The sequence below is a fragment of the Salminus brasiliensis genome, chromosome 14 (assembly GCF_030463535.1).
Source record: "Salminus brasiliensis chromosome 14, fSalBra1.hap2, whole genome shotgun sequence".
NCBI classification, from domain to species: Eukaryota; Metazoa; Chordata; class Actinopteri; order Characiformes; family Bryconidae; genus Salminus; species Salminus brasiliensis.
The window spans coordinates 4,223,809-4,293,808 of record NC_132891.1 but is presented as its reverse complement, the minus strand read 5'-3'; the positions used below and the strand labels follow the sequence as shown (position 1 = coordinate 4,293,808).

Below are 70,000 nucleotides of genomic sequence, written 5' to 3'. Positions count from 1 at the left end.
ATGAGTCTTTCTGAAGAGTTATCCACTTCAAAAGCATAACTCCATGCCAGCTTTCCACTTTGGTTGGTCTTGTGTGGTTGGACCAGATGAAGGAGAGCCCGAGGGAGGGTAATCCCCGTGTGATAATTGAGAATGCTGAGGATCAGATTTGTGTATTTGTAGTTTGTGTTCATATGAAACAATATCAGCAGGATTCGTCTGATGTTCTTCTGTTATGAACTTTGAAGTGTTGGAGCCTGTTGTGCAGCGTCAGAAACCACATTTGAGATTAGTCTTGACAACTTTACCCAGTTTGCACTTTGTCAAGTGTGTGATGGGTTAGACATGCAGTTAGCACAGGGCTAATTGGTGGGGTATAGGTTTCCAGTACTTGTTGGCTAATTTAGCCTTGATGCACCAGTGCAGATCTAAAGACGCCAACTTCTGACATCATATATGTCTTGAGTGATTGGGGGAATGTGTAAACAAAGAACCCATAGAACCCATAGAACCACATATATGCATATATGTGCACTACATATGTATAATATATGGATCATACATGTAATATTATAATTAGTGCATAAATACACACACATATATGGACACTATAAGTACCTGCTCTATCATCCTTTCCTCCGAAAATATTATTATTAGAGTATTATTAGTATCTACTGTCCAGGGAAGAAGGCTTTCTACTAGATTATGGATGAACATTGCTGTGAGGGTTTGATTGCATAAGGTAACAACAGAATCAGTGAAGTCAGGATCATCATCCCCAACACCCCAACTCATCCCAAAAGTATTGAATTGAGCTCCACCATCCATCATTGCAGTGAACACAGTTCTTCCACTGCTCCACAGCTCCTCAATGCTGGGGGGCTTTATACCCCTCTACTAGCCCTCGCCTGGCATTAGGCAGCATGGTGCCAATAGGTTCATGATGTTGATCTGCTCCAGAGAGTCCTATTCTATTGGCAGTATATCTGTGCCAGCAATGGGTGCACCTAAAAGTAGCCGAATGCATTCATTAGAAGGGGTGTCCACAAATATTTGGACATAAAGTGAATGTGCATATATGTAATAGGTAAATATTAGTTATAGAGCAAATATGCCGGAGTTTGTTTTTTTGACATATTGTGAATCTGGCAGTTGTTCTTTACATTGTTTTAGAGTTTCCTGATGAATGGACCAATAGAAATGCTCCGAAGTGAATTGGAATCAAATCTTTTTACATTGACTTCCATTGAAAGTTATGGAGGTTTTTTCCTTCTCCGGTAAAGTTGCTGTTTTGGAGATTTGGAGGTTTGTGTTTGTGCAAAATTCTGATGAGCTTTCACTCTTATTCACAGCTTTGATGGCAACCTACCTGCATCAAGCTTTCATCTGTTGTGAGCCTGCAGATCAACTCCATATTTTTTACTTAGAAGTTAATGCGGAGTGTCATCCAGGCTTTTTTTTTACCCTGTCATCACAATTATTCCAACGTATAAGTTCTAATCAAGCAGATTATTCCTGGCTGAAGCGAAAGCATAGTCAAAGCCTTCAATGGAGTCATTCACAACAACCGTATAACCATTAAAGACTGCATGATTATCCTAACTGGAGAGTAATTACAATGTGTATTTATTTGCTGAGAGGAAGTCAAATACACTCCACCACTTTACCACGAAAATATATTGCCGTCTTTTTTAACAACTCTGTGATAAAGGCCAAGACAGAAGCAGAGAGCCGCCGAGGCCTGTTCCAACCTGCTTATTCCACTCAAATCATCTCAGAGTCAACAAAAAAACATCGGGCAGCAATTAATCAAAGCTGTGATTTCAAGTTAGCTCCGTCTGGCAGTGTGTGCCGTGTTCATGTTTTTCTACCTGTGGAAAGAAGAACACTTCAAAAGTACAGTTCTGGAAATGCCCCATATCAAGATATTGCTTCAGAACGTCTTCAGATGAGCTTTAAACTTAAAAACAACACATTTAGAAAAACAGCAGGGCCCGGTTTTCTCAGCGCGGTTAACTAACCATACTCAGAACCGCTCAGTGGGAGAGCTAAATGACGTAAGGCTCCAAATGTGCGTCATCCTTGTGCCACACGGTCCGGGGTCTTTATATTTTATGTACAGAAAATCGCAGGGCGTTAGCACAGCCTGGCTACCGGGGTCATCCAATATCGCTACATGGCCATTAGCATGGCCCAGCCCGGCTCGGCTACCGGCCTCCTCCAATATCGCTACAGTGGCACTAGCACGGCCCGGCTACCAGGCTTATCTAACAACCAATAATGCTACAGCGGTGCTACCGGGTTCGACCAATAACGCTACATCGGTGCTAACATGGCCCGGCTACCTGGCTTGTCCAATATTGCAACAGTGGCATTAAGCATGGTCCAGCTACTGGGCTCGACCAATATCACTACAGCGACTTTAGCACAGCCTGGCTACCAGTCTCATCCAATATCACTACAGCGCCATTAGCATGGCGCCGGCTCGGCTACAGGCCTCCTCCAAAATCACTACAGCGGCTTTAGCACAGCCTGGCTACCGGGGTCATCCAATATCACTACAGTGGCTTTAGCACAGCCTGGCTACCGGGGTCATCCAATATCACTACAGCGGCTTTAGCACAGCCTGGCTACCGGGGTCATCCAATATCACTACAGCGGCATTAGCACAGCCTGGCTACCAGGGTCATCCAATATCACTACAGCGGCTTTAGCACAGCCTGGCTACCGGGGTCATCCAATATCACTACAGCGGCTTTAGCACAGCCTGGCTACCGGGGTCATCCAATATCACTACAGCGGCTTTAGCACAGCCTGGCTACCGGGGTCATCCAATATCACTACAGCGGCTTTAGCACAGCCTGGCTACTGGGTTTAACCAATAATGCTACAGCGGTGCTACCGGGTTCGACCAATAGCGCTACATCGGTGCTAACATGGCCCGGCTACCTGGCTTGTCCAATATTGCAACAGTGGCATTAAGGATGGTCCAGCTACTGGGCTCGACCAATATCACTACAGTGGCGTTAGCACGGCCTGCCTTAGCTACAGGCCTCCTCCAATATATGAACACATCCATACAGTGTCTGGCGTTCACAGGGAAGATCAGCACCCAGACCTGTATTTTTATATATTGATTATGAATATTATAAAATGTTTTACAGATAAAAGCACACTGGTATGTATACTGTAAAGTCAGTCAGCTGGAAGTAGTTAATGTACATATGAATAGATCTAAAAAAACTCACTGCTTGAAGGTTTAGCAGACCCTTCCTATCTGAGAAAGCATCTAACAAAGCTTTAAAGGCCGTAAATACCTCTTTCAGTCACACCTTAGAGTTTTCTCAATTGAGCCAATAAAGTATTGTCCCGCATCTAATGGATTTACAGCATTTAAAAAGGGGCGGCCTCCTAGTTCAGCCCTAAGTGAGTAGTTGTCCTGAAAAGACAATGCTAATGTCCGCTAATGTCCTTTGTATGTGAAGCAGCGGTGGGCCACTAGGCTAATGTCTTTACAGCCTAGTCTAATGTCCTCCTAGCATTAGCTATTCAAAGACTGCTGCTCTTCCTCCCACACTGGTCTTGCTGGTGCTGGTTTCCCCATGGTTTCCCACTGCTGTAATGAGAGATGGTGGCTTTTGAGACGTCGTCATCGCTAAGGGGAGGCTAGCATAGCGCCGGTTTCAACAGAGAATGCCACTGTGCTACATTCTACTCCCGAGACACCATTAACAATAGAGGACAGAGGCAGCGGTAGCAGCAGCAGCGGTGTAGTCTTTCTCCTCCGGGATGTGGTTTGAAAGCAATCCCTCAACACCTTCTCACAGTTAGCAACTAGCGAACAACCTCAGCCAGACAACCAAATGGGTGAGATCGCCTGTGAAACCTGGGAAGCTCCTCAAATGGGACAATGCTCCCCACAAATTGAATTTGTCTCTGTCTAACCCTGCCCTTAGAGCCTATTGTATGGCCTAATATAACAGTGTAAAAAGGTTTCAGTAGATGGTTAGCGAGGTTGATAGCACCTATCCGTGGCTACCGGTTGATATACATCAGTTAAAGAGTCAAAAGGGAAAGGACTTTGCTTCGGCCTTTTGTGTTGGACAGATAACAGAGATTCATCCTCCTTTATTCCTCCACCTTTTGTCCCATAAGTCACCCCATTAACATCACTGTGTCTGTCCTTATAGCACTGCGTCCAGCTGGGCTGCTCTAACATCCAGTGTGACATTTGACCTTGCTCTGAACTGCTACCGATGGGGGTAATGCACCGTCGTTAAAGGCGGGGGTGGGTGGTGTCTGACCTTTTTTGTCACAAGTCCTAATGGTGACAAACAAGTGTCCTAATTACTGTTTGAATTTGAAAGCCCATACAACAGTAGGTGCTCCAAATGCTTTGAGTTCACGCCATTTTAAAGGAGAAGTTGGGTAAAAAAATCTGACCTTTATGCAGCGGCATGCCCTCTTACCCCAAATGTAGATCATGAGACTTCGAACTTTGCTTAAGGAGTTTTGAGCTGCAAGGCTCATGGTGCATGGTGGCAGTGGCTGCTCAGTGTTTGCAGCTATTCCTAAGGTTATGGGTTCAATACCCGGGTCACTGTTGGGCTCTAGAGCAAATTGGCTCCAGAAACACTGTTGCCTGAGATAAATACATTTAGTTAGCTTTAGTAGAGCTCAGTAACACTGAGATAAATAACTGATCAGCACAGCGATCGGTCTACTCAGGTGGAAGGCTGGAAGGCTGATTGTCATAGAGTTACTGAGCTCTACTAAAGCCTGAGTAGACTGATAAATCGCTGAGCTGATCAGTTATTAATCTCAGCATTAATTAGCTCTACTAAAGCCTGAGTAGACTGATAAATCGCTGAGCTGATCAGTTATTAATCTCAGCATTAATTAGCTCTACTAAAGCCTGAGTAGACTGATAAATCGCTGAGCTGATCAGTTATTAATCTCAGCATTAATTAGCTCTACTAAAGCCTGAGTAGACTGATAAATCACTGAGCTGATCAGTTCGGCAAGCTGCCACTGCTGGACCTTTCAGAAAGGCCCTTCACCATCTCTGCTCCCCGGGTGCCGGAGTTGGCTGCCTACCACTCTGGATGTGTGTGCTCTCACTGCTCCTAGTTCACTAGTGTGTGTGTGTTCACTACCACAGATGGGTTAAATACATGCACCTTTACCTTTTTGCATCACAGTGTGAGCTGCTATGTCAGAGAATGGTGTGTTTTCCTACTGTATACATTTGATTCCAGTGCAATTTCTTGCCGTCAGTCTCCCACATACAGTCATGTGTAACTTTGTGGTCTGTGTGAGGTAGTATTGTGTGTGTAACACATACCGATCAATTGATACGCCACAGAATGTGCATCAGCTCAGTTCACAAATACATTTCTTATACTGTAGATGATTGATATGAATATAATGTAAAGAAATGTCACCCTGAGGTCAGACTGAGGAACTGTGTGCATTGGCTAGAAACAACAAAGGCTAGATGTATCCTGTGTGATTGATCAATTATTGTAAAAATGAACTTTTTAAAGAAAGTACAATAACAGAATAGGTTATTTCATATCTTTAAAATTAGAAAATGTTTAAAATGAGCATATTTAATAAATCAGTTTCAGCCAAACAATAGGAATAAAAAAAAAACATTAAACACTCCTGATTTACAAACTCGCGGTTAGTTCAGAAAGCTTTAGTACAGTGTTGTGTTTTGATATTTCAGTTCAGTAATCTGAATTCAAATGTGGCCAAAAACACACCCAGGCTTTGTTCTGGATCACACTCATGACTTCTATATCGAGGTCATTATGAAAGCTAACATTGTGCTGTCTACAATGCACTGCTTCACAGATCCGATGGTGTCACGTCTTCCAGGTACTTTTTCCACCAGAAGCTCTGTAATGTAAGAGCCCCCCCCCCCTCCTCCCCTCCTCCTTTCGCATCTTCTCACTTGCCTAGACCTGTTGTTAAATGTATCATTGCAGAAAGCCATGAAACAATTTAAGCTGATACTCCCAGTTTAAATTACTAAACCATGCGGTCACAGTCATTATGCTATCAATCTTCCATCTCCCTCACATGGAGTGTGTTCGTGCTCACCTTCTTTCAAACACTGCAAAGGTGAGGGGGTTATTTTTAAAAGGCTATGCTAGGCTTATAGGCTTTATTTACACGGAGGAACACCCATTTACTCTTCGCAAACGGTTTCTTCCTCTGTGCTGTGAAAAAAAAAAGAATAAGAGGATGGTGATATTTCCAGAAGGGCGAACACACTGGTGTGGTCTTGCAGTGGAGCTGAAGAACCATACGTCCATAATGATGAGATTACAGGTACAAATTCTTTCAGAGAACAGCAGAAAGTGCTGACAGCTACAGCTTTTAATTATTATGATTAGTTCTGGGACTGCACATACAGTTCCTTTCAAAAGTGTAAGAACACCCTTCATTTATTTCATTTACCATCAAAACCATCATTAGGTCGATTAACACAAGTTATTTTTAGTGTCGGGAGGAAACAGCTGAAAAATAGAGGAGCCTCAACACCTAAGTGTAATTTTAGATTGAGTTCCTTGACCTCTATTACAGCTTCCAGACATTTCAAGAGACTCACTTTTCCTGAGCCAAAGCACCCCACCCCCATCTGTTAAACATGGTGGTGGGCGTCTTCTGAAATCTGCACAAAGTTCAGTCAAAGAAGTCGAAGCGCATTCAATGATGTTGAGGTCTGGGCTGGAATTGGCTGGTCCGTCCACCTTAGGCCTACTTGAACCAACTGCCCCCCAGCCATGACATCCTAATTATAGTAGATTCCTGTGTGTCCCCAGTGCCCTCTTATTTGTTGGGTACAAACATATGGTCACCCTAGATGATGATGATCAGCACACATTCAGTCAGGTGTGTCCAAACGTTGGACTGGTGGTGGACGTCTTCTGAAATCTGCACAAAGTTCAGTCGAAGAAGTCGAAGTTTTTTTTCTGGACCTCACCGTTCAAATCATCCGAAGCACATTCAATGATGTTGAGGTCTGGACTGGGGTGGTCAGTCCATTGTTTTAAGAGCAGCAGTTTCAGTAGTTTGACTGGTCTGTCAGCTGTTCTCAGCAAGAGCTTCTCCATCAGCTCTGCGTCCTCTCAGACCTGCAGCATGGACTCGTCATGGAGCACTGTAGATGCAGTGTATCTAATATTTGGTTAAATATTTAAAAAAATGTTTCTGGCAGAATTTGGGTTGGATATTTGACCACACTTCTTGGAAGAATTGGTAGAGTTCAACTATAGTTGGCCCAAACTTGACCTCGAAGGTCGAGATCAGGACTTCTGAGGTTTTCTTCTTTAGCATTCTATCCTCTTTGTACACCACCATGCTTAACGATTGGTGACGTGTTTTATGGGGTTGAATGCCTCACCTTTACTCTTCCAAACATACCTCTGGTAATACCTTGCCAAACAGGTCCATCTTTTTCCCATCTGACCACACCACCTTCCTCCAGAAGGCTTTGGCTTCAAAATGTATTCAATTCGGAAGGTTTCGATTTCGGAGAAGAGCTTCTTTTTTGGAAACCAGCCGCTCAGGACATGACTATGTAGATCTTTCTTGGCTGTAGACAGTGACACTGGTGTTCTAGCAGCCTTCAGTTCATGGCTGGCCTGTTCCGTGGTGGTTTGAGGGTTGTTCCCTGCCATCCAACCCACCCCCCCCCCCCCCCCAAATCCCTCTCAGCTGACGATAAAAGTTTAGGTCTTCTTCTAGTCCTTCCTCTTCCAGCCCATACTACTTGTCCTTACATTGTTTGAAGTGATGATCTTTGCAATTGTTAAGAAAGGAAACTTCAAGAGACATTCCTGCCTTTTCTGATCTGCACTGAAACGTTTCTTGGACTTTCCCATTGTATTGTGTGTTGGTAAATCCAAAGATTGCTCTCAAACAGACCCTTTTGATGTGGCCCAGAGAAGCTGCTAGCTGTAGTCAATCATGATCACTAGCAGGAAGTTAGGAGGTCTTGGCCTTGGTGAGTTAAAAGACATTTTAGAACTTTTAGCACCACATGTATGTGTATTTGTGACCCTGTATGGATAATTGGGACCCTGTGTTTATTTTTGGATGCCCCCCCAAAAAATGAAACCTTGAACCTTGAATAAAATTTGCTGCACAAGGTTCAAGGTTCAAAGCTTCAACCTTGTGCACCAAATTATTTTTTTCTATTATCTTAAAACATTTTATCCAAATGCTAGGGTGACCAGAGGACAATGGGGACACACAGGTGTCCACTGTAGTTAGGATGTCATGGCCGGGGGGTTAGTAGGCCTAAGTTGTATGTTAAAAGAAGCTGAATTAGTCATATAGGCTAGTAAGGGTATTTATTGGTCTTGTTAAATGGGCCACGGCCCTACCTTAGGCCTACTTGACTACCTTTAGGTACAAAAATATGGTCACCCTAGCATATTCAAAACCTGCAAACACTCGCATCAGATTCAAACCCCTGACTCTGGCCTACAAAGCCAAGACTGGACCAGCCAGCCCCTCCGTACTTGATGGCGATGGTCAAAAGCCGATCTGCACCGAGAGCCCTTCCAGCTTCAAGTACGGCTCGGCTCGACCCGCCATCCTTTAAGATCCACGGAAGACGAGCGTCCAGACTTTTTACTGTCCTGCACCGAAGTGGTGGAACGAGCTTCCCCTGGGTGTCTGAACAGCAGAGTCCAACGCTCGCTGTCCTCAAACCCAGACTGAAGACCCTCCTCTTCTGAGAGAACTTGGGCGAATAGTAGAGTATTATGGTCTCCATATTGACTTGTGTTCAGTAGAGTCTAAGATTAAAGGATCTTTGAATTTTTTATTTTTAAACTAGCTGAGGTTTGTCTTGGGTAAATAGTGAAGCACTTTTGTAAGTCGCTCTGGAGAAGAGCGTCTGCTAAATGCCTTACGTTGGACTGTATAAGTATATGGTACATTTAATGCAGCACTTACATTTATCTGGCTAGGAATACCAGCTCGAGACGTTGTTCAGATGTTCAGAGTCTCTGAGATTGGGTTGAAAACCTGCCCAGAAAGCTCTGGCCTGCAACCTTTTGCGGTTAAGTAGCTATTTACAGTACAGTCATCATGGAAAAAGGCTTTATCTCTGTGGTTCACAAAGACACAGTGTGATGATTTAATCCGTACCTTGCCCTTCTTGTTTCATTCAATCAGAGATGTTAACTTAGACAACCCGTCAGGCTGACCATTCAGAGTTCAAGCTCAGTTTTATTCATTCACCTGAGCATCTCACTGTCCGTGATGTGTCCAGCTATCCGTTTAAACAATGCTATGCTCTTATCGTCATGCTCATATGCTCTCTTATGCTCATAGCTTTATCTATAAAGTCGGAAAATTACTTTCTCAGTGTTCAGAGAGTAAAAAGGTGGTGGTTTTGTGGATGATTCAGAGATGAAGGAGCTCTTGGCTGTTCCTGCTGAGGACATCATGTCTTGTGTAATGGGATTTTCATGGCAAGTACAAACGCATACATCCCAGTAAATCACTGTTTAAGGGCTGAATGTGTGAGCGATGCAAAGCCCAAACATCACTGAAAAAATATCCCAGTTACAGTTTTGGTTTTGGTTGGCTAGATCCCTCTCAAACTACAGTAGCAGTAAGACTTCCATATGTAAACATGACTATGTGATATACGCCCATCAAGCCGCTATCACTGCTGTGCTGAGAATAGCCCGGAAATCACCCCAGAATTAAATAAAATTTGGTCCACAACGACTCCTGTGTTGTTTTACATGAGACGGTCCACCTATATGGTAGACTTACACCAATCAGCCATAACATTAACGCCTCTGAAGGTGTCCTATGGTATCTGGCACCAAGACTTTAGCAGCAGATCCTGTAAGTCCCAGCATGTCATGTAAGTTGTGATGTAAGGCCTCCATGGATCACATCAATGAGCCTTAGGTGCCCATAACCCGGTCACTGGTTCACTGGTTCACTGGTTGTCCTTCCTTGTAGCACTTTTGGTAGTTACTGACCACTGAACACCCCACAAGACCAGCCTTCTGTACTGGAGATGCTCTGACCCCATCAACAAGCCATTATAATTGCAATGACCATTGCCAAAGAAGCTCAGATTCTTATGCTTGCCCATTTTTCCAGCTTTCAACCTAATTTTTTGTCACTGTAGATGAAGATAATCATGTAATAAATAATACATGTTTTTCATTTCACCTGTAAGTGGTACTAATGTTATGACTGATCTGTGTGTAAGGAAAGTGTACAACGAACGTGGCCAGGGACTGGAAGTAGGCATTTTTAGTGGGGTGGATAGTGGCGAAGGTATTTTGTGAGTTCATAACACTGGTATGAAAGTGAAATCATGAGATCACATCAGCCTGCAGGGCCTGTTGCTGCAGAGCAACTATCAATTATTAACGAGACTGCTTTGTCACCGTTATTACTGGATCACGTAACTTATCTGCTCTGAATTAGATGTAAAACCAGGCACCGAGTCCCTACTATTGGTCTGGTTTGGATCTCTCTAAGCTCTGTGCAGCTGGCAGGCTCCTCATGAGTTGCTACAAGAGAGCGTGTCGTCTAATTTCGAACGTAGTCATCCACGGCAAGACCTCAGGGCTGTTGTCACAACATGGCTGATCTGCACACGTGGTGATTAAGTTAGATGACATCAAAGGCACGCAGGAGCTTCAAAGGTAAATATCCTCTCGTACCCAGCCCGGGAAACACACCATTATGATGTCAGTCCTAATGCTAGGGAACATTTCATCAAGGTTATCTGTCTCATTTACAACCTTCAGCAGAACTCGAGCTGCGAGTGCAGCTCTCCGTGAATCTAAGGTGTTTGTGAGAGATAAATACTATCCAGGAAACATAGAAGCATCCGAGCAGAGGCCCAATTATTCATCCCCTTAGAAAAACAAGCTGATCTGAGGTGATTCCTGGAAGTGGAACCATTAGGAACTGGAACATGCCCAATGAGGAGCAGTCTGATACTTTTGGGATGAGTTGGGAGGTTGGGGATGGAGATAGGATTGTGATCATCCAACATCCTGACATCACTACCGCTCCTGCTGCTGAATGCAATCAACTTCTCACAGCAATGCTCCTCCAAAATCCAGTAGAAAGTCTTCTTCCATGGACAGTAGAGACAGTTACTCCAACAAAAGCAAGATCAACTCTTTTTAATACCCTTGATTTCAGAAGAAATAATGACTAAGCAGGTGTCCCAATACTTTTGTCCATATTGTAAATGAGCATATTATATAAGAATATAAAAATATATATATAAGAATCTAAGAATATTTAGGCCAGGACTTTGATTAGGCCATTCCAAAAGTTGACATTTATCACTGTTTAACCATTGCAAAGTAGACTTGCTTGTGTGCTTTGGATCATTGTCTTGTTGCATGACCCAACTGTGCTTCAGCTTCAGCTCATGGACAGAAGATCCGATGTTCTCTTAAAGAAAAGTATCTAGGTGTTTCTTGGTGAACTTTCCTATTTTTAGTTAGCAATGGTTTCCGCTGTGCTGTTCTGTGTGTGCGCTGAAGCTAAAGCACAGGGTCATGCAACAAGACAATGATCCAAAGCACACAAGCATATGAACATATGCTATTCTGAGTATTGAATGTCTTTTTGGTGCTGGTCAATTACCCCAGTGTACCCAGTCTCATAATTAGAGCTCCTACTAGCTATAGAACACTAAGATGATCACACCTGTTGGGACTTTTGTTATGAAGTGGCATTCCCACGTATTGGAAATTAGGACTAGTTAAGTGACCCGTCCCTCACTAATTTGAAATCAAAGAGTTATTGGTGATTTAGTCTGTAAATGCTTTATCATTCATTCGCTAACCCATAAACACGCTCCCCGAGCACTGTGGTGGCTGCCCTCCACTCCGGGTGTGTGTTCTCACCCCCAATTCTCTAGAGTATGTGTGTGTGTGTGTGTGTGTGTGTGTGTGTTCACTGCCATGGATGGGTTAAACCAGAAGACTGAACTCTGTGTGCTTTCCTTTCCTTGAAATGCCCACCCTCAGGAGCCATGAGCTGATGGTCCAGCACTGAGCGTTTCACATGTAGAGAGCTCAGATGTATGAAGATTAGGCCTCACTCAGTGAAGAGTGCATGTGGGACCACTATACCCCACACCAAACCAGGACGAAAGCATGCAAAAGTATCATATGGGGTTCAGAGATCCTTAAGAATACCACAACACATGCCAGAATTCATGCAAGGCCTTCAAAGGAACTGTTTAGCGGCGCTCACTCAGAAAGCCGGCTCCCCGTGTCTCAAATGCACGCTTGCGAAACACATACTTAAAGGGATTTTTTCCCTTTTTTATGCAAACACTATCAGTATTAAGAGCTTGTCTCCGTGCTACACCCTCACAAGCCTAATCTCAGCGTCTAGTAATGCTCCCTATGGGCTTTGTGGAGCTCATTTTGGAATGTTTACAAGCAGCAGAAGCTTGTTAGGAAAAAGGTTGGCTTATAGAGCAATGGCCTACCTGAAGTAGTGTTTTCTATACATGGTGGTAGATCTGGCCACGTGAAGAAAGGACTGACACTATTGATTACATTAGTAATCAGGTAATCTACTGTACTCAATTATTTGACAATTTATCAAGCAAAGTCAAGGCCACACAATGAAAACGGACCAATGGACAAAGTAGCCTTCATTACATCTGTTGTAGATGATTGTCCTGAAAGGGGAGGAACCAGGAAAGAACCTTTCTGATGAAGTATCTTGAAGGTGGGAGGAGCTTAAGTTGGGAGTGGGGGGGTGCAGACAGCCAACATAGGCCAACATAGCTAACAATGTATTTCTGAGCTTCTACATCAAGTGGATGTGTTTAGGGTATGGGGGGAATCCCAATGGTTGTATGATGTAAGTGTTTTGTGCATGCTGGGTAATGTAGTGAGAGAATAGATGGATTAAAGGATTCAAAATCATGACCTTTGATCAACTGATGATTCTGAGGGGTCTAGGAGTCTCCCCCAAGAACGCTTATTGGTGTAGGGTATGGGAGTGCTTGCCTGGCTGGGGAACTGCCATTTGGCCATTTGCCATTGCCATTGGGATAGTGGTGTTGTTATCCACCACACAAACCACTAACCAGTGAAACCTGAACGGTATACATTGATATAGGACAAAAGTATTGGGACACCTGTTTATTCATTGTTTCTTCTGAAATCAAGGGTATTTAAAATGAGTGTATCCTGCTTCTGTTGGAGAAACTGTCTTTCTACTAGATTTTGGAGGAGCATTGTGTGGGCTGTGAGGATTTGATTGCATTCAGTGACATGAGCTAGTTAGTGAGAGTTAGTGAGGTCATGATATTGGATGATCACCACCCCTCACTACGCCTCATATCCTAGAAGTATTGGATGGAGCACCAACCATCCATCACTCCAAAGAACACCGTTCTTCCACTGCTCCACAGCTCAATGCTGGAGGGCTTTATACCCCTCTAGCCCAAACAATAGGAATGGACCAATGGACAAAGTAACCATCACTACTTTGTAAACATGCCGTCTTATATCATACTGAATAGATCAGAGTTCTATAGAGCGAGATTGTCCAGGTGGGTGAGGAACTAGGAGAGACCCTTTATAATGAATGATTTATGAAGGTGGGAGGAGTATAACCAGTGCAAATCCCCAGCCATGCCGATTTGCCATCAGCAGCCAGATTCTGATAGAGCACAATTGGCCGATGTAACTGTACAAAGCATGCTGGGTATTGTAATGTGTCTATACGGCAGAGGAACACGATGTATTAGCCATAAGTATATGCTGATTTGGCAGGAGACTAAAGAGGGGAGAGAACTCTGAGGGTAAGGAGGCTTCTGCTTGTGGTAGGAAGCCAGTCACCCCTCTCTAGTAAGTGGAGCCAGGATTAATAGATGGCAGTGTGACGGGGTGGTGGTAGGTTACGAAGACTTTGTTAAAGGCATGTAAACAAGCTGGACATGGGGTTTATAGGATGTTAGATTGCGGGGAGGGGCCAAATGTTTGCTATTTCCTATCATCACATGCTCAAGCATTCAACAAAATAAAAAAAGTGTCCATATGAGTGGGTTATAAGGACGTCACGGAAGTTAAATATGTTTAATATTAGAGATGAAAACATTGTAAATGTTTTAGTAGACCAAAAACTTAGTCTTACAACTCAGAAAGTTGATGGAAACCTAGCTACAGTAAATGATCTCACTCAACCATGACCCCCAGAGCCCCCCGTAAGCACACTGTGCGTTTGAAGGCCTGAAAGCCTTGCCTCGCACTCTGCAATTTGCTGCACACATCTCAGGTGCTCGTGCATGTCTCAACCAGACGAAAAAAACAAAAGTATGACTGACGGAATTATGTGGCGGGTGATTTATGGACGGGCAGAGGGTGGAAAAAACACATTTGCCTCCGCGCTCTCCACTTCAACGTCCAATTACTGTGTTTATTTGTTGTCTTTTGACTGCCGCAGCTTAGCTGTGGTGATTCGTCTTTTGATGAGCAACCAGAACTGTCTTTCGTCCCGGCCTAATCATGGACGCTTTTTCGCCACCATTGATTACGGCATTAATGTAATATCTGTTTTAAGATCTTTGTATGGGGAAGAAAAAAAAAATACCATATCTCATAGAATCTCATACAATATATTCATAGGAACCGTCTGGAAAGCAACGCCTCAAGCAGGAATGTGCGATGCCGACTCCAATTTTTCAAAAGCTCCAAAAGATACATATCAACGAGGCCATTTCCATAGCAAGTGGCAAAAAAAATGAAGCTCTGGCAGCGATCCAAAGCTGAAAAGCTGCTGCAAACGGACTCAGCGGCCACAAATCTGGCGCTGCGGCGGAGTTGGAGGCGACTCAGGTGCCCGTCTGGGCGCTTGTGAACGCCAGGCAGGAGTCTAAGCAAAAAGGGCTCCACTTCAGATCGACCTACACATCAAACATTGTCTATATTGGCAGCGATACGTCTCTGTTTACACAGAAACACTGCTAAGAATATAATTGGTATCTGCTTGATCTCTTTACTACACAAAAGATCTCGAGCACATGCTCGTCAAACACAGAAACCAAAACAGTAGCTTTCCAGATGACAAGGTTGAGGAAGGCTTTGTTGTTGTAACGATACATGTTCATCCCCTTTCAACACTGTCAAAGGAGGTTTTCTTCAGAAAGCAACATCTAAAGGCCTGCTGATGGTTACCCTTCGCATCGAGTGGCACCAAGTCCCCGAAATGCGAGCCGAGGTCTTGAGGGGTCTAGGAGTCTCCCCCAAGAACGCTTATTGGTGTAGGGTATGGGAGTGCTTGCCTGGCTGGGGAACTGCCATTTGGCTATTTGCCATTGCCATTGGGATAGTGGTGTTGTTATCCACCACACAAACCACTAACCAGTGATATACATTGCCATAGTGACACACCATATGGACAAAAGTATTGGGACACCTGTTTATACATTGTTTCTTCTGAAATCAAGGGCATTAAAATGAGTGTATCCTGCTTTTGTTGGAGAAACTGTCTTTCTACTACATTTTGGAGGAGCACTGTGTGGGCTCAAGTGGCATCCAGTCCCCGAAACGCAAGCCGAGGTCTTGAGGGGTCTAGGAGTCTCCCCCCAAGAACGCTTATTGGTCTAGGGTGGAGTGCGTGCCTGGCTGGGGAACTGCCATTTGGCTATTTGCCATTGGGATAGTGGTGTTGTTATCCACTAGACAAACCACTAACCAGTGAAACCTGAACGGTATACATTGCCATAGTGACACATGTATGGACAAAAGTATTGGGACACCTGTTTATTCATTGTTTCCTCTGAAATCAAGGGTATTAAAATGAGTGTTTCCTGCTTCTGTTGGAGAAACTGTCTTTCTACTACATTTTGGAGGAGCACTGTGTAAGCTCGAGTGGCATCCAGTAACCCGAAATACGAGCCGAGGTGTTGAGGAATTACTGGTTTTTCAGTAGAAATTGGGAGCGTTTAATCATTAACTCCATTCCTGCCGTGAAATTCCCCAATGCTTAGAATAACTACCAGATGACCTCAATGGGCCTGCAGCTGATGACTCATCTCGAAGCCTCTGAGATGCAAAATAGTGAGGGTTTGCTCACAATCCCTCAGAATCCGAGATGAATGTGGTGAATGTCTTAAAGGCTTTAAAGTGTCTGGTTTAACTTTAACCAGTGTTCTGACCCAGCCGGCCGTTCTCAGGGTGAAGCAGCTCTTCACTAGATCTTCTGGAAAGCCAGTGATGCTTCACGCACTGAGCTTTCCTTCATCTTTAAAAGGAGAGGGTTCTTCGAGACTCTGACAGTAGAGACAATAACTCCTTTTATTTGATTAAGCAGGTGAATAAGCAGGTGTCCCAACACTTTTGTCAATTTTGTGTGTATATATATCGCAATATTTGTCAATGTTATATGGCATTGCTCCATCATATAGAAGAACCATTTGACCTAATAAAATCTGGCCACGTGAAGTAAGGATTGATACTATTGATTACATTAGTAATTAGGTCATCTACTTAATAATTTGACAACTTATTAAGCAAGTCAAGGCCAGATAATAAAAAAGGACCAATGGACAAAGTAGCCTTCATTACATCTGTTGTAGACAGGCCAACTTTTGCTATTTAACCTTTATTAGGTCAAATGGTTCTTCTATATGATGGAGGAATGCCGTGGAAGATCGACTTTTGATTCCCTAAACAAATATTGCGATATATGTATATATATATATATATATATATATATATATATATATATATATATATAAACACCCAGAGCGGTGGGCGGTGGGCAGCACTGGGTATGTGGCCCTTGAGCAAGGCCTTTCACCCTCTGCAGCCAACTGGGAGCAGAGGGTGAAGGGCCTTGCTCAAGGGCCCAACAGTGGCAGCTCGCAGAGCCCGGGTATCGAACCCACAACCCTGTCACCAATAGCGCCGAGGCTCTAACTGCTGACCCACCACTGTCCTGTTTTTATCCACAATGGGATCTGGAGAATCCCCCCCCCATTTTTAGAACCCCGTTCCACCAGATATCCATAACCTCTAACACTGCTTTGATGTTATTCTTTTATGTACAGTGACCTTACTTAAAAGAGTCCTGAAAGGTGCCTATAAAAAATATTATTATTATTATTATTATTATTACTATAAGAACTCATTTGGGTTCCAACAAGAGGTTCCTCTAAGGCACTGCTGAATACTGCTTCCTCAGTACTATACAGAACCCTTTTTACTCAGTGGGTGTGTTTGAGTGCGTCCTTATTTGGATTTGTGGAGCATGAAGATCAGAGCATTCAATCTGCAATCAACCCTCTGAGCAGTTAGCGGTTTTTGCTAGCGGATGAACTCGGGTTGGATGTCTTCTCTTGGAGACCAGCTTACATTTTGTGGCTCTCTTAAGGAGTTGTTGTAGCAACAGGCAGTTTGGGGTTGAAAGAAGTGGACAGTTGGCGCCATTAATCACCCGACAGGCCTCGTCCCTCCCACAAGGACAAGATGTCGCCATGTGACTCTCTGAACTACGCTCTGCTGACCTAGCAATGCTGCCCAATCAGGACGTTAGCGGCTTTGTCGGAGGTTAGTTCTCATGTTTTAGCAACCGTGCAAGACGTGGTAGACCTCCCAAACTCCACAAACAGAGCTTTTATCTTTGAGAAAGTGCAAAACGTTTCATTCTCGCTTCAGTTCTGAGAACATCCACAGGTGTTTATGTCCATCCTTCCACTGTGAGAAGACCAGAACAATGTACAGGCCACCCCAGAGTCCAGACCTCAACATCATTGAATGTGTTGAGGTGTCTTGGATGGTGAGAGACAGAAAATGCTCAATTTTCTACAACTGAACTTTTGAGGTGTGGAAAATCTGCAGTTTTCAGAATCCCACCACCACCATGTTTAACAGATGAGGGGGTATGCTGGGAAGGAGTCTCCTGAGAAGAATGGAAGCTGAATTGAAGGTAAAAGTGGAGCTCTTAACACTCAAACATCTGATTTAGATTAGATTTAGTTCAGTACTTAATGTGAAATAAGTGGGTTCTGGGGCTTTTCTCTGATGCTGAAAAATGGAGACGCTGTGCGTCTGATGTAATTTTATATAGATCCTCCTCACCTTCTTAAAAGTGCCTCATGAAATGGACATGGCTATGAGTGGGTCCAGGAATCAGCATTGTAAATGGTCTTCCATTTTGGTTTAGCAGTTTCACAAACCAGCTAAGAATCAAAAATTACCATCTAATCCCACCTAGGCTGTGACCGAAAACCCAGCCTGTGACCGAAAACCCAGCCTGTGACCGAAAACCCAGGCTGAGACTGAAAACCCAGGCTGAGACTGAAAACCCAGGCCGTGACTGAAAACCCAGGCTGAGACTGAAAACCCAGGCTGTGACTGAAAACCCAGGCTGAGACTGAAAACCCAGGCAGTGACCAAAAACCCAGGCTGTAACTAAAAACCCAGGCTGTGACTAAAAACCCAGGCTGAGACTGAAAACCCAGGCAGAGACTGAAAACCCAGGCTGTGACTGAAAACCCAGGCAGAGACTGAAAACCCAGGCCGTGACTGAAAACCCAGGCAGAGACTGAAAACCCAGGCTGTGACTAAAAACCCAGGCTGAGACTGAAAACCCAGGCTGTGACTAAAAACCCAGGCTGAGACTGAAAACCCAGGCTGAGACTGAAAACCCAGGCTGTAACTAAAAACCCAGGCTGTGACTAAAAACCCAGGCTGAGACTGAAAACCCAGGCTGTGACTGAAAACCCAGGCTGAGACTGAAAACCCAGGCTGAGACTGAAAACCCAGGCAGAGACTGAAAACCCAGGCTGTGACTGAAAACCCAGGCAGAGACTGAAAACCCAGGCAGAGACTGAAAACCCAGGCCGTGACTGAAAACCCAGGCCGTGACTGAAAACCCAGGCAGAGACTGAAAACCCAGGCTGAGACTGAAAACCCAGGCTGAGACTGAAAACCCAGGCTGTAACTAAAAACCCAGGCTGTAACTAAAAACCCAGGCTGAGACTGAAAACCCAGGCAGAGACTGAAAACCCAGGCTGTGACTGAAAACCCAGGCAGAGACTGAAAACCCAGGCAGAGACTGAAAACCCAGGCTGTGACTGAAAACCCAGGCAGAGACTGAAAACCCAGGCAGAGACTGAAAACCCAGGCTGTGACTGAAAACCCAGGCTGTGACTGAAAAGCCATGCTGCGTCCGGCTACACATCGTGTCTGGCTACACATCGCTGTCTATGGACTATTGTTTCTTTGGTAATGTGGATGAATCGCTGCCTTTAACCTGAGCAGATAGTCGCTGGTTTCAGTCCCAGTTTGGTCCTTCTCCCTAATCAACGCTGCAACCATAATGCTGAATGTTTTTCCACTCAGTCCGACTAAAGGGGGCGTGTCCAGCGGGAACGTGGCTTCAGTGCATATTCCCTATAGCTTTTAGATGTATAAGTGCATGCAAACGCTGTATCAAACAGACGTGATCATTACATTTAAGAACTGTTGACAGGACACAGTAAATCAGCGGAATGCATATGCTTGATTTTAATGACACTACCATCTTCAGGTATAACCATGTAAATGTCGCCCATAATTCCATAAGTGTTGCATAACCAGGTTTAGAGGTGATGCAAAATTGAGGAGAAGAAAAAAAAACATATAAATAAAACATTCATATAAAAATACTCTTTCACAAAATATATTCTCTTACCAATTATTTTCAGTGTAAATTCCATTTGTCTGGGAATTGCACGATTCCAGGTCAAATTAAGCTTGATATCAGTAGTTTTCTTTTTTTTTCTCCACTATCCCACCATATGTGAATCTCCAGACTAGCAGCAAATAAAAGGGAAATTGCTCACGGAAAGCATGCCATTAGTAAAACTAGCACATTCTTACAAATACAGGCGCTACAAAGGGTCTAGGTTAATCGATGCCATAGAAAAAACACTTGTGGTGTCATAAAGAACCATTTTTGGTTCTATTATAGGTTTCAAGAAGGTTCTCGAGCAGCTAAAAGGTTCCTCACACTCATATCTCTCTTAAAAATGGTTAATGCGCCCATGGAGCTGGTACGACTTGGGCTGGAGTTCTGGGGGGGGTAGGTGAGATGAGTAAGGGGAAGATGGAAGGTGGTAGGTGAGAGTGAAGGGTATAAGGGCTGTGGAGAAGGAGTTGGGGCGTGGTCCATCTCCCAAAATTAATTTCCGTCATAATTCCACTTATGAACCCAAAAATGGTTCTGCTATGGCACTGCTTAGAAGAACCCTTTCTAGCACTTCTATTTTTAAGAGTGTAGACATGCAATGCTACAACAGGCCACCACTGCAGGATCCACTGCCTCTCAGTAAGCATTGTCAGGTTCCAGTGTGAATCTACTCTCAACATTTGAAGACATGCAAGACTCCACGACCAACCTCCTACCAACTATTTCGTACAGTAGGTCACCGTGGCATGACAGATGACAGTAGCTTGCTTAATAAATAAATAAAACGTTTAAGTTCTTTGAATGAATTGTCGGCGTCCCCGTCAAGGGAGGCTTATCGCGTAATGTCCCACATGTCAAGGTGCACACACCTATCATTATCAGTCTAACATCGATCAAGGGTGGAGAAAAGTCTAGTGCTTAGACACATTTCAGACAGCTCCAGACTCGCCCGAGCTGCGCCGACGCCGCGGGCCTAATAAGGTCAGCAGAGCCTGATGAAGACAGAGTGCTGATGAATCCAGGCTGGATTGGGCATTAGTAGGAATGGACACCATCGTGTCTGGCATGTTCAGAGCCACCGTCATTGTTTTTGTGGTGTTGTTTTTTTACATTACAGGGTCATTTTGAAGTCCTGGACTGGAGCTTGGCTAACCGACAGAATATACACAGTAGGGTCCAGCAGCTCCAGGTCCATGGTTGTATTGTCCATCGCTACTGTCATTGTAAAGACTGCTACATGCTTTCCGACTTGTGAAGTCCAGCAAGGCTATGGTGACCATTATTATTTGCAATTATATCCAGGTTTCTCCAAGAAGAACGTCCAGCTTTCTCAATCCAGAATATCCAATATTTCCAAGTCGTGTTAAATTCTGCTACATGCCTTCCTATGTGTAAAACACTGACCTCACTGAGTCCAGCAGGGCCACCATTAGTGTTTTGTCCAATTTAACAGTATGCTTAAAGTCTGCTAGATGCTTTTTCTAATGTAAAACATTGACCTTACTGAGTCCAGAAAGGCCAGAAAGGCCACTTTTACGTTTTGTCCCATTCTACAGTCTGTTTAGAGTCCACTAGATGCTTGTCTTAGTGTAAAGGATTGACCTCATTGAGTCCAGCAGGTCCAGAAACACCACTATCACTGTTGGCTTCCATTTCTATAGCCATTTGAACATCTGCTAGACACTTTTCCAGTGTAAAACACCACATTTCTAAGGACTACAGAACATTTCAAGTCCACTAGAGGTTTTACTTGGTGTAAAGCATTGGCCTCATTGAGTCCAGCAGGTCAAGAAAGTCTCCTTTTGCTGTTTGTGTCCTTTCTATAGCCATTTAAACATCTGCTAGACACTTTCCCAGTGTAAAGCACCACAATTCTAAGGTCCAGCAAGTGCAATGCGTCCAATTATCACTGCATTTTTAATATTTAGTAGTCAACTGTAAAGTCTGCTGGACATTTGTCCATTGTAAAACACTGTATCGATGCCGGGGACCTCATGAGACCAGAACGCCCTGGTAGGATGGACAGAATGGACCACGGTCAGTGTTGTTGTTGGTCACTTTTTTTGATTGCAAGTCATTTTAATGTCTACTGGATGCTTTCACCAATGGAAAGCACTGTAACAAGACCAGGGCTACTGTCGTTGTCTCTTCCTTGTCCTGCTGCTGGCCATTTATTCCAGTGTAGGGTCTAATACGGTCAGCAGAGTCCGTTCAGTTCAGCAATGGAAGACTTTTTGTCCCATTTTATAGTCATTTTCAAGTCTGCGGGACACTGTCTCCAGTGTACAGCACTGACGCTCATGGTTACATCCCTTAAGGAGGCATTGTGCAAAGAAGACAACAGCAATTACATCTCAAGTCAGGTCCTGGAACGCCGCAGGCAGCACAAAACATGCTGACAGCTTACTGTGCACTCACTGAACCACCACGCAGGGTGGGCGACCCGAGCAAACCCTCATTTACACGTATACACCTCTGTCCGCTCAGTGCAGGTGTTGCACTTGACGTAGCAGCACCAGAGGAACTTGCAGTTGCACTGCCACACTCGTGAGTACTGGTGCGTGTTGTATCCTCGGCCACAGCACATCAGGTCGCAGCCTCCTGCGTGGTGGGTCAGCGTCTTGTTGCAGACACGACCATGGGTGCCCACACTGCCCGTTATGGGGTCCGGCTCGCAGTAGCTGGGCGACTTCTCTATGTAGACCAGGTCCGTGTCCATGGGCTTGCGGTAGGAGAAGGGTTTTTTGATCTTGAGGAAGGTGGGCCGCTTGTTGCGGCTGGCTTTCACCGGCTCCACATGGACTGCTTGCGAGTACTTCTCTTTTAGGAGATAGCCCAGCTCGCGGAACTTGGGCAGCGTCGTCCAGCAGGTTTTGGTGGTGCACGAGCCGGACACGCCGTGGCACTTGCACTCCAGGCGCATGTTCCGCTCCAGGACCTGGACAGAGGGAGAGATTGTTTACAGTTCAGACTTCTTCGGTTTTAAAGTGGAGCTACAGGGCTAATCTACACTGTACTGACAAAAGTATTGGGACACCTGCTCATTCAAACATGTGTTTCTTCTGAAATCGAGGGTATTCAAACATTCAACAGTTGATCCTACTTTTGTTGAAGGTTTTCTACTAGATTTTGGAGGAGCATAGTTGTGAGGATTTAATTGCATTCTGCGTCAGTGAGGTCAGGATGTTGGATGATCGCCACCCCATCTCATCCCCGACTCTCAAACTCCCAAAAATATTAGATGGAGCACCATAGTCAGAACTGTTCTGGCAGCATAAGCGGGACCTGATACTTTCTGATACTTGATCTGATACTAGGATCGGATATCAGTCCCGATACTAACAAAAATGAGCTGGATCGGGTATCGGACAATTAGGCAGATCTATGGGACCGATTCATTCCCTGAACCCGATTCCCGCACTGCCGGTATTCTAGGCTTCATCAGACATGATACACAGATCATAGCAAACAGCAAGACCTAGCCTATCTAACCTGATCTCTATTAAACCTCAGCCACAGCTGGTCTATCATATATGGAGAATCGAGAAGGCAGGATCTGCTAGCTCCTATTTGGTCTCACAGACTCTGAATTTGAGTCAATCCTGATGCCTCAAGTATCGGATATTGATCGGTATCGGTTTCAGAACAGAAACGTCTAATTATTGCATCCCAAGTTTTAATGTTATGGCTGCTGATGGCTGATGACTTACTGTTATGTATACAAATGGACACTAGTATATTAGATAGTATATATACTATAGTATATATAGTATTGTGGTTGGTGTGGTGCAACAGGTAACACCACTACTGGCCAGGGAGCTCCCACACTATGTGGGAGACTGGGGTTCGATTCCCGGTCTGGGTGACTGGGTATGCTGCACTACATCAATAAGAGTCCTTGGGCAAGACTCCTAACACTATGTTGGCCCTCCTCTGTAATATGAGTAACTTTGTAAGTCGCTCTGGATAAGAGTTAAGAGCTAAATGTAAAGTAAGTAAAGTAAAGTAAATATAGTACTAGTATAGTATAGTAAAGATAGCTAAAAGCAGCAGCTGGAATCATCTTGAAGCCTGAATTGTAGCAAACCTCAGACACTAAACATGTCTCGGCCAATCGTCAGGCTTAGTTTTCAGGCTAGTGCCTCAGAAACTACACGCATACATACGAGTGCACACTAACAATGTAAAAAATGCTTAACGCTGGGGAAGATCTGCAATCTGACACTAAATCAAGATTAAGTGAATACCTCCCAACAATAACGAGGTGGCTCAAGGTGCCCCTAGAACTTATCTCCATGTCAGGAGAAGTTCACTTTCTCTAGTCCAGCTGTAGCGTGATGAATGAACGTAGTGTGACTGATGGAGTAACTCTGTCTATAGTGTACACACAAGCACAGATATCAGGTATCAGGCTATGTGTGTGTGGTTGTACCTCAACTTACACAAGGAGAACGGAGCAGGGTTGAGGAAAGGGCTCAATGGAGAAGATGGCTCAAATGAGCTACATTATATGTACAAATGTTTGTGGACGCCCCTCGATCCAAAGTTGAACCTATTGCTGATACAGATGTGCAAATGCACATACACACACAGCTTGTCTAATCCCTGTGGAGAAGTACTGTCAATAGAATAGGACTCTCTGGAGCAGATAAACATAAACACCATTGGGCTAGTGGGGTGTAAAGCCCCTCTAGCATTGAGCTGTGGAGTCGAACTGTGTTCTCTGGAATGATGGATAGTTGGTGCTCCATCCAATAGTAGAAAGCCTTATATATATATATATATATATATATATACATATATATATATCTCCTTGTGAATGAGCAGGTGTCCCGATACTTTTGTCCAAATGGTGTAGTAAGTATGTGCTCAAATATCATTTAACACGCCTGTTTATTTACATTTTTAATGGAGGCTTTTACCCCTCCAGCCCACGCTTGGCATTAGGCTTGGCATTTAAGCTGCTCCAGAGAGTCCTAATCTATTGGCAAGCTGTGTTTGTGTGCATTTGCACATCTCTGTCAGTGATAAGTGTGACTTAAAGTAGCTAAACGCATTCATTACAAGGGGTGTCCACAAACTTTTGGAAATTCAGTGCATCACGTTTTCCAGTGTGCTATCAGCCCAGTGATCTGTAAAGGCATTGGACACCCATGACTATATGCCAAACTAGCAGTTACAGCCTTCTACGTCTCAGGTAATGATGAGCATGCTCTGATAACGCATGACAGAGAAAGAGCTGTGGTGTACCTCGAAAAAATGTCCTTCTAAAAGTCATTCGGCAAAACAGGCCCTGCTGTATTGTCAGCCTCTCACAAAGTTCCTCTCTTTACCCGCACACCACCAATCAAATGGCCTTTTCGGAGTCACTTATCCGTTAACATCCCGGCGGCTAAAACTACCGACAGCCTTTGTTATCTCCTGTTTAGCGGTGGGCAACGATAGCTGGGATCTTACCCAATGTCATTACATTGGCCAGCATAAATTAAGATTCAGGAGGGGAGCCTTTCCAACAGAGGCCTCTTTTAGCAGCCTGGAGACAAAACGTACAGATAGAATGAACCTGGAAGCGTAGTCAGTACACTAAGAGGCAATTTTGCCATTTAGATAAGCCAGCGTGAATTCAACTATGCGCCAAGAGGGGGGAAAAAACGGCCGCTGTGAATCGGCCTGGGTGAGTGAGGGGACGGGTTTCCAGCCATGAATCGCCTCTCTGTGACAGAGAGTGGAACATGCCAGACACAAAGATGGAGACTTCTTTTCCTCCTCATTAAACCCAACTGGGAGCAGAGAGGGGGGTTATTCCGTGTCGCCCCGGCGGGGCAGAGCAGTTTTGAAGCCTTATGCAAAAGTTTGGGCACCCCGATCGTATTACATGCTTTATAATTTTACACCCTCTACAGGATGACGCAAAGCAGCTGTACTGATTAGTGGCTTAAATAGCAGCCTTCAGGGCAGTGGTGTCTCGCTGGCTGGAGTGCTGGGTTATTGATTATGTGGTTGCATGTTTGATGCCCAAGTTCCACTGGTTACATGAAAGCAATTCTTTGTGAAAGGTTTCATATTTTATACAAATGTATCATTTGTATATATATGCTTATTATATATATGAAAAGCAGGCTTGGAACCAGAAGGTTGTTGGTTCAATCCCCTAGACCAGCAGGATATGGGAGTGTTGAGAGAGAAGGAACAGCACTGGAACAGCACTGGTTCCACTGATTATATAGACAGGTATACTGTGGGCTAAAAATTAGAGAGGCAAGCTTAGGACCAGAAGGTTGTTGGTTTAATCCCCTGGACTGGCAAGGTGTGGGGGTGTTGAGAGAAAATGAACAGCACTGGTTCCACTGATTATATAGACAGGTATACTGTGGGCTAAAAATTAGAGAGGCGAGCTTAAGACCAGAAGGTTGCTGGTTCAATCAGCAATGTATTAATTCGTAACCCCTGTATCGTGATACATATTGTATTGCTAGGTTTTGCTAATGTCTGCAAGACAAGCAAGACATACAGCTACCATTTTTTGTTAATTAATCCTAATGCAGAAGCTATAATAAATGATTTGGTTATAGTTTTGGTTTAGCAGATGCTTATGGAGTTCCACAGGGTTCTATTTTGGGACCTATGGAACTGATATTAATGAAGACTAATATAGTTATAAGAGAGACAGAGCATGGCTTTAAATAAGCAAACCATATACCAGCTAATAAGCATTACAATCATTGTCAATAATGTAACGTGCTACATTGTGATGTTTTGATTGCTTGGTTGAACTGTTGTTAACTACAGGAGGCTTTACTTTCGGTAATTAAGTTATGAAAATGTGTTTTCCTGTCAATTCCAAGTCCCTTAAGTTGTCAGAAAGTAAAGCCAGCCTAAGGGTTCACTTGATCTGCTTATGACGAGAAGAATGCATGTTTTTCATACGCAGGCACGACAGAAGGCTTTTATCGGGACAATTTAGGCTGGAGATTTAGCCCAAGATATTAACTCGCACCACATCAAAGGCAGCTGGAGGTGGGGAGCACTTTCAGATGCAGGTGAAAGTGAAAAATGCATTTAATAGCGCCAGGCGCTTTGGGAAAGCGAGAAAAAAAGGAGTGCAAAACAAAAAACAGGGCGTCAAAGATGAAACATGTTACCTTTTTCACCAGTAGATGAAGAGATGTGGCCTATAGGGGATCGTGGTGTGAGTCAGTGGCGTAAACTGAGCAGAACATGGGGGAGCGAAGGCTTTTGTGCAGCTCCAGTGTGTTTGCCATTCTCTGATCTAGTTTGTAATCAAACTCTGCCACTTAAACTGCTCTTACCCCAAAAAGCTTCCCATTATTGCGCTGCCAGCTCAGTCTTGGCCTCAGCGCCAGCCTGTTGACGACCAGGCACCACCGTGCCAACTCGACTGACTCCCTCGGCCTCACTGACTTTCTTCTGATCCACTCACTGGAACCGATTTAGGTCAAAGCCATCATTTGGCCAATAACGGACAGTCCAATAAGAATAACGTAATGATAACTAATAGCACTGCACAGTGCAAAAGCTGTAATTATACAGTACATCTCTAGTTTTGTAGCTCCTGGCTTAACACACCTGTCTCAGTTCATTAAAAGTTCTATGAACGTATTCATGAAGCATGTATAACAGGGACAAAGCTTTTATTTGCCCAATAATAGACCGCCAAACATCAAAAACATACTAATTAGCTAGTAATGCTTCACAATACGGTAAGCTATAATGCTACAGCTACTGTTTTCTCTCAGTAGTTGTTAGTTTGGGGTCTTCTCTGATCTCACACAACCCAGTTTAGCTCATACAGGAGGTCAAAGCCATAATTGAGCCAGGAATACAAAGCAAAATCATAATAATGTACTAACGAGCTAATCCTAATCATCGTACAGTGAGCCATCATTATGGATCTCCAGGTTTTGGCTCAGTGGATCTCAGTTCTGGACAGCGGTGGGTTTGCCCTGACCACTAGATTTCTAAACAATGGAAAAAGCAAGTGTTCCTCTAGCACTGGTTTCATTTAGGCACTAAGGATCCATCCAAATAATAATAGTAATAATAATAATATGATAATTAACTAATAACGCTTGAGAGTAGAGTCCTTGGGTTTTCTCTAGCTTAATACCCGAACCCTAATTATTATTAATTATTAAAAATAATGGAATAAAAGCAGATTGTTCACTGATTGTAAGTAACAATAGGATTTTTGCATTATAATAGACAATCAGATAGTAATAGTGTTGTTTTTAGCAGTATAGTATTACACATATGGCTGTGGCCTACGGCTATGAGTGGCTTCCAATCCTGGACCTGGACCCAGTTTTGAGTTTTTCTGACCAAACACACCTGATTTAGTCCATAAAGCATGGAATAAAAGCTGCTTTCTATCACAGCTACTATTTTGCCAATAACCCACAGCCAAATAATAACTAATACCGCAGCAGGCCAGTAGGCCATTGTTCTATTTTCTAGCTCGGTGCATATCAGTCTCAGTTTTAGACAGTTTCGGGTTTTTCATGGTCTAATATATGGTCTATTCATCACTCATCATTTGGCCAGCTGTCCTGCATAGCCTGGGCTAACACAACCTGATTCAATAAACTTCAAGAAAAATAGCAAGAAATGTAATGGTTCAATGCAGGGTTCTTCAAGTTTGGTCCAGGAAGGCCAGTGTCCGGCAGGGTGAGTTCCTTGCTCTATTAAAAGTTGACTCAAACACTGGACACTGGGCCTCCAGGACTGGAACTGAAGAACCTTGTTCTAAAGGCTACTCTGGTTTGTATATTGTCATTGTCATGAAAACCTTGTAATTTTTCACTTTTTGACCTAATCTGACTCTGTAGCTCTTGATTTCATGATGATAAACTCTTCAGACCAAGTCTCTTGAGGGCCCCCTCCACCTAGCCAGTACCCCCCCCCCCCCACTGTGCCGTCCCTGTTATTTACCAATATTATTTCTAGCTGATCCACACCCAACACTGTACTGCATCCAAAAGCCACCAGTGTCCCTGTATGACAATTACAGATGTGTAATAGAAGCAGATGTTGCACCATCAGGGCCGTACCTTTCGTCCCACTTCGTTGTTGTGGAGGTTCATGAGTGTCCTGGCGCTCTGTTTGATTTCCCGGGCGTCCACGAACACTTTGGAGAAGCCGAGGCCGTAGCGGATGTCGGCCGAGCAGCCACCCCACTTCCAACCATCCCCTCGGCCGTAGAAGCCCTGTTTCTCCTTATCGCAGCTGCACTCACTCAGGTTACCCTGCGTACACGCTGCTGTGATGGCGTGGGCCACTCCTGCTGCGATGATGGCGTAGGTGAACGCGGCCTCTTTACTCCCTGAAACACAAACAGGCTGTTTTAATACACTACGTGGACAAAAGTATTGGGACACACTTCGTAATCATTGAATTCAGGTGTTTTATACAGTCACATTGCTACAGGTACAGCTGCAGTCGGCCTTTCTTACACACATCAGTGAAAGAATGGGAGGTTCTGAAGAGCTCACTGAACTCCAGCGTGGTTCTGTATGTAATAGGAGACACCGCTGCACCAACAACAACTACAACAAGTCAGCTGGTGAAATTTAGACCTTCCCTCCTAGATCTTCCTCCATCAGCTGTGAGTGGTGTTATTATTGAACAGTGGAAGAGTTTAGGAGGAACAGCTCACAGAGAGCAGCTCAGCCACCAAGTGTCTGTCAGACCACGTAAAGGTACAGAGCGGGGTCAGGGCCGAGGGCTGAGCTCAGAGCAGAGTGCAGAAAAGCCTCCAACTGACTCAGTAACTGCAGCAGAGCTCCAGACCTGCTGCTGCTGGTAGAGCTTAGAGCAAAGAGGGACCAGCTCCATATTAATAATGCCAATCCTGTAGGTGTTTTGCATAGGTGTCCCAATAATTCTGTCAATATAGTGCACCTACTGTGCATGTATTAGGAAGACCTCTACACCCACACCATTTATTTTTTTATTCAATCAACCAATCATGTGGCAGCATTGCACTGCATAACATCACAGCTAAGGGGCAGCAGCTTCAGGTAAGGAGGAAAAATGTAATCTCAGCATGGTGTGATTGTTGGTGTCAGAAGGGCTGGTTGAGTACGATGAATGAGGTCAACAGAGAACGGTCAGACTGGTTGGAGCTAACAGAAAGGCTACAGTAACTCAGATATCCACTCTGTACAACTATCGAGAGCAGAAAACCCACCACACCCCGTCCAACCTTGAGGAGGATGAGCTACAACAACAGCAGACCACATCAGGTTTCACATAGTGTTCCTAATAAAGTGCCTAGTGAGTGTATATATGGTAAACATTTGGGTTTGCCATGAATTTTATGTTAAGAAGGCCTTGCATTTGTATTGAGGTAATCCAGATCCTCTTATCCAGAGCGACTTACAAGGTCATTCGTATTACAGAGGTGGGCCAATGTAGTGTTAGGAGTCTTGCCCAAGGACTCTTATTGGTGTAGCGCAGCACCACAGTCACCCAGACAGGGAATCGAACCCCAGTTTCCTACATGGTGAGGTAGCTCACTGGCAGGTACCACAGTACTGCAATGGAACGAAGATCCAGCCCCAGTCTAATCACACACAGAGGGTTCGGAGGAGCTGTAGGAATGAATGAGAGCGAGGAAAGGCTATTGATCCGTGTATGGTGCGTTAGTGTTATCACAGAGGGAGTAAACACTTACATCCTGAGGTTATCGCACATCTACCTTTTCATAAATCATTTACACACGCTGGAGTGTTTGCATTATCGGCATATAGATACCAGCTAACTGGGATGCAGCGTTAAAGCTGATATGCGAGACAGCTCAAGTCCTAAATCATGAGCTTACCCTGATAAAGCACCTGCAGTCACTTCAGACTTTTCTGCAAAAATACTGGGGATGATGTACAAAGGCTGTGGGTATTATTCTCTTAACCCATTCTCTTGGTGTCTTTGACCAACTCTATGACCCTGTTGTAACAGCACTAATCTAACTTTTATTAATTATTTAAATATATAAATCATACTGCCGATGTCGCAGAAAAACAGTATCTCCAAAATGGCAACTTTACAGGAGAAGGGAAAAACCTTCGCAACTTTCAATGGAAGTGGATGTAAAAAGATTTAATTCCAAGTCAATTTGGAGCATTTCTATTGGTCCAATCATCATGAAATTCTGATACAATGTAAAGAACAACGGTCAGATTCACATAAGGTCAAAAAGTGAATCAGCCATAACATTAATACCGCCTGCCTAATATTGTCTAGATCCACCTTGCGCTGGCAAACTACAGGTGGTCTGTGGTAAGCTGTGAGATGGGACCTCCATGAGCATCATGACCCTGTCCCAATTCACTGGTTGTCCTTTTTTGGCGCACTTCTAGTAGGTACTGACCACTGACTGCATCCCGGGAGGAACACCCAGCAGGACCTGCCTGATGTTTTGGAGATGTTCTGACCCAGTCGTCTCAGATTCGTGTCTCAGATTCTCACGCTCGCCCACTTTTCCTGTTTTTAACACCTCCATCACCTTCAGGAACCTTCATGACTGTTTCTTCACCTGCTGCCTAACATGTAGATCCACCCCTTGACAGGAGCCACTGTGGAGGAAGATTATCAGAACTGTAGAGAGCTCACAGAGAGCAGCTCAGCGTCCACCGAGTGTCTGTCAGACCACGTAAAGTTACAGAGCGGGGTCAGGGCCGAGTGCTGAGCTCAGAGCAGAGAGCAGAAAAGCCTCCAACTGACTCAGTACCTGCAGCAGAGCTCCAGACCTGCTGCTGCTGGTAGAGCTTAGAGCAAAGGAGGACCAGCTCCATATTAATAATGCCTATGGGTTTAGAATGGGATGTCAGAAAAGCTCCTGTAGGTGTTTTGCATAGGTGTCCGAATAATTTTGTCAATAAAGTGCACCTACTGTGCGTGTATTAGGAAGACCTCTACACCCACACAATTTATTTAATCAACCAATCATGTGGCAGCATTGCACTGCATAACATCACAGATAAGGGGCGGCATGGTGTGATTGTTGGTGTCAGAAGGGCTGGTTGAGTATTGATGAACGAGGTCAACAGAGAATGGTCAGACTGGTTGGAGCTGACAGAAAGGCTACAGTAACGGCCATGCTACTGCCTCCTAAACTCCAATTTGCAGCAGTCCAGTTAAACTGGGGAGGAAAATACACTAATTTGTCCCCCCCCTTTTATTTTCAGCTAAATACCTTGTAACCCATACCCGTGGAAAGAGCATGCTAGCTGTAAATGCCAGGGACGCAGATAAGATGGCACAAAAAGATGTGAGTGGCTCTCTCAGGAGAGCACATTTAGGAAAGTGGAGTGATTAACACTGACACTTCTCCTCCTAACCTGGTCTGTTAAACCTGATCCAACTCAGGCCTGGCACGGCTGACGCTGGTCCAGCTTCACAAGGAGCGCTAAACGGGCCAGAGAACAACTCTGTCCGATTCGGATAGCATTGCTGGCAGGCAAAAACCTTGTATCTCTAAAATGGCAACTTCACAGGAGAAGAAAAAAAACCCTCTTCCCTAGTCAATGAACAGAGTTCACAGATTTGAAGTCATTTTGGAGCATTTCTATTGGTCCATTCATTGTGCAATTCTGACGCAATGTAAAGACCAATGACCAGATTCACAATGTGTCAAAAAAAGTGAATCAGCCATAACATTAGTACCACCTAATGCCTAATATTGTGTAGATCCACGTTGTGCTGTCTCAACAGATCTGAGAAATTTGTCCTTTCCTGGAGCAACTTTTGGTAGGTACTGACCACTGACTGCATACCGGGAGGAACACCCCACAAGACCTGCTGTTGATGTTTTGGAGATGTTCTGACCCAGTCGTCTCAGATTCGTGTCTCAGATTCTCACGCTTGCCCGTTTTACCTGCTTTTAACACCTCCATCACCTTCAGGAACCTTCATGACTGTTTCTTCACCTGCTGCCTAACATGTAGATCCACCCCTTGACAGGAGCCACTGTGGAGGAAGATAATCAGAACTGTAGAGAGCCTAATCTTATTCACCATCACTGAAGACCATTTCTGTCGGTCCATTCATCGTGATTGTAAAGGGAAGCTGATCTTTTACAAGGTTTTATCCTGTCAGCAACGAAATGCCCATCAGAGAAGGTTTAACAGACCTTTCTATTGGTCCATTCATCAATTTCAGCTTCAAATTATGTCAAAGTTATGTTTGTGTGCCACGTTTTACAGTAGATGTTGTCAGAAAGCTGCTTTACAGGTCTGCTAATTCTGAGTGTTTCTGACAGATACTACTACTACTACTACTCACCCAAAGGCTCAAATCATCATAAATATCATAAACAGAAATAAACATAGAACTAAAATGTGCTAGAGTTTCATACAAACTCTTTTCACAGCAAACTTCGCATGGTTTCTATGTTCTAAATGAACAAAAAAAAGTATTCGGACGCCTGCTTCTTTATCCTTTCTTCCAAAATCAAGGATATTAAAAAGATCTGATCTTGCTTTTGTTGGCGTAACTGTCTCTACTGTGCAGGGATGAAGACTTTCTACTAGATTTTGGAGGAGCATTGCTGTGAGGATTTGATTGCATTCAGTGAGAAGAGCGTTAGTGAGGTCAGGATGTTGGATGCTGATCACCACCCCACCTCATCATCCCCAGCGCAACCCAAAAGTACTGGATGGAGCTCCACCATCCATCATTCCAGAGAACACAGTTCTTCCACTGCTCCACAGCTCAATGCTGAGGGGGGCTTTATACCCCTCTCTAGCCCACGCCTGGCATTAGGTGGATTGGCATGGTGCCAATAGGTTCATGATTATCTCCTCCAGAGCGTCCTATTGTATTAGCAGTACTTCTCCACATGTGTGTGTGCATTTGCACATCTGTGTCAGCAATGGGAGCAACCAAGAGTATCTAAATGCTGCATTCATTTTACTCAATCAAATAGACGATCACATTAATGTTCGTTTACAGACGTAATGAGGAAGGTTCTGTAGCTCTTGCTACGTTTACTGAGCTCTGAATGGGGGGCTTGGGCGTGCACCTCCAGGTGCTTGCATGGCCGAGGGTAGCAAGCGCACGCTCGTATCATCCTGCAGACATCTCAGGCATGCGGGGACAGAAGTCTGAGCTGAGCCGGTCGATCACTTCCTCAACTTTTCAAGTCAGATTAACCTTTTGATTTGAATCAGATCAGACCTTTTGACAATGACCTCCAACACAGCAGTACTGCAGTTTAAATAAGCGGAGATTTGAACCTGATTAGGGCTGGATTCGCCTGTAAAAACACTCTCAGTCATAATACTCAGCAATACAATTACCACAAATTACCATATATCACTTCATTATACCACATTTAGTTCCGACCTCACGATGTGATTGGCTGAGAGCCATTCTATGAGAACCGATATCTCACAGTAGCAGCACCCGAAAACATCTCTGGAAGTAGGAGCTGTTAAAAAAAGAATGGACAAAAGTTTTCGGACAGCTACACACAGGAGCTTTTTTATGACGTCCCGTTTAAACGTCATAGGCTTTATTAATATGGAGCTGGTCCCCCTTAGCTGCTCTAAGCTCTACCAGCAGCAGCAGGTCTGGAGCTCTGCTGCAGGTACTGAGTCAGTTGGGGGCTTTTCTGCACTCTGCTCTGAGCTCAGGACTCGGCCCTGACCCCGCTCTGTAACTTTACGTGGTCTGACAGACACTCGGTGGCTGAGCTGCTCTCTGTGAGCTGTTCCTCCTAAACTCTTCCACTGTTCAATAATAACACCACTCACAGCTGATGGAGGAAGATCTAGGAGGGAGGAAATTTCACCAGATTGTTGTTGTTGGTGCAGCGGTGTCTCCTATTACATACAGAACCACGCTGGAGTTCAGTGAGCTCTTCAGAACCGACCATTCTTTCACTGATGTGTGTAAGAAAGACCGACTGCAGGGCTAGGGGTTTGATTTTACACACCTGTGGGGGTGGTCTACAGTCATTTAGAAACACTGCTGCATCTCCTCAAGTTGGATTCCCTATAAGCCCACTCAGCACAGCACTGGTTGCTAAGGTGTTTAGTAAGGTCATGTAACCTACCCACTTTCAGCTCCTTCCCAAACACGGTCCTTTCTCCCAGTGCAGAGCAGTTCCAGCGGCCGTGCTTAAACTGGAACTGGCACTCGTTGATGCCCATCTGTGCCCCCTCTCCGATCACAATGATGGCATCAGGACGGCTCTGGCAGATGATCCGCTGCCGGGGAGCCAGGCCGGGGATCTTATTGCAGATGATGCTCGCTCCCAGAGCTATGACCGAGGAGAACCCCCTAAAAAAGTGACCAGAGGGACAATCTGTAGTGTAAGCTTCAGCACAAAGGTGATGCACTACTACTATCATTCAAATAGACTAGATACACTATATGTCCAAATGTTTGTGGACACCCTTTCTATAAATGCACCCATTGCTGCCATTAGAATAGGACTCTCTGGAGCAGATGAACATGAACCTATTGGCACCATGCTGCCTAATGCCAGGCGTGGGCTAGTAGAGGGGTATAAAGCCCCCCAGCATTGAGGAGCTGTGGAGGAACTCTGGAATAATGGATGGTGGTGCTCCATCCAATAAAATTTTGGATGAGTTTGGGCTGAGGTGGGGTGGTGATCATCAAACATCCTGACCTCACTAATGCTTTTATGGCTGAATGCAATCAGATCCTCACAGCAATCCTCCTCCAAAATCTATAGGAAAGCCTTCTTCCCTGGACAGTAGAGACGGTGTATAAAAGGATACACTCTTTTTTAATACCCTTGATTTTGGAAGAATCAATGGCTGAGCAGGTGTCCCAATACTTCTGAAGATGCAACAAAGGGTTTCGTAAAATAGAAGAACCATAAAAAATAATGTGTGAAGAACCACAGAACCACAGAACCACAAATGGTTCTTTAATGGCATTCCTTAAAGGACCCTTTGTAGCAACCCTATTTTGAAGTATGTGTAGATACCTCCTCATCCTTGTTTCTTCTCAAATCAAGGGTATTAACAGACCATTAGTCCTGCAGTTTGCTGAAGAAACAACCTCTACTCTCAGAGAAGTCTTTTCCCCCAGATGTTGGAACATTGCTTTGAAGATTTGATTGCATTCAGCAAGTCACAAGAGCATTAGTGAGGTCAGGCCCACTTAAAAGTATTGGAAGGATGGAGCTCCATCACTCAAGAGAACACAGCTCCACAGCTCAATGCTGAGGGGCTTCATACCCCTCGAGGCCACACTCGGCTTGACTTGGGAGCTCCAGAGCGTCCCGTCTATTTCTGCTGGTCCCACATGAGTCTAACCACCAATTTGAGAAGGGAGAGCACCTCAAAATCAGCACTGAAGGTTTGGCATATAGTGTATTTTACTCATCTGGAGAAGATCACATCCCTTTTTTCAGTCTAGCATAAGAGAAGGTGCGAGTATTTCAGTGAACACACACACACTAGTGAACTAGGGGCAGTGAGCACACCAACACCCAGAGCGGTGGGCAGCCAACTCCAGTGTCCGGAGAGCAGAGAGGGTGAAGAGAGGGTCTTGCTCAAGGGCCCAACAGTGGCAGCTTTCCGAGCCCGGGTATCGAACCCACAACCCTGTCATCAATAGCCCAGAGCTCTAACCGCTAAGCCCCAAAATGTGTGTGTGTGTGTGCATGTCTGGCTAAGAGCAGAATTTGCCATGTTTGGGCTCTCTTGAGGACTTGCCTCCTAATTGCCCCTCAAATTGCCCCCTACTCCCTATGTAGTGCAGTCTTGAAACTAGGGCCACTAACCAGTGCACTAACAGGCTAAATCCGTTGATGGTTCGTTAGCCGCTAATCTCTATTGCAATATGGTTCCTCACATAGCATAAATCATAATAATAATAATAATAATAACAAACATGACGTCACTGCCATGCTAAAATCACAACTTTACAGGAGAGGGAAAAAAACGTCCCAACTTTCAATGGAAGTCAATGAAGAAAGATTCCACTGCAGGTCCATTTGGAGCATTCCTATTGGTCCGTTCATCGTGAAATTGGGACTCGACGTAAAGAAGCACATTTAGATTCGCGTGACGTCAAAAAGTGAAAAACGTCATGTTTTTGTATGTGCAGAATAGAACGCGCGCGCGCTCAAGCCCTTTGCAGCCCTTTGCAGCCCTGCGCGCCCTTAATTTGATGCAAAGCAACCGTCCTTACAGCATAATATCAAAATGCAAAGCATGCCTTGCTTCAATTCAGCCTATATTATATATTTATATAGTGTCAAATTCTATGCATCTCCTATAACCGCTAAACGTCTCTCTGGACGTCGACACGTGCAGAATTTACAGGCTTTCAGAAGACTTTACAGAAGCAGCTGGTTGACTTTAAGGTGGTGTTAAAGTGGCTAATTCTTCATATAGTGCAAATATTGCTATTTTTGCATGACATTTGAAGTTAATACTAGTTGCAAATGAGTGAAATGCAGGTTTACGTGGATTAAAATCTTCTTAAAATGCCTTTAAATTTGATATAAATGTGTGTAAAGTGATGCAGCTAGCTGTGCAGATGCCACTGCTGTTATCCAGACTGTGGACGGGTCAGGGCACCGTAAGGTGGGTGAAATGCAGGTAGCTGTGAGCTTCAGAAACACGCCAAAAAGTCCTAAAAGTGATGTTAAATAATACTTTTGCTGAATTATCTTCAAAAAGTCAAGAGGTAGACACGTTTAAGCTGGTTTGGGCTTCATGTTTTATCTGAAATTTGCTTTTGTTTGGACTTCAGCTGCTACTGTATGAATGCAGGTCTCCTCCTGCAGCCTTTCCTGAGGTGGCTCAGGCTGAGGTGGCTCAGGCTGAGGCTCACTGAAGCTTCAGAAGACTCCATTTCTACATCCATTTCTAAGAATTAAGATCTTTCTATATCTTCACTGTGATCTGAACGCTGGATCTAGTCCTATTTAAGCCCTATTTTGCTCAAAGTGGCTCAAAGTAAGAGGAGCACAGGCAGGAACTCACCCGATCTTCAGGTAGATGATTCCCACACACAGCAGAATTCGGAAAATCCAGCGACGAGTTCTTCTGCTCATGGTGGAAGCGTGTGTGTGTGGATGTTTCAGGCCAAAAGAAAACACAAAGTGTGTGTGAGAGTGTGTGTGTGTGGTGGCTACGTTGAGTCACTGAGCTTCCTGAGCTCCTTCAGGACGTAAACACACACGGCTGAGCTCGCATGGTGCCACTGGCTGAGGCTGGAGATGGACATCAAGCGCAGCGCACTGATCTCCAGCTGCCTCCCTGCCTGCCTGCCTCCCTGCCTGCCTGCCTGAGTGACTGCCTGCCTGCCTGACTGCCTGCCAGCTGTCTTCACTCCCAGCTCCTCTCAGCAGGGGCGTGGACTCGCACCAGCGCTCCAGCCCACTGGAATAACCAGCCCGGGTTTTGCCGGCGTCCCCAGGTGTGACACACCTGAGTCAGGTAAGCAGGTGCCCGGCTGCACAGTGCTGAATGTGTGCGGTGGTGGTGGGACGTGTGTATTATAAAGAGGACAGTGAGGTAAGAATGCTGTCAGAGGGTCTTCCTCGACCTGTGCACACACACACACACACACACACACACACACACCTGAGACAGGTAATCAGAGAGGTGTGTGTGAGCTGGAGTTATTATGGGATGCTGATGGATGCATTAGAGAGTGTTTGAATAGAAATAAGGACCAGCCCGGTTATCAGGTACTGGGCTGGACTGAATTCTGACGGGTGCAGCGGATTCTGGTGGAACAAAGTTGTGGCCTGGTCTATGATAAAGGACTGGACTGATTTCAATTCAGTTGAAATTCTATTCAGTTCAATTCAATTCGATTCAAAGCAATTGATAACACTAATAGGGGCTCAATGGACTCAATGGACTGGCTCAAGGTAGGCCCAAGAACTGGACCTAATTCATTTTAGTTCAATTCAACATAATTTGATTTGGACTGGACTGATTTCAATTCAGTTGAAATTCAGTTGAAATTTGATTCAGTTCAATTCGATTCAAAGCAATTGATAACACTAATAGGGGCTTGGGGAAAGGGTGGGGGCTTTTCCAATAGACTGGCTCAAGGTAGGCCCTAGAACTGGACCAAATTTATTTCAGTTAAATTCAACACAATTCAGTTTGGACTGGACTGATTTCAATTCAGTTTAATTTAGTTCAGTTAAAATCAATCAATAACACTGATAGCATTGGGAAATGGTGGAGAGCTTTTCCAATGGACTGGCTCAGGGTTGTTAAGAACTGGATGGTGGGACAAGGTTTTGGGCTGGCTTAAGGTTGCCAAGAATGGGACCCAATTCAGTTTGATTAAATTCAATTCAAATTCAAATCAATTGGAAATCTCGATATCCATTAAAGAGTGGCAGAAACAAAATGATATACCAACGTTACAAAAGACTTCAGCCCAATTCACTTCATTTGTAAATGCTGATAGGTTCATTTGAGAATGGTGGGACACACTTACAAACTGGCCCAAGGTTGCCAAGGTATGGACTTATTTCAATTCAATATAATTCAGTTCAGTTCAGTGCGTTTGAGAAAGCTGAGAGATCTGTTGGAGAATGATGGGACAAAGTTATGGACTGTCCCAAGGTTGACAAGGACTGGACTCATTAAAATCAATTCAGTTCAATCAATTCAGTTCAATCAATTCAGTTCAATTTAGCTCAATTCTGTTTAAATCAGTTCAGTTCATTTAAGAATGCTGATTGGTCCATTACAGAATGTTGGGACAAGGTTATGGGCTGGCCCGAGGTGCCTAAGAACTGGACTTAATTCAATTCAGTTCAGTTCAGTTCAATTCAATTCAGTTTAATTCAATTAAATTCAGTTCAGTCAGTGACACTGATCGGTGCATTTGAAAATGGTAGGGCAGAGTTATGGACTGTCCCAAGGTTGACAAGGACTGGACTCAATTCAATCAGTTCAATTCAGTTCAGTCAATTCAGTTCAATCAATTCAGTTCAATCAATTCAGTTCAATTCAGTGGATGTGAGGATACTGATTGGTGCATTAGAGATTGATGGAACAACACAATAGTCTGGTCCAAATTTGTCAAGGTCTAGAATTATTTCAGTTAAATTCAGTTCAATTCTGTTTAAATCAGTTCAGTTCAGTTCAGTTCATTTAAGAATGCTGATTGGTCCATTAGAGAATGTTGGGACAAGGTTATGGTCCAAGGTGCCTAAGAACTGGACTTAATTCAATTCATTTCAGTTCGATTCAATTCAATTCAATTCATTTCAATTCAGTCAGTGACACTGATCAATGCATTGGAAAATGGTAGGGCAGAGTTATGGACTGTCCCAAGGTTGACAAGGACTGAACTCAATTCAATCAGTTCAATTCTGTTTAAATCAGTTCAGTTCAATTTAGCTCAATTCTGTTTAAATCAGTTCAGTTCAGTTCATTTAAGAATGCTGATTGGTCTATCAGAGAATGTTGGGACAAGGTTATGGGCTGGCCCAAGGTGCCTAAGAACTGGACTTAATTCAATTCAGTTCAGTTTGATTAGATTCAATTCAATTCAATTCAATTCAGTTCAGTCAGTGACACTGATCGGTGCATTGAAAAATGGTAGGGCAGAGTTATGGACTGGCTCAGGATTGCCCCATGGTCTGGGCTTATTTCAGTTCAATTCAATTGGGAATCCTGATAGATGCATTAGAGAGTGGCAGAGCAAAATTAAGGACTGGCTCAATGTGACCAAGGACTGGATTGAAAACCTCAGTTCTGTGACTATATGTACTGAGCCCTCCCCACTATGGGGAGGGACTCCAGCTGTCCCACAATCCAAGTAGAAATGCTGTATTTCTGAGTGAAGCTTGCTCATAAATCAGAAGGAAAATGTATTATTTCCTATTAATGTTAATGTAAACACAACAACAGTGGCCTCACTATTCAGACACTTCTCTTAAAACTCATAAGAATCTTATTCTGGTAGAATCTAACATGTATGTTCTGTAGTTATTAGAGTAGGGACCTGACGTATGGACCACATACATACCCTGAGAGCTAAGATTTGCACTATGGCTTAAAATAAAGAACTACTGAGGGTGTCAGACTGGCGTCCTGGCAATTTACCAGCTCAAACACACCTGAGTCATCATTTAATGGACAGGACAGTCAAATTGTGGTGGACTCCAGGCCGCCATAGAGGTAGGTTTCACTGAGATGGTCAGTTGAGAACATAATTGCTGTTGTTGCTCCCCCTGCTGGCAGAAAAGGTCAATTGCTTGCTGTATTTATTTCTGTATGCTGAAGTGGCGCACGTTGAAGGCTCCTGAACATGTCATTTTTTAAACACCAGAATATTACATAACTTTAAAATGCAGACCATCAGATCAGTATCTGTATATGTATTTATAAGCAATGTTTATAGTGATAGTTTATACTGGCGTGTTATAAATCTCTTGATTTATGGCGCTATGGCAGTTATCGTAATCATGATCCACCCATCTATTGTCCTCCTTGCAGATAATTATCCTCGCAATTGTTTCCCCCTCATAGTTCTCATTATGGCCCTTCCTCACTGAAGGCCATGGGCTGGACAGGCCTTCGCTGAGGCTTGTGTGCTACAGCGAGTGCCTTCATCCTGTTGGGCGTTCTGTCAGGTTGCACTAAGGAGGCCAGAAGTTTTCATTAGAGGACCTTCCACCTCCTGCATGGTTGACTTCTAGGTCATAAACACAGTTGGCTTAAATTACAGCTTAAATTAGTCGTGTTTTACACTGGAACACATTTCTTAAAGGTTCCATATTTTCCATAAATTTACATATAGCACATGACTTAAAGGTACGGTAAGGAAAAACTGCAGATTACTACATACAGGCCCTTTAATGTTTTGCTCATGACATTCAATATATAGTTATAATATACAGTGCCCTCCCATGCTGCCAAAAAGCTCTCACCTATTAATGCACTGGCCTCTATGAAGGTGTTCTGTGGTGTCTGGCACCAAGACGTTAGCAGAAGATCCTCTCAGTCCTGTAAGCTGTGAGGTGGGACCTCCATGCATTGCATCAATCCCTTGGAGCATGTTTAGTAGGTACTGATTACTGCATACCACCTGCAAGACCTACCTGATGTTTTGGGGATGTTCTGACCCAGTCGTCTAGCCATCCCAATATTCGGCTCCTGTCTCAGAACACACTGAACACCTTCAGGAACTGACGGGACTGCTGTTCACCACATAATCAGTGGTGGCATCTGCCATCTTCTCCAGAGCGGCCTGCTGGGGCAGTAGCATCTCGATGGCAGACCTGGGATACAGGAGGGTGATAGCCAAGCTGGCATCCATGCTGGAGAAGTGTATGAACAAGGGGTATCGCAGGGCCTTCCTTCCTGCAGCCGTCAGACTCTACAACCAGCCAACACACACACACACACACACACACACACTCACAGAGGTTACATTACAATGTGCATTATTATTTTTTTCCATTTCCATGTGCAATTATCTGTAATACTGTCAGGCTTTTATTATTTATATTGTGTATATATTCTGCTAATTTATCTGCTTTTTTGTCTTGCTATCCCTTTGCTGATGTGGCACTGTGAATTTCCCCTCTGCAGGACTAATAAAGGATGATCAGTGATGATCTTATCAGTGTTATTGGCTTCAGTTGTTGATGGTTTTAATGTTATGGCTGATCTGTAAGATTCTCAAAAAATCATAAATAATAAATAATAATTTTCAGTTCTCACAAGTTAAAATAATAAATAAATAAAATAATAGATCCCCTAGGCCTGTAGGTTTGGATCAGTCCACTAGGTGTCAGCAACACTGCGTGCACCGAGTTTGACCCCTCCGGCGTGCCGTAGTCATGCGAGCTGCCTGCTACAGCAGACTGAAAGTGAAATCTCGCCCTGAGCAGACCCGTGTGTCTGATTTTCAGCTGCAGGATGGCCTGTGCTTCCTCCAGTCTGCCTCTGGACTGCCTCATAAGCATCTTTTCTTTCCTCAGCGAGGAGGACTTAATCACAGCGTCCGTCGTGTGTAAGGTAACCTGCTCAGGCTGGAGGCTGGAGGCTGGAGGCTGGCTGGGCTCTGAGCTGATGGGCGTTGCCCCTTAAAAGTTCTGCAGTAGTTCAATAACTAGCTAATAGAGTAAATGTACTACTTTATAAAACCTCTATAACATCTATAACACTTAAACTCTTTATATTCTCCTGGTATGTTTATATTCCTGCAGTACTGTCTTACACAGTACCCTTGTAGTGGACTATAGTAGTTCTGTAGGACTTTATAACTTTATAACTAGTCATTATACAGGGTTTTATAAAACATCTATTATAATATATAACACTTTAAACTGTATATTTATCCTGGTATTTTTGTAGAGCTTGTAGTCTTATGGACAGTACTTTTGTAGTGGACTGTAGTAGTTCTAATAAGGAACCTGTAGGTCATCAATACTGGTGTTTTTGTGTGACCCTGGCTGCTTTTTGTTGCTGTAATAAAATTAGAAAACTATATGACATACATATATATATATATATATATATATATATATATATATATAGTAACACTTCTATAGTAGTCTATAACACTTCAAACTATATATATATATATATATATATATATATATAGTAACACTTCTATAGTAGTCTATAACACTTTAAACTATATATATATATATATATATATATATAGTAACACTTCTATAGTAGTCTATAACACTTTAAACTATATATATATATAGTAACACTTCTATAGTAGTCTATAACACTTTAAACTATATATATATATATATATATATAGTAACACTTCTATAGTAGTCTATAACACTTTAAACTATATATATATATATATATAGTTTAAAGTGTTATAGACTACTATAAAAGTGTAGTCTTCCAGGAATACCTATAAAAAAATAAATAAATAAATAAATAAATATATATATATATATATATATATATATATATATATATATATATATACACATATATTTTTTTTTTGTTTTTTTGTTTTTTTTTATAGGTATTCCTGGAAGACTGTATTTAGACAGTACTTTTGTAGTGGACTATAGTAGTTCTGTAGGACTATGGTGTTTATAGCTAGTCCCTCAGTTCTTCTTTACTGCAGTAACTTTATAGCTAGTAATTATATAGTGTTTAATAAAACATATGATCTATAACACTTTGAACTGTATATCTGTCCTGGTATTCCTAGTAGACTGTATTTAGACAGTACTTTTGTAGTGGACTGTAGTAGTTCTAATAGGAAACCTGTAGGTCATCAATACTGGTGTTTTTGTGTGACCCTGGCTGCTTTTTGTTGCTGTAATAAAATGAGAAAATTATATGACATACATATATATATAGTCAATAACACTTTAAACTCGGTATATAAATATATATATATATATATATAATTTTTGTATTTTTTGTATTCCTGGTAGACTGTATTTAGACAGTACTTTTGTAGTGGACTATAGTAGTTCTAATAGGAAACCTGTAGGTCACCATTACTGGTCTTTTTCAGTTAGTAATTATATTATGTTTTATAAAATGTCTGTTATGATCTATAACACTTATTAACTGTATATTTGTCCCGGTATGTTTTGTAGAATTAGTAGTCTTACTTTTGTAGTGGACTATAGTAGTTCTATAGGACTATGGTGTTTATAGCTAGTCCCTCAGTGTCCCTTTGTATAACTGTATATCTGTCCTGGTATTCCTGGTACACTGTATTTAGACAGTACTTTTGTAGGGGACTATAGTAGTTCTAATGGGGAACCTGTAGGTCACCATTACTGGTGTTTCTCAGTTGGTCCCTCAGTGCTTCTTTACTGCAGTAACTAAATTAGAAACTATATGAATTATATAGTGTTTTATAAAACATCTATTACAATATCTAACACTTAAAACTGTTTATATATCCTAGTATGTTTGAAAAACTTGTAGTTATATGGACATTACTTTTGTAATGGACTATAGTAGCTAGTTCTAATGGGAAACCTGTAGGTCACCAATACTGGTGTTTATAGCTAGTTCCTCAGTGCCCCTTTACTGCAGTAACTATATAGTAATTATATAGTGTTTTATAAAACGTCTATTATAATCTATAACACTTTAAACTGTTTATATATCCTTTCTGTTTATAGTTCTTTTGTAGAACTTGTAGTCTTAGGTTTGTAGTGGACTATAGTAGTAATAACAGGGATCCTATAGGACAGTGTTACTGTAGTACTTTTTCATAAGTGACCCTGGCTGCTTTTTGTGGCTGTAATAAAATGATATAACTTATGAACACTACTTTTGTAGTAGACTATAGTAGTTCTAATGGGAAAACCTGTATGTCACTAATACTGGTATTGTTCAGGCCCCTCAGTGCTTCTTTACAGCAGTAACTAAATGAGAAACTATATGAATTATATAGTGTTTTATAAAACATTTATTAGGATCTATAACACTTTGAACTGTATATATTTCCTAGTATTTTTGCAGAACTTGTAGTCTTAGGTTTGTAGTGGACTATAGTAGTAATAACAGGGATCCTATAGGACAGTGTTACTGTAGTACTTTTTCATAAGTGACCCTGGCTGCTTTTTGTTGCTGTAATAAAATGATATGTGGTGGAATGAGCTTGCCATGGGTGTCTGCACAAACAACTGAAGAAGTTACACAGGAAATCTGCTTATTTCCATTATTGTCCTAATGATAATCTTCCCCTGTTCCCTTTCTGTCTCGCTCAGGAATGGCACGAAGCTGCAGAAACTCAGTGGTTATGGAGGTAAGTGTCTATTAAACCATTATTAGGCAGTAATTCGTGCTTGTTGGGATGTCATTCATGACGACACAGTTACTATTCGACCTGGGCGATGTGGAAAAATTTTATATCACAATATTTAAAGACATTTTTTTACGATATACAATATTTATCGCAATATTTTGTCATGCAGACAAAATGAACCAACAGCATAAATGAAAAAAAATGCTATCCAAGTACTCTCCCATTCTGAGTACCGTGATTTTTACTGAAAATGTACACTCCATTGAATGAACTAAGACTGATTACACTCTTTGTAACATGCAGTTAATCAGTTAAACAGTATTGCGGTGCTTGTCTAATAATAAAAATTCTTAATAATTGAATCAAATTTAATTTAATAAAAGCTTAAAAACCTTAAAACTCTCCATTTCTCAGAGAACTGTGCCTGCACCGATGGGGTTTCTGCAACCTAGGCCAGCTGCTCTCAGACACCGACCAGTACACCTGGAAGAGGTATTTTCTGCGTCGCTCCAAACTGGAGCAGAGCATGAAGTCAGGCAGGTCAGGCGGGGACTACACCTGCAAGAGCCTGAGAGGTCATAAAGGTAATTCTGTCCAACAACTACCGAATGTCCGAGTGCTCGCGGTAGTGCTAGCACAAGTCCAGGGGTTGTCAGATTGTCGTCAGTGTGGTATTTCTAGGTCCCAGGGTGTAGGTTTGATTTTGACATTGGTGAGGATGTAAAAGCGCCCCACAGTCCTCATGTCTTGGTGGACTTATGACCTTTGGCATTACTCAATGCACGGGAGAGGCCTTTTTGAGATCCTTAGAGATCGTGAAGACCAGACTCCGAAGGCGAAGACCCAAGTTTGAGTCGAAGTTGTTTCATTGGGGTTTCTTCATCTATTCAGCACACCTGTTAAACCTGGCAGTTACCGAGTTCCCACTCCTGCCCTATATGTCTCCCTAGTGCGTAGCAGGCTTTTTCTAATACTCAGAGGAGGTCCAGAAAGTGAACATTTTTCCCAAGATTTAATTCCAACAGTGTGGTTTCTTGAAATGCTCGAAATTACTTGGAATAAACTCTTATTTTACATTGCGACGATTTTGTAAATACATGTTTTTCATTGGACAGCAATCATATATATGAATATGAAAGGTTACGCAGCATTACGTAGGTCTGGAGAGAGGTTCTCCTCCTGCAGCTACACCAAAGCTCCATGGTGCAGCAATGACAGATATGCCATTGTCCTGGTTACTGATGATTATAACAGTCTGGTTTCTCTAATTAGCTCAAACCAGTGTCAGTTGTGTAAGACAGCTGGGTAAAACATCCAAAAAATAATTTTGGAGCATCGTCCAGCTCTGTTAATACTACTGGTTTATTATTTTTTGTTCATATTTTCAAATCTTTAAGGCAGACTTGTTGGTTTCTCCTACCTGGTGGGAAACAGCAGCGTCCAGGACAGCTGGAAGTGTGCACCAGTGGTCTGCAGTGGCTCGAGTGACGGCACAGTCAAAGCCTGGGACATTCACAAGGTTGGGTATTTATGTATTTATTAGCAGTAGACTTTTAAAGACAGCTCAAGAAATGATAATGTTAATAATGCTTTGCTTTGCTTGTGTTTCTCTGCTTGTGGCAGGGTGTTAATCTGTGGTCCAGCACCGGTCAGAACCCCCTGACGGCCATGTTCACTGACCCGCAGCAGTGCCTTGTAGGCGCTTCGGACAACGCTGGTACCATTAAACTGTGGAAAGGACAGACGGGAGAGGAGCTGGCCTCCTACTCCTCTGGCTCCTCTCAGTGCACTCTGCTGCCTTTCAGCAAGGACGGAAACTCCTTCCTCATGGTAAACCCAGGGCCGGGTTTTAGCCTGCTACATTAGGGTGGGCTGGAAGAGAGAATCGGTGGGCAGTTTGGGCGGTATGGGCATTTAATGTGGTCTTAATAATAAATGTAGTAAAGAGGTCGAAGCACCACAGGTTAGGATCTTGTGCTACCCATAAGGCCAAGGAGAGAGCAAGGCCAATTGGATGGCTAAAATATCGCTGCTGTCCAATGAAAAACCATATGTCCATGGTTTGAACCCTGTATCTGCTCGTCTGGATGAATGGACCAATAGAAATGCTCGAAATTACTTGGAATAAACTCTTATTTTACATTGTGACCATTTTGTAGATACGTGTTTTTTTTATTGGACAGCAATGATATATATGAATATGAGTTACGAGTTACGCAGCATCACATAGGTCTGGAGAGAGGTTCTCCTCCTGCAGCTCCACCAAAGCTCCATAGTGCAGTGGCAGCGTTCCAGCTCATAGTGGCAAGGACAGAGACACCATTGTCCCGGTTACTGATGATTAAAATATGATAATGTTGCTGGATAAGTTATTATTGTATGTATAAAGTAAATGGTTAATGTGAGTCCAGACTTTTGAACAGTAGTGTAAATGCACAGTGGGAACTGAGCAGAAAAAAAAGATGATATCACTGATATTGATGAAAGGTTCACGCTGTGCTCTACACACTGTTTTATGCTGTAGGTGGGAACTGCTGTGGGTTCGCTGATCACCCTCAGCTCTCCGCTGCTGTCGGAGGTGTTGAGGTTTATGGTTTGTGACTCGTTTAAGCTCAATGTTCTCGTCTCGTCACCCGATGCGAAATGGATACTTGCTGCTTCCAATGAAAACTCGGATTTGAGCCCAATGGTGAGTCGGGGATATTATTCTGCACCTTCACACCTTTGGGAAAACATACATACATACATACATAAATAAATAAATAAATAAAAAATAAACATTACATTTAAAAAAAAAGAATTAAATAAATAATTAAAATATTATTTTTATGTATTTAAAAATTATTCATGTATTTAACATGAATTATTTTGAGCATAGTGTAGATCTACTGCATACATGCTTGGAGCGACGTCAGAAAATACTAGTTTCTGTGTGTTCAGAGGGTTACAGTACAAACGGGTGTTGTGTATCGCTTACACATAATAATGCACATACTTTTTATGATTTAATAATAAGATCTGATCCAGTTTTAGTAGAGAGCAGTAATTGTGTGCTACACAGGGCTCAGTTTTTTCTCAAAAGCATCGTAGTAGTAACATCAACAGGTAGACCCCTCCCCCTTTATTTATTTATTTATTTATTTATTTATTTATTTTTCTATTCTCAGTGTCAATCTCTTGAGTGTCAATGTGTTTGTTTATTCAATGTCTTGTCAAGTCAAGTCAAATTTATTTGTATAACTGTTTACAACTGTTGTCGTCACAAAGCAGCTTTACATGATTAGTAATTAGTAAAAGACAGACAAAAAAGAAATAGACCCCCAGCAGCGACAGTGGCAAGGAAATTAATTACTTGTTTTTGAAAACCAATAAAACCAAAAAAATATTCTCATAAAAAATATAATATATATAAAAAGATCAACAGGTAGACAAGACCAGACAACCATATTCACCATTTGTGACACAGATGGAATTTAGTTTAATTCCGCCTATAACCCATCCCTGCAGTGAACACACACACACACATACACACACACACACACACCAGTGAAACACACAGTGAGTGGACAGTGAGTGAACACGCTTGCCCGGAGCGGTGGGCAGAAATTGTGCAAGTAGCAGCTTGCCGAGCCTAGGGATTGAACCCACAACCCTGTCATATCTCTATCTCTATCTCTCTCTCTGTCTCTCTCTTTCTCTACCACTTTACTTGCTCTACCACTTTAACTAGGCCTGGGCAGTATGACAGTATTTGATTATACGTATTTGAGTAATTAATTACTGTGCTAAGTATTTAGAATGATAGAATTTTAAGAATCTGTCACTATCGATCATGTGTTAAATAATGATAAGTATCATAAAAATATTCTTTCAGTATTGTTAACCATATCTGCCAACCCTAATGAGAGACCCAACTACTCCAGATAAATGGACTAAATTTAGAAATAAACGAATTAACTAAAATTAGAACCCCTGAACCGGATTTTAGTGCAGATAAGATACTTAACCCTTAAGCCCCGCCCCCTTTTTTGGCCCCGCCGTTATTTTATTACTGTAGTGTAGCCGTACAGTGTGTGTGCTTATTGTCGTAGTGTCATTGAAAAGTAGTAGTAATCATTGTAAAACTGAGTCATGTCAATTTATGTCATTTACTGTATTCTCGTTTCTAACTTCTTACGAAGTTGTAAGTGCTGTGTTTTCCGCTGACAGGTGGTGTGGAGTGAGAGCGCGTGTTCTCCTGTAGCGGGTGAGAAAGTGGTGAGTATGAATCTGCCGGTCTGTGGCTGCAGCGCCGCCGTGTTCCTCCCCTCTCAGCCTTCAAGACTGGCTGTAATCCACAGTGAAGGCCTGCACAGCCAGAGATCACTCACGGTCTTCGATTTAAGCTTGAAGAAGTCCCTGTACAAGGAGGAGCTTCTGGGTAGGGCGACTTACAGCACTTACAGAAACTGGGCCTTGACTGTTTTTTTAAGTGTCCCTCCTTTCACATGTTCGGTATCTATGCCACACATGGCTAAAGTGTGGAAGAACTTCTACATATACACTATACATATACACTATATATGTGGGCAGTGGTGGCTCAGCGGTTAGAGCTCCTGGCTATTGATGACAGGGTTGTGGGTTCGATACCCACTCAATCTCCGGGCATGTTTGCTCACTGTCCACTGTGTGTATGTTTGTGTGTTCACTGCATGGATGGGTTAAACATGGACTAAAGTACAGACAGCAGTCAGGATTGAGAGTGGCTGCTGCTGGTGTTTCTATCTATCGAAATAAAGGTGTTACAAAGCGATTTTGATTTCCGATACCAAAGAAGAACTCTATTTGGTTCCATAAAGAACCATTTAGGAAATATGTGTGTGAAGAACCTTTAAAAAGGTATAAGGAAGTCAATGTGTACATTTGTTTCCAATTTCAGGGTTCAGCTTCTTTACAAAAAGCAAAAATGGTTCTTCTATGGCATCGCTCAAAGAGCCCTTTATAGCAGGGCTGCTCAATCCTGGTCCTGGAGATCTACCAACCTGCAGAGTTCAGATCCAACACAGCTGACTCTAATGTTCAGTTGCTCCTGAAGGCCTTCATTATCTGGATCAGGTGTGTTAGATCCAGGGTGAAGCTAAACTCTGCAGGGTGGCAGATCTCCAGAACCAGGATTGAGCAGCCCTGCTATAAAGGGCTCTTTGAGCGATGCCATAGAAGAACCATTTTTGCTTTTTGTAAAGAAGCTGAACCCTGAAATTGGAAAGAAATGTATACATTGACTTCCTTATACCTTTTAGAGGTTCTTTACACACATTTTTACACACTTTATGGAACCAAATAGAGGATAAAGGTGCACGTATTCGTCACTGTACAGTGTGGACTGTACAGCGAAATGTGTCCTCCGCATTTAACCCATCTGGTAGTGAACACACACTCACACACACACACACGTGTTAGGGGCAGTGAGTACACACACACACCCAGAGCGGTGGGCAGCCAACTCCAGCGCCCGGGGAGCAGAGAGGGTAAAGGGCCTTGCTCAAGGGCCCAACAGTGGCAGCTTGCCGAGCCCGGGAATCGAACCCACAACCCTGTTATCGATATCCCGGCGCTCTAACCGCTGAGCCACCACTGCCCCACCACTGAGTTCTTCTATGGCATCGGAAATCAAAAATCGCTTTGTAACACCTTTATTTTGATAAATAGAAACGCCAGCAGCAGCCACTCTCAATCCTGACTGCTGTCTGTACTTTAGTCCACACATACACACCAGTAAAACACACACACAGACAGTGGACAATGAGCAAACATGCCCGGAGTGGTGGGCAGACATTGCTGTGGTGCCCAGGGAGCTCAGAGATTGAAGGCATCTTCATGTCACATCCACAGTTATACAATAGTAGCAGTGAAATGCTTTGATAACCGTTTGATAACAGTGGTTTCCACCAAAGACAGTAAATGAGAGACACTGAGGAGTAGGCGGTATGCTTTCACATCTCAACCCACTGGTTAAAATGAGATTTTTTTAGACTGCTGTTGAAATTACAACACCCCTCACTGCAGTTCTGCTGTACTATCATGTTTAATTATCACAAATAAAGATCATAAAGTCTCTTATAGTGCCACCATTTATTTTATTTTATTGTATTTGCATGTGAGGGACCTTTTTCATGGTTTTGATGGTTGTGTTTCAGCTCAGCAAGTCGAGTCTTTTCAGCTTGAGTTAAACCACTGGCATTCAAACCTCATCCTCAAAGCTAAGGGGAGCGGCACCATTCTGCTCACAGACGGCAATGATCTGAAGGTCTACACCCTTAAAGGAGCCCTCATTGCTAGCTTTAAGGACCACACACAGCCCATAATCTCTCTCTGTGTGGTGAGCCCCTCCTCCAGTTAATTTGCCATTCAGCTCATAGGACTCCCACTGCGGTTCGCAAAGCAAATCCACTTACACTGCGCTGGTTTTGCAGGACAACTTCCGGGTGGTCACTGCATCACGTGACTTGTCTTTGAGAGTGCTGACGTGGAAAAATGACCGGGATACAGGTCTGACCCTTGAGAGCCAGTACCACCTCCTAGGAGGCTCCCACAGCATGTCCAGGTATAGTATTATTTGTAATATTGTATATTATACAGCACAATGCCACTGAAATGTCATATTACCCATCAGTATAGATGACATTGATATTCCCGGGTGGTCCAGCGGACTAAGGCGCTGTCACCATGATCAGAAGATCGCTGGTTCAAGTCCTGATGGTTCCAGGCAACCGAGACCCCGAGAGAGTAAAATTGGCTTCGCTCTCCCCCTACATTGCTTTGCCACATGCTGGTGTGTTGGAGCCGGGTATGTGGCGTTGCCCAGCAATGTCGCTTCGGCAGCAGTTCGACAAATAAGCAGCTCATGCTATGTGGGGTGATTGATTTCTTAGAGGCAGGGACAGGGAGATTGCAAAAACCTTGTGTGTTTAAGGTGGTAGTAAGTTCAGGCTCTTGCTGATAGTGCCGCATGAAAATAATGGGGCTATAAATACCTGTGGGGTGATTGAGAGGAGGAGGTGCAGTGCAGTGAGGGTCTCGTTGGATGTGAGGAAAATGGGTTGCAAAGCAGATGAGGTTAATGATTAGCTAAAAGGAGTGACTGCATTTGGCCGTGGCCAAAGACCATAGTGTGAAGGAAGTAGCTGAATCTGCAGGTGTATAGAAGCTTACGGTCATACAGGTCTACCAGCAGTGGCAGAGATCCCAGTCTGCAGAAAATTCCCCTCATTCTCATAATTCCTGAGCAGAAGGTGAGCGTCAGCCTCTTGCAAGCCACTCTGCTCCATATATTGATGGTCTGCAGCTCCCTGCTGAGTGTTCCTGCAGAGGTTGGAGGTGAAGAACCTGCCCGACTTCTAGAAGCAGTTCTTGTCTGGAAGCGAAGCGAGCAGTAAAACACACCGACGGTTCATGTCTGCCAGTTTCGTCTTTCGGACAGAATTCTGATGAGCTGACTGGGATTTCTGCCACTGCTGGTAGACCTGTATGACCGTAAGCTTCAACATACACCTGCAGATTCAGCCACTTCCTTCACACTATGGTCTTCGGCCATGCCCAAATGCCTCACTGCACTGCACCTCCTCCTCTCAATCTATGAGTCCCGTCACTCACGCTACAGGTATTTAAAGCCCCATCAGCCTCATGCAGCGCCATCTGCAGGAGCCTGACGTCACTACCACCTTAAACAAAGGCAAGGTGACTCATTTTAGTGCACGATTCTAAAATGACTGAGAAAGCTGTTTAGTAAAATGCATTTTTTCTTTTATTAATGTCGTGTATCACAGAAATCTAAAAATATGTTACACACAGAATTACTGTTTTTATATAAAATGACAATTTAGAAAAATATTAAAATGGTGACTAAATTTTTTAAAAGTATTGTATATGTAAAATAAAGACACAGTGTCTGATTTGATGCATTCTCTTACATTACTGCCTCTCCTACAGTAAATGTACCATCATCTTAATATAGCTTAATGTAGCTTTAATATGAACGGTTTCTTTCCACAGAGGATTCACCCAGGTGGCGTGTGATTACGCAAGTATAGTCGCCTCAGTGGAGTCTGTGGACGGGAAGGATGCTCTGAAGGCCTACATTTTTAATTCTTGACCAGATACTTTTGAATTTCAACACTAATAAGAGGAGAAGATGCAGTAGCGATGTCTCTATAGTCGGGTTATTATTGCACTGTTTGGGTTTTTTTTGTGGGATAAATATTTACCGGGTGTTTTTTTTTGTTTTTTTTTTTGAGCATTTAGAGCATTCTGGACTTTGTTTCTTTATATTAGAACTTCTATTATTAATTGCTGCAAGAAACCGAGCCTGTTATTACAGCAGTTTATATTAAACCAGATATACTGACGTGTTTACAGAACTGATACTTCTTAAGGCTGGTAAAGGTACAGATGACTGAGGTATGTGCTTGCTGTGTATGCCTTAAGCCTTCAACGTCTTAATCATGTCAAGAGCTGCTATATTTCAACAATAAAATCTATAATAGAAAATATTGCATGTCTTTAAAATGATATTCTAGATTCTCTGTTACAAACAGTACAAGTATATTAACAAATGTGGTACAAAAGGTAGCAGTAATATTCAAGTTTTACCATCATGGCACAACATTTGTGACTTCATGTCGTTAAAATATAGTTTTTTATAGAATATAGCCGATGCCTTGGGCGTAGAGCGTCAGGTCAGCTTCTGGGATTTGCATCAGGGCTGGATGATTAGTTGTGTTTTTATCAAAATTGTGAAAAACGTGCAAGATGTGCGATATTAATTATAGTTATATAGACTATAACTATCAAAAGCAGCCAAACAGCCATTGCTGTGTACAGGTCAGCAAAACAACTTCTTTGCTGGCAGTCTGGTACTCTATGTTTAACATGTTTAACCGAGGCCTCAAGCCAGAAACTGCACAAAAATAAATAAATAAATAAATAAATTATAGGTTTAACATAAAACAAATCACGTCAAGCCAACTTCATGATAAAGTAACTGCTTACTTTAACTGATTACAGGGCACAACTTAGTTCAGTCAGAAATCAGATTTTTTACTTTGGTCAACAATACATACTGAAAAAAAACCTCAGTAAATGAGCTGCAGCTGAAACCGATTCAATACAGTGTAAGATGTTAAGACTGTGGCTCCTTCCCTTTCATCTGTTTACTGTTTATTCCCATCCGCAGGTTAGAACCCCACCTATCAAAGGTGGGAGGTTGTCCTATTCTCAGACTCCTGACCATAGAGGGCTGTGCGGTTGGTGGGATTTGAATGTATGAGTTAGACAGTCGCTCCACCCTAGAGCCTGTGAAGCCGGGTACATTTCTGAGTTTGAGAATGAAGGGATGGTAAATTCACTCAGAGCTGTGTTTGTATGTAGTGTGATTTCACAGCTGTAGACCAGCCCTACAGCCTAACTGCTGCTCATCAGGTGTCATCAGGAGGTCATCAGTTTAAATCCCAGCAAGGGCTCAGCTCTCCTTTGTCTAAAGCCTCTCAGCCTGGGGACGTCATGCAAAAGAGGGAATTCTAACCTGCTGATGGGAATATACCGTAAACAGATTGAGGGGGCGGAGCCACAGACTGAACATCATCTTACACAATATTTAATTAAGCTTCTGCTGCAGCTCATTTACTGATGATTTGGAGTTCAATATGTATTGTTGACCAAACGGAGATGCAGAAGATGAACACAACTCAGTTAAGTCTAAAGTCTCATTTTGATTTGGGGGTTTAGCTCAACTCAACGTATGTATTTTTGTCCAAACTGAGATGCAGAGGTGAGAAATGTGAGTTAGGAGAACGTTTGAATGAACCCCTTATGTGGCTTTTATTACACCCTAAGGATGACTAATGGGAAACTACATGCAAAGAAATGCAAACTGGCTGTTTTTTTTCCAACGTTAGAACAATAGGGGGGAAAGTCAGGAGTTCAAGAGGTTAAACTAAGTTGGGTTAACTCGAAAAATGCTTTAGCATTTGAAGTGGGCAATACTGGCCCGAAAAATCAGAATTCCATGTTCTCCAGACCCACTTCTCATGTTGCAAGAACATACTTGAATACAGAGGCACTCAGCAGTCCATTCCAGCAGGAGTGGGATCAGTACCACGGCTACTGCTGCGCCGTCTCCTCCATGGCAGCGCTCCTCATGTCCCGTAAAACGCGCTTCAGGACTCTTGTCATGATATTGTAGACGTCCTGGCCTTCGCTGATGTTCTTCATCTGTGAAGAATAGGGTTGCCATGGAAATTAACAGGTAATTACGGGAATTAATGGGAATAAAATGGGAATATTTTAAGATAAAGGTGAGAAACATATATATATATATATATATAGTTGATAAAAAAATATACTGAAGCAGAATCTTGGCTAAAATAATTATATATGATACCAAAACAGTTGAAAAGCAAAGCTCCTCCTTAATCCCAGGCACATGGCAGGGCTATTGAGACCACACCCCCTGCATGCACTGTCCATTCCCCCATCACATGTACAGCATATGTCCAGATGATTTCTAGAAACTTGACACTCACCACTATTATTATTATATTATATTGACAGTAAAAGCATTAAAACATTAAAGCAACTATTAAATCAGGGTGTAATCTCACAGTTGCTCGTTATCTGGGAAATCACAAAAGCTTAATGAGCAATTTTATTTGAGATTAGCTGACCAAGGCTAGCATAGGCTAGCTACCTATAATTTTTAGACAGTTAGACAGTTGCTCCACCCTAGAGCTGTGAATCCGAGTACATTTCTGAGTCTGAGAATGAAGGGAAGGTAAATTCACTCAGAATTGTGTTTGTATGTAGTGTAATTTCACAGCTCTAGACCGGCCCTATGATCTAACTGCTGCCCATTGGGTGTCATCAGGAGGTCATCAGTTCAAATCCCAGCAAGGGCTCAGCCCTCCTTTGTCTAAAGCCTCTCAGCCTGGGGATGTCATGCAAAAGAGAGAACAGTTGCTCGCAATCTGGGAAATCACAAAAGCTTAATGAGCAATTTCATTTGAGATTAGCTGACCAAGGCTAGCATAGGCTAGCTACCTATATTTTTTCAATGATTTTATACAGTAAATTCCCAAGATTTCCAAAATTTCAATGAAAAGTTTACATTTGGAATATTCCTGAAATTCCCGAGCTGAAGTTCCCATGGAAAGATACCAGTATTTTAGTTAGAGGTATCTTTTGAATTATTAGCCTATTTAAACTAGCTGAGGTTTTTCTTGGGTAAACAGCAAAGCACTTTTGTAAGTCGCTCCGGAGAAGAGCGTCTGCTAAATGCCTTCAATGTAAATGTAATTATCTGAAAATATTCTCCCCTTTGCAACCCTAGTAAAGACTATGTCCACATCATAGGAGTGCAAATAAATAACAGGTAATGTGTACCTTTGTGAAAGCCTTTATCAGTCGCTGCACAAAAGCATCCTCCACCTCTTCAGGAATGACCAGCAGGTGAGCGAAGCAGTCCAATATGCACACGAGGATTTCTCTAGGAGCCTGAAATAAAGGATTAAATGAATAAATGAATCTATTGCTAGAAGTTAATGGAATGGCTCACTGGTGCAAATTAAATAAGGTTTAAAGAGACATTATTTTTACCATTTCATTTTAAATATATATAATCCAATAGTTGTTTATTAATAAAACATATTGCTAACTAAAATTATGGCCTACATATACATGGCAAAAGTGCTTTTTCACGAGGGAGCAAAGTGCCAAATCTATGGCTTCTAATCAGTGCTGTGTTTTCCATTGCTGCATAACAAACCATAATATATGGACACAAGTATTGGGACAGCTACACAAGCTTTTATGCCATCCCATTCTAAACCCATAGGCATTATTAATATGGAGCTGGTCCCTCTTTGCTCTCAGCTCTACCAGCAGCAGCAGGTCTGGAGCTCTGCTGCAGTTACTGAGTCAGTTGGAGGCTTTTCTGCTCTCTGCTCTGAGCTCAGCACTCGGCCCTGACCCTGCTCTGTACCTTTACCTGGTCACTGGCTGCTCTACTCCACAGCTGTCGGTGGAAGATCTAGAAGGCACTAATTACTCCTAAAGGTTCTGGGCATTGTATAAAATCAAACCAACGTCATAGATCACATCAGAGCACCTTTCTTACCCGGTCTAGTGCATTGAGGACAGTCTTTGGGTCTGGGTTGGGGTGATCTAGGGCCTGGACGTCCTTAGCTGAGAGGATGGGCTCCTTTAGCTGCTCCAGCCAAGACCACAGAATTCCAGTGAGAACGAAAGGGTCACGCTCCAGGCAGAGCCGCTCCCATGCTCCCTGATAATTCAGATCTGTCTGTGGAGTCGCACAGCACAGCAAGAGTCCTTTAACCAGCCAGGGAACCATTAAAGCATCCTAACGGTTCTTTGAGTCTCTTTTTAAGAGCGTGCAGATCGTCGCTGTCCAATGAAAAACATGTGCTTTACGGGAGAAGTCTGTCGATGTAAAATCAATGTAAAATACGAGTTAATTCTAAGGATTTAGAGCATTTCTATTGGTCTGTTCATCCACAATTATGTATTGCATGGATTACGGATTAAATTACGGAGAAAACTAAAAGTGGACAAAAATAGACATACATGTTTTTGATTGGACAGCAGCGATATGATCTGTAAACGCTTATTCCTACACACTTTGGAAAACGCATATGGGTGCTATAGAGAATTATTTTTCAGAGGTTCTGTAATGAACCACATGCCAGTCTTTATTCCTACAGTCTTGGCAAAAAGGGTTCTACATGGTACTGAAAAATCAATATGTATGTATATATATATGTATATATATATATGTATAATATATATGATGGACCCTTTTTGGTAGGCTTGGGTGGTCTACAGTATTTAAAAAGGTTGACAGCATCTCAAAATGATGTTCTGTTCCCTATCTATCTAGTACATGGTCAAATAGGCTCATTCCCCATGGGGTGGTGGCGCTGTGGGAGCTCACTGATTGGTGATGTTACTCTATGAAAACAGATGCAGGAAAAAATCAAGTACCATTTTTGTGCTATACTATTTTTAGAAGGTTCTTTAGAGAACCACATGCATGAAGTTCTCCATCATATTAAGGGACTCTCAATAATATACTGTCATAGTTTTATTATATTACATTTATAACCACAGCCTTTACTAGAAGAACCCCTGAAGAGCTCCTTTTTAAGGATGAAGATAAAAACTGGCAGATCACATGTTAACTCTACATGGACATGTCACTCACTCAAGACGAGTCTATCGGTGGTTCGCAACCCAGATCCTGAAGTACCCTTGTCTAATGTTTTTCTAGTGTTTTCCTGCTCACACATATCTGCTCAACTCAAGAAGCACTCGTTCATGAACGTCCTGGTTCTTCTCACACCTACCTGCCAAGCAGTGACCTTGTCCATGTGCTCCTCCTTCCCATCCTGGTTGAGATCCACCGCCAATGACTGAGCCACCAGCAGGCGCCGAGCATCCAGATTCAGCTCTGACTGGATGGTGATGAAGGGCACCTCTGACAGTCGGTCCTCCTCATCGTCTCCAGCATGGTTCACTTTGCCGTTTTTGGTTCCTTCATGGCCATCGCCTTCCTTGGTCTCCTTCTTCCATGCCAGTAGCATGGCAAAGCTGCTCTTCTTGTCCGAATGGTCAGATACGCCGAGAGACCGGCTGCGCTGCAGGACGGACTGCCGCCGTGTGTTCAGCAGGGCACATCCCTCCTTCTGGTCCTTCATAGTCTTCAGCTCCCAGATGTTACTGCAGGAACCGTAGGTTGCCAACTCTTTCAGAGTTCCATGAGGCTTGGCATTGCACTGCTGGGACATGCTGCTTCGGGACGTATCCTTCTCACCAGCACTGGTCTGGGTCAGGGTGGCTAAAACCGCTAGAGGGTTTCCCGAGAGGTTTAGCGTGTCAGCCAGCCTACGAAGGTCAGAGTCACTGTAGCTAAGGCTCTTGCGGGCATAATAAAGAGGCGGCTGGGACGCGTCCCTGGGTCCCACGGGAAGACCAGGAAGCCGTGGCTGGATCATGGTGACCCCACCTGCCATTATATGCTGGCCGAACTGGGGCACTGGGGAATAGGACACAGAGCTTTCATCGTCTGACGTAACGTCGGGAACGTCCAGGATGTCCTCCTCAATAACCTGCCGGTTCTCCGCGATGTCCAGTAGCAGTTTGCAGATGATTGGGACAAGCTTTGGCACGTACCTCAGCTGCCGAGCCTCGTAGCCATGCAGTATGTGTTTCTGACGGATCAGGAACTGGGAAAGGGTGACGGGACCGGCTCTAGGCTCGGCATGGGCAAACAGGTTCCTCAGTGGGACCAGGAACTGAGCAAATTGCCTGACACACATCAACTGTCCTCTGGTTTGGATCGAGTTGGGACGCTTAGCTCGCACAAATAAAATGGCCTGGTCTGCGGTCATTCGTGAAGTGAAGACCAAGAAACAGGCTAGTAACACACCTGTGGAACAAGAGGGCTTCAATACAAGGATCTTAGAGTGAGCTGGTTACAACTGTATATCCTCCTTGTACTGTATTTGGACAAAAGTATTGGGACACCCAATGGAGTAGGTGTTTCTACTGTCCAGGAAGAAGGTTTTCCACTACATTTTACAGAAAACACGTGTTCCACTGCTCCACAGCTCAATCCTGAGGGGCTTTATACCCCTCTAGCCCACGCCTGGCATTAGGCAGCATGGTGCCAGTAGGTTCATTGTGTTTACCTGCTCCAGAGAGTCCTATTCTATTGACAGTTCTTCGCTACAGGGACTAGACAAGCTGTGTGAGCAATGGGTGCAGCTTAAAATAACCGAAGGCATTCATCAGAAGGGGTGTCCACAAACATTTGGACATATAGTATACACTTGGTTTGATTTGAGATCCAAGTCATTTTGAAGTGTTTCTATTGGTCACAATATACAAGAATCAACTGCCAGATTTAAATTATGTCCAAAAATCATTGGGAGATACAAGGTTTTAGGGTGATGGTGACCATATTCCAAGTCATTTGGGATTCTGCGTTTTTATTGGTCCATTTCTAAAGCACTGTACCTGTTCTTCCCAGGCCTGCGTGGCAGTGAACAGCCATTTTGCCTTCCTGTATGGCAAAGGACATGACCTTTACCATATCCAGGATTGTAGTGAGAGAAGCCACACCATAGTCATTCCATCCAAAGTTGTAGAAGTATACTGCAACACAGGACACAGGCGTGTTATCACATACTGCGATGACTGTATATTTCATCCCAATATACCTGATTTGATGGGGTCTTTATTAAACTAATAAGCTACCCAGGCCCCAAAAAGGCACAGTAGGACCAGAACATATCATCATTAGATGCATATTTATTTCAAGCCATGAATGACAAAGTTAAAGGCAGTTGCAGAAGAGTGGATATCATGCTGGAAGTAGCTGGTGGTAGATGGTATCAGTACTCATACAGGCTGTGGCCTTCAAGCGATGATTATCTGCTATTAACTGGCCCAATGTGTGCCAAGAAATCATTCCCCATGCCATTACACCACCACCTCCACCAGTCTGGACTGCTGACAGAAGCAGACAGGTTTACTTCATGGATTTAAGCTGTTGGCGCCAAATTCTGACCCTTCCTCAGCAGAAGTCCAGATTCATCAGACCAGGCTATGTTGGTCCAGTCTTCACCTGTCCAGTGTTGGTGAGCCTGTGCTAAGCCACTGCAGCCTCAGCTTTCTGTTCTTGGCTGACAGACGTGGAACCTGATGTGGTCTTCTGCTGTAGTAGCCCATCTTCCACAAGGTTGGACGTGGTGTTGTGCATTCTGAGATGCTTTTCTGCTCTTCACAGTTTACAGAGTGGTTATTGGAGTTACTGTAGCCTTTCTGTTAGCTCCAACCAGTCTGACCATAATACTCTACTCTTCACCCAAGTTCTCTCAGAAAAGGAGGAGGGTCTTCAGTCTGGGTTTGAGGACAGCGAGTGTTGGACTCTGCTGTTCGGACACCCAGGGGAAGCTCGTTCCACCACTTCGGTGCAGGACAGAAAAAAGTCTGGACGCTCGTCTTCCGTGGATCTTAAAGGATGGCGGGTCGAGCCGAGCCGTACTTGCTGGAAGGGCTCTTGGTGCAGATCGGCTTTTGACCATCGCCATCCAGTACTGAGTGGTTGGTCCATTCTTGGCTTTGTAGGCCAGAGTCAGGGGTTTGAATTACACCATTCTGAGGAACTCTAGAGACTGCTGTGTTGAAGATCATTTACATGGAAGGCATTTAGCAGATGCTCTTCTCCTGTGCTTCACTGTGCTTTACTCAGAAAATACCCTTAGCTAGTTTGTATCGGCTAGGATCTCAAAGATACCAAATGATGTTCCCGAAGTCAGTCTGGGTACTAGTCAGTATGGATACGTAGATACATCATACTCAAAGTACTACACTTTGCCTGAATGTCAGTCTAATTAAGTAAGACATGATTATAACCGTAAGCCTCAATAAGTGCAAGATCAGTGCTGATGTAAGTTCTCTCGGAAGAGGAGGAGGGTCTTCAGTCTGGGTTTGAGGACAGCGAGTGTTGGACTCTGCTGTTCGGACACCCAGGGGAAGTTCGTTCCACCACTTCGGTGCAGGACAGTAAAAAGTCTGGACGCTCGTCTTCCGTGGATCTTAAAGGATGGCGGGTCGAGCCGAGCCGTACTTGAAGCTGAAAGGGCTCTTGGTGCAGATCGGCTTTTGACCATTGCCATCAAGTACGGAGGGGCTGGCTGGTCCAGTCTTGGCTTTGTAGGCCAGAGTCAGGGGTTTGAATCTGATGCGAGTGTTTGCAGGTTTTGAATATGCTAGGGTGACCATATTTTTGTACCTAAAGGTAGTCAAGTAGGCCTAAGGTAGGGCCGTGGCCCATTTAACAAGACCAATAAATACCCTTACTAGCCTATATGACTAATTCAGCTTCTTTTAACGTACGACTTAGGCCTACTAACCCCCCAGCCATGACATCCTAACTACAGTGGACACCTGTGTGTCCCCATTGTCCTCTGGTCACCCTTTGTAGGCCAGAGTCAGGGGTCTGAATCTGATGAGCGCAACAGAGGAGGGGCTGAACATGGCTGAAGTTAGAAGCACTGAGGACAAGTCATGCCACCAGGTTCTGGATCAGTTGCAGGGGCCTGATGGTGCGCATAGGAAGACCAGTCAGAAGAGAGTTGCAGCAGTCAAGTCTTGAAATCATGAGTACCTGGGTCTTTCTAGAGAGGAAAGGTTGAATTCTCCAGCCCTTCTGGCACCAACAATCTTGCCACACTTCAAATCTCAGAGGTCGCATTTCCCAACCTTCTGATGGTTGATGTGAACAATACCAGAAGGTTCTGTCCTATATGTGCACTGCTGCCACACGATTGGCAATAATACCAGTATATCCAACCTAGATACATACATACCTCTCTACAAGGCCCTTTTACAAGGTTTTCACACAGGACCCAATCCTAAATCAGCTTTCCCGCTCAACAATACGGCTACCTTACAGACCTATTAGGCAGGACTACCAGACTACATCATCCACAAACACAGTTAAGTAGTTAAGCACTCACTGCCAGCCTCCATGAACGTCTCGGGCCGGTAGGTGAAGCCGCTCTCCGGCTCTAACGGATTGCCACAGTTGGCATGTTCCCAGGGTCGCTGCAGGTTTATGACTGTCCTCAAACCACATCTCACCATGCAAAGACACAGAGACAACAGAGTGTGCCAGACACTGACCCAGATCTGAGCTGGCAGGACCGAAAAAATGAAAAGCCGGCTGCTTACCTTTGAAACTGTTCGAGGATGTTGTACTTTTCTATTATTTCGGTGGAAGGCCGCGCCATGGCAAGCAGGTTTTCCGTAATCCTGAATGAGAAAGAAAGATGGGTCATGAAGGTCACAGGAGAAACAACACACACCGTAATGCAGTACTATATCACATCACTCTAACAGACTTGCATACGTGGATTCTGTTATCTGTAAGACGCACCACTACCTACAATACACTGATAAAAAGTATAAAGTATTTGGACACCTGCTGATTCATTGTTTTTTCTGAAATCAAGGCTATTAAAAAGAGCCTATCCTGCTTTTGTTGGAGTAACTGTCTCTACTGTCCAGAGAAGAAGGCTGTCTGCTAGATTTTGGAGGAGCATTGTTTTGAGGATTTGATGGCATTCAGACTCGAGTGTGTTAATTAGTGAGGTCAGGATATTGGATGATCACCAGCACACCTCATAATCCACAACACCCCATCATCCATCATTCCAGAGAACACAGTTCTTCTTCCACTGCTCCACAGCTCAATGCTGGGGGGCTTTATACCCCTTCAGGCCACGCCTGGTATTAGGTTTAGGGTGGCTACTGGAAAAAATGATGGGAAATAATCTCTAAAGGAATCTAGCTGCAGTCTTGCAAATAGTGACCCTGAAAGATTCCCAGTCTTTGCCAAATCATGTGAACTTTAAAACACTGAAGTCTGCAACTCTCTAAAGACAGAAGAGACAGTTACTCCAACAGAAGCAGGAGAAACTCCAAATTGCCAATAGAATAGGACACTCTATGGCAACAAATCATGAACCTATCGGCACCATGCTGCCTAATGCCAGGCGTGGTCTAGTAGAGGGGTATAAAGCCCCCCAGCATTGAGCTGTGGAGCAGTGGAAGAACTGTGTTCTCTGGATGATGGATGGTGGTGGAGCTCCATCCAGTACTTTTGGGGTGAGTTGGGGAGTTGACGGTGGAAGCTGAATTTCCAACATCCTGACCTCACTAACCTGACCTGACCTTTCGTTGCTGAATGCAATCAAATTCCATGGAGATTCCATGGAGAAGTATATTCCCGTTACTCCAACAAAAGCAGGATGAACTTTTTCCTATCATACCCTTGATTTAGTCTGAAATGAGCACGTGTCCCAATACTTTTGTCACTTTAGTGTAGATCATAGTGTGTCTTACAGATAACCCACATCAGAATCCACGTCAAATGTATGTCAGGACTGAAACCATGTGAAACGGATGGAGGCTACAGCTCGGTTGTCTGAGGGTACCAGGAGGAGTAGAGGCCTTTGATGGCCTGTTTGTCGGCACTCCAGCGGGACGGGTCTTCATACTTGCAGGCTCGCCCACCACATCCAATGGCGCACTGCATATGACCAGGGATGATATACCGAAGCGTCTCTCCAACAAGGGTGTACTTCGCTGTGGCCATTGTGGTTCTGACTGGGAGAAAGAGGGAGCACAGGTCATATTTCAGGACATAAGCGTTCAGGACCTTGTTGAGGACCACCAGGATTCTGCTACAGAATACAGCCTTATATGGTGTGTCTCATATACAGTACTGTGCAAAGGTTTTAGTCCCCTGTGAATCAAAATCTGCTGATCTGGGCAGAATAAACACTAATAATAACACTCCTACAGAAAGTGGTGGAGGTGGTTCTCCAACACTGTGTTCATCTCCAAAGTTCTCCTCATGGAGTCTAGTATTATTTAGAGTTCTCCTCAGATCAACACCTGGTTTGGTGGTAAATCAGGGCTTAATGATGGTAAATCAGGTGAGCTGCTGCTGCTGATGATGATGATGATGGAGTTGAACACATCCTCCACGCTGTGCTGGCTGGACTGGGGGGCGTCCAGGAGAAACCTGGAGGAACCGAGCTCTGTTCTTCAGACTAGCTCACCGACAAGATCTCACTACTTTCTTTCTTCAGAATGAGAAGATCTTGTTTCTCCTTTTTACTGGATTTATGTTCACCTGCATCTGTTCAGATCTGAAGATCTGGAGCTTCTATGTGGTTTCAAGACGTTTGAAATATCTCACCGGTTTCCATATTTTTCCCACCAAAGGAAGTGACATCGCTGGGTGCAGGCCGCTGGAATTCAGTAATTGTAATGTAAGTATTAGGATATATATGATCTCCTTACCAGACTCCATAACAGCTCACTGGAAATCTGCAGTTTTTTCAAAGGAGACGAACAAGCAGACTGATGCCCACCTCCATCATGAACCCTGGAAGTCAACACATACATCGAAACTCATCTGAGCTCAGGAGGTTCAGTAGAGACATGTAGAGACAGAAAAGACATGACCGGCACATCTTTACCTGTGGAATCCAGGTGAGTGCTTTGTCCATGGTTGTGGTGCACTAGTCCGGCCCAGGGATCTTCACAGAACAGTTTAATCCACGGTGGTTTAACTGGTGAATTAGCATTGCTAGCACGCCCAGTCCAGCAAGAAGAACTGGAGAATCTGGTCCGTTTGGTCAGCGGATGATCAGACAACCCGTCTTACGGTCATTATGTCCCGCCTGAAGCTCAAAGCTGCCTTATTTGTCTTTACTTGTAATGAAAAATCAGAACTGAGCTTTTTGGAAACAAGTAAAAGAATAAAAAGGAAAGAAGTCCACGGTGCGACGAAGGTGGTCATCGCAGCAGATTCTCGAAGTAGGAACTGACAAATGAGGCCGCTATTTCTGACTTCTCCTGGTTTAACCCAATAATCCAATTAGTCCTGAAGTAGCACGAGAAAGGGTCACCAGAAACAAAGACGGGGACAATCCCTCTGACCAGGTCAATCCATTCAATCCTTGTTCATCAAAAGTGACCAAGCAGAGACATTATAACTGCAGTCATCTCCAAATTACATCAGTTTCATAGACCCTACAATAGAACCCTGTGGGACTCCACAACGTATACTAAACTGTTACCAGACAATTCATAGTAGTTTCTGCATTAAGATTAATAGCAGACTAATAAATCAAGGGTTCGAATGGCTAACTGAACCGTCTAAATAGCACAAATGGACACACCTAGTTGGTGCTGACATTCATCATCCTAAAAACATTTGATATATAGTGACCATATTTCTGTTTTCTAAAAAGAGGGCAATGGGGACTCACAGGGATCCACTGTATTTAGGACGTTGTGGCTGGGCTGGAGGGTTTCGAGTAGGCCTTAGTCGTAGGGCTGTGGTAGCAAGTGCTCATTTAGCAAGACTAATAAATAGCGTTAATAACCTATACGACCAAATCAGCTCCTTTCAGGTTAATGGACAACTTCAGAGAGCACAATCGGCCTTGCTCCCTCAGGGGTGGGTTGATGGCACTTTCTCCCTACAGCACTCCTAGTGTGATGTTGGTCAGCACAGAGCTGGGGAGCCGTGCTTTCCTCCAAGCCTTGAAAAGAGGTGATGGCTGGCTTTATGTACTGCTAGGATTAGGGTCTTCACCTTCCTGGAGTTGGGGGGAGTTTATGTGAATGGGGATTGGGTAATTGGGTCAAATTAGAAATAAATTATTAACAAAAAACAAAAAAAAGCTTGGTCTGAAATAATGTCTGCTATTGATTGAAGACGGCTTCTTTATTTATTTTTATTTTTAATTATTTATTATATTTACACAAAATGGATTGACACCTTGCTCTCTCTTTAATGGTCATTTATCATTAGTTGTTTGTTTGTATATGTATGTAAAACTCAATACATATTTGACCCAACGCACCAGCTAACAGACACCTGTGTGGCCAAGATCACTTTAAAATTGATGAGGGGAGAGAGCTCCATCTGCCCACCCACCTGGAGAGAGCACGGCCAATTGTGCTCTCTCAGATTCCGGCTGCGGATGGCAAAGCAACATGGCCTCGGGATTTGAAAAGAAAACCCCCTTACTGCAACACTTTTTTAAACCCGTCCAATTACTTCTGTCCCATTCATTTAGATAGACACTGACTGACACGCTCTGACAGGGGGATGAACTCATTTAAAGGGTTATATTAACCCCAGTCCGGAGCAGCTGCCAGCACTACCTCTACGTAGCACTGGTCTGGCCTCATCGCTGCGTGAAACCCGCAGCTTCAGGAGCTCCTGACTGAGCTTTCGAGTGGTCAGCAGCCGCAACTGAGAGCGGTCAGACAAACTCACGTGTAAACATGGCTGAGTGTCCGTGTTTCACAGCCTTCAGATGAAACGCTGCCAGGAGTGACAGCCAAGAAGCAGGCAGTCAAACTCAGAACAGTCATTGGCTTACTTACAGCAAATCTGATTAAAGCAGTGAGTCCTCAGCAGGAAATACCCTCCAGACATTGACCTACTGATGGTCACCATGATAGGCAGTGGACACACCAAGACAAAAAAGACCAGTCAAAAGACTGGACACACTCACTCAAAGAAGCGAAGACCCCAAAAGCTATAAAACAGTACTTATTCTCTTTGTCACCTTGAGTGTTTAAGGTGGTAGTGACTTAAGGCTCCTGCAGATGGCGCTGCACAAGGATGATTGTGCTATAAATACCTGTGGGGTGACGGACTCATATGGGTCACAAAGCAGATGAGGTTAACGATTGGCTAAAAGGGGTAATTGCATTTGGGCGTGGCCAAAGAGCATAGTGTGAAGTAAGGAGCTGAATCTGCAGGTGTATGGAAGCTTACGGTCATACGGGTCTACCAGCAGTGGCAGAGATCCCAGTCTACAGAAACACCTGTAAAAAGACCAAAAGGAGCTGAATCGGCATCTATATTTTCCCCATTTTTAACACAATGTGAATTTTGCCGTCATGTCACAATTTCATGATGAACGGACCAATAGAAATGCTCCAAAATGACTTGGGATAAAATCATTTTACATTGATTTCCAGTATAAAAAATATATAATAATTTTAATGGAGACAATGACAGCACACAGCATGTAGAATTCATCTTTTAATAAAACCCTTTATCATCATCATCATCATCATTTCAAATAACCCAGCACAGATTGCAAAAAAAAACAAAAACGCACACTATGAATGAACATGCAAACGTTCTTAATGTAATTGAAAATACAGCATTTTGGGGGTAGTACAGCATATGGAATTTAAAAAACTGCTTACAGTAATGCTAAATCTATTACTATGCGAATGTATTAATAAGTGCAAATGATTAAAAAGTTTCAATCACAAAAAAACAAAAATGCAGTGGTGAATAATCTGTGGAAATTGCCACTGTTGAACACTTGTGTAGTTTGTAAGTTAAAGTGAGTCCTGCCATAAAAATACCTGAGCCCCTTCCAGAGTGAACTACTCCAAAGTGCTACATTGCTCCTCGCTCTGGTAAACAGTCTGGTCCAGCTGGTTTCGACCTGGTGATGGTCAACCTGGGTTCTTGTGGTCTCTTATTTCTTTTTCTTCTGATTCCCTTGGAGAGAGCACAACAGAGTCATGTCAGTGTAAATGATTACAGATGGACATGAGCAATAAATTAATTAATTAATTAACTAAATTTGTATATAATAGTATTATTTAGACTCAGTGTAGCTCCGTGTTTGTGTGTGTGTGGCAGGCAGTGTTAGAGACCTCTCACCTGTCTGACTCCAGATCGCACGGTTAAGCTTCTCCCCCAGCAGGTAAAGTGGAGCCATACTGAGTGAAGAAGCTCCCAGGAACAGAGCCAGGCCTACTGGACTGAGGTGAGCCATTATAGGGTAAACCCAGAGCCCCGAAACATGATGAATCCATAAGACCCTAAACACAGTTATTATAATAAATAAATAAATAAATAAATAAATAAAGTGGCATGATAATCACTTAAATATATGAAACTTGCATTGCACCAATATGGGTCTAGAAAGAAAGAAAAAAAAAAACAAAAAAAAAAAAACTAATGACTATTTTTGGTCAAATACACAAAAATAGTCTCATCAATTTATTATTATTTTAATTTGATATTGATTTAATTTGAATTTTACCAGGCCAAATACAGCGACGCAAACAGAGCCAAGCCCAGAATTCCATTGATACGTCTGGGGTGTCTGTGATGTTGAAGGTACATCTGGACCAGAACCAAGGGCAGGATTACAGTGTGCTGTAGAGGGAACAAGAAATCTGGATTCAAACAAAACCTCAATGAACTGCACAACACTGTACAGGAGGTTCTGGGGAGGCCTGCAGTTCTTTGGATGTTCGCCTGGGTTGTAGATGCGCTCTTGGTGAAATTCCAGTAGGCCGTTTGTGGATAGTGGCGTTCACTGTGGTTGGCTTGGAACTCAAGAGCCTCAGCAATGGCTTAGTGACCCTTTCCAGACTGGTAGATTTGACCCAATTGTCAATTTAATTTGTTTAACTGGTTAATTTAGTGGCTTGAGGGGCAATTACTTTATCACATGGGTCTTTTATATTAAAGTAGTTGGATGATCTGAAATATTTAATGAAGCAAATCTGCAAAAAAACACTGAGACTTATTGTTTCTTTAATCAAGGGTATAAAGTTTATCCTGCTTTTGTTGGAGTAACGGTCTCTACTGTCCATGCCAGGTAGAGCATGGCTGTGAGGATTTGATTGCATTCAGCAACAAGAGCATTAGTTAGTGAGATCAGGATGCTGGATGATCACCACCCATCCTCACGCTCAACACCCTAACTCATCCCAAAAGTACTGGATGGAGCACAACCATCCTTTATTCCAGAGAACACAGTTCTTCCACTGCTCCACAGCTCAATGCTGGTGGGGGGCTTTATACCCCTCTACTAGCCCACGTCTGGCAGCATGGTGGCAATAGGTTCATGTTGATCTGCTCCGGAGAATCCTAGTC

The 70,000-nt window shown here is 43.4% G+C and overlaps 4 protein-coding genes across 4 annotated transcripts in view; 1 reads left to right on the top strand and 3 right to left on the bottom strand.

The window, feature by feature from the left end:
- Nucleotides 1-22,153: 22,153 nt before the first annotated feature.
- Nucleotides 22,154-37,756, bottom strand: wnt7ab (wingless-type MMTV integration site family, member 7Ab). The gene is made up of 4 exons (XM_072696132.1): nucleotides 37,686-37,756; nucleotides 34,772-34,998; nucleotides 28,767-29,038; nucleotides 22,154-22,636 (listed from the first exon to the last, which is right to left on the bottom strand). Exons 1-4 carry the CDS (start codon nucleotides 37,754-37,756, stop codon nucleotides 22,154-22,156), a joined length of 1,053 nt encoding a protein of 350 aa, XP_072552233.1.
- A 4,806-nt stretch (nucleotides 37,757-42,562) lies between these two features.
- On the top strand, nucleotides 42,563-53,964 carry fbxw12 (F-box and WD repeat domain containing 12). Its single transcript, XM_072696697.1, has 10 exons — nucleotides 42,563-42,704; nucleotides 45,401-45,438; nucleotides 45,853-46,022; nucleotides 46,836-46,957; nucleotides 47,062-47,268; nucleotides 47,963-48,127; nucleotides 49,648-49,858; nucleotides 51,615-51,796; nucleotides 51,891-52,021; nucleotides 53,470-53,964. Exons 1-10 carry the CDS (start codon nucleotides 42,606-42,608, stop codon nucleotides 53,567-53,569), a joined length of 1,425 nt encoding a protein of 474 aa, XP_072552798.1. The 5' UTR covers nucleotides 42,563-42,605; the 3' UTR covers nucleotides 53,570-53,964.
- A 1,153-nt stretch (nucleotides 53,965-55,117) lies between these two features.
- Nucleotides 55,118-65,447, bottom strand: ptpdc1b (protein tyrosine phosphatase domain containing 1b). Its single transcript, XM_072697134.1, has 9 exons — nucleotides 65,365-65,447; nucleotides 64,491-64,662; nucleotides 63,226-63,306; nucleotides 63,012-63,130; nucleotides 60,505-60,642; nucleotides 58,833-59,914; nucleotides 57,587-57,769; nucleotides 56,854-56,964; nucleotides 55,118-55,686 (listed from the first exon to the last, which is right to left on the bottom strand). Exons 1-9 carry the CDS (start codon nucleotides 65,372-65,374, stop codon nucleotides 55,576-55,578), a joined length of 2,007 nt encoding a protein of 668 aa, XP_072553235.1. The 5' UTR covers nucleotides 65,375-65,447; the 3' UTR covers nucleotides 55,118-55,575.
- Nucleotides 65,448-68,126: 2,679 nt separating this feature from the next.
- Nucleotides 68,127-70,000, bottom strand: part of adtrp1 (androgen dependent TFPI regulating protein 1) — a 4,856-nt gene continuing 2,982 nt past the window's right edge. The window contains exons 4-6 of the mRNA XM_072696763.1: nucleotides 69,159-69,274; nucleotides 68,774-68,934; nucleotides 68,127-68,608 (exon numbers count right to left, since the gene is read on the bottom strand). Coding sequence (XP_072552864.1) covers nucleotides 68,586-68,608; nucleotides 68,774-68,934; nucleotides 69,159-69,274 — 300 coding nt within the window. The 3' untranslated portion in view covers nucleotides 68,127-68,585. The remainder of the gene's footprint in view (nucleotides 68,609-68,773; nucleotides 68,935-69,158; nucleotides 69,275-70,000) is intronic.

Excerpts from the sequence above, each read along its gene's own strand:
- fbxw12 (XM_072696697.1), top strand. The coding sequence starts at position 42,606 with ATGGCCTGTGCTTCCTCCAGTCTGCCTCTGGACTGCCTCATAAGCATC. Across the intron at positions 46,958-47,061 it reads AAGCCTGGGACATTCACAAG|GGTGTTAATCTGTGGTCCAG; the intron begins GTTGGGTATTTA and ends TGCTTGTGGCAG. Across the intron at positions 47,269-47,962 it reads ACGGAAACTCCTTCCTCATG|GTGGGAACTGCTGTGGGTTC; the intron begins GTAAACCCAGGG and ends TTTATGCTGTAG.
- ptpdc1b (XM_072697134.1), bottom strand. Across the intron at positions 63,307-64,490 it reads AAAGGCCTCTACTCCTCCTG|GATTACGGAAAACCTGCTTG; the intron begins GTACCCTCAGAC and ends TTTCTCATTCAG. Across the intron at positions 63,131-63,225 it reads ATCCTCGAACAGTTTCAAAG|ATGTGGTTTGAGGACAGTCA; the intron begins GTAAGCAGCCGG and ends TTGCATGGTGAG.
- wnt7ab (XM_072696132.1), bottom strand. The coding sequence starts at position 37,756 with ATGAGCAGAAGAACTCGTCGCTGGATTTTCCGAATTCTGCTGTGTGTG. Across the intron at positions 29,039-34,771 it reads TGGGAAGGAGCTGAAAGTGG|GGAGTAAAGAGGCCGCGTTC; the intron begins GTAGGTTACATG and ends TTTGTGTTTCAG. Across the intron at positions 22,637-28,766 it reads ACAACGAAGTGGGACGAAAG|GTCCTGGAGCGGAACATGCG; the intron begins GTACGGCCCTGA and ends CCCTCTGTCCAG.